General features: G+C 47.6%; 2 protein-coding genes across 2 annotated transcripts; one reads left to right on the top strand and one right to left on the bottom strand.

The window, feature by feature from the left end:
• The first annotated feature begins 7,620 nt into the window (after positions 1-7,620).
• On the top strand, positions 7,621-24,853 carry SH3GLB2 (SH3-domain GRB2-like endophilin B2). Its single transcript, XM_010087880.1, has 8 exons — positions 7,621-7,783; positions 8,123-8,251; positions 9,363-9,496; positions 9,960-10,052; positions 21,383-21,472; positions 21,968-22,068; positions 23,339-23,603; positions 24,266-24,853. The coding sequence occupies exons 1-8, from the start codon at positions 7,621-7,623 to the stop codon at positions 24,371-24,373; spliced, it is 1,083 nt and encodes a 360-aa protein (XP_010086182.1). The 3' UTR covers positions 24,374-24,853.
• Positions 24,854-27,082: 2,229 nt separating this feature from the next.
• NUP188 (nucleoporin 188kDa) lies at positions 27,083-52,729 on the bottom strand (the record flags this gene model as incomplete). Its single annotated transcript, XM_010087891.1, has 43 exons — positions 27,083-27,947; positions 28,155-28,284; positions 28,703-28,773; positions 28,908-29,039; positions 29,395-29,604; positions 30,331-30,405; positions 30,816-30,953; positions 31,561-31,716; positions 31,888-31,980; positions 32,658-32,858; positions 33,251-33,432; positions 34,630-34,775; positions 35,206-35,291; positions 35,645-35,722; positions 36,216-36,411; positions 37,021-37,088; positions 37,704-37,773; positions 38,113-38,282; positions 38,928-39,134; positions 39,852-39,958; positions 40,362-40,495; positions 41,234-41,362; positions 41,785-41,851; positions 42,086-42,206; positions 42,557-42,671; positions 42,825-42,901; positions 42,990-43,077; positions 43,645-43,771; positions 44,111-44,266; positions 44,387-44,513; positions 44,973-45,092; positions 45,626-45,691; positions 46,256-46,345; positions 47,067-47,267; positions 47,793-47,907; positions 48,306-48,517; positions 48,930-49,049; positions 49,188-49,280; positions 49,978-50,022; positions 50,494-50,574; positions 51,342-51,426; positions 51,994-52,067; positions 52,675-52,729. Coding segments are annotated over 43 exons (5,185 nt in total), but the record flags the coding sequence as incomplete, so codon positions are not given.
• Positions 52,730-54,179: the final 1,450 nt, after the last annotated feature.

Raw genomic sequence — 54,179 nt, 5'->3', positions numbered from 1 at the left:
AGGTCCCTTCCAGCCCAAACCATTCAGTGTGCTAGAGGTGGCCTTGGAGCTGGCATGCACTCCAGTCCCTCAGGAGGTTGGGTAGCAGGAGCTCCCAGGCCCTGACAAAACACAGGAACACGCTGTTAAAGTGATGGGAAGGAGCTGCTGAGGCGGAGCAGGCAGCGTCTCGGTGGGATAACAGGGCATCAGGACCATCGCTCCCAAACTTGACATCAGGAGCACGATGGGGATGCAGTGACACCATGGAGCTGTGGAGCAAAGCCCGGCTGCCCCCGAGGAGCAGAGCGTGCAGCAGGTGGGGGGATGCAGCTGCAGCATCCATCCGCTTCTTGAGCATAACAACCGGGAAACTGCTCTTGGGTGGGCAGGAGAGGAGAGAGGCAAGTCCGAGTTGGTTGGGATCCTGCCCGAGAAGTGAAGTCCAGCTGGTGACTCTGGGACTGGGCTTCTTGTTCTACCTATTGTGTGGGGGTTGATAAACAAACAGAGCAGCGCTGTCTCGTTCCAAACCTCCTGTGCAGTGGAGTGATTCTGGCTCTGCTAGGACCTGGTCTCCTGTAAACAGATATCACCTCCCGTAGCCCTGCCAATGAGTCATATGTTATGAAAAAGAGAGATATTAACTACAGGTGCAAAATCAGGAGCAGATGGAAAGCTTAAAGATGCTGTTCTCTTGCAAATGACCTTGGTAGCAGAAGAAAGGAAGAAATGCTGGAAAGCAATCTGATGTTTAGAAGCCTTGTTGTAAGTCTCTGATAAGTGGTTTTTAGCTTCAAGGCGTAGGAAGGAGACAGGCATGGGAACAGTGTCTGCACACAGCGATTCTGGAGCAGGGAGGCGTTTATAAATAGTGGCTTCTGCCTGCTACACCTACTCCACATAATCTCGTATATGAATATTCATATGACTAATTCCAGTAGTAATTTACTGAAACAAAATGGGCACTGGTACTTGCAGACAGCATGCAGGTGTTTGCGTAAGGAGGAGACTGGAAGGAAACGGATCACTGAGGCTGAAAACCACTTTCTGAACTCGAATTGCTGGGGAAAACAGGCCTATGCAGGCTGTCCCCACAGAGTCCCCCTGCCAGCGTGGGCGAGCACTGCCCTGCCTCCGGCAAGAGCCAGAAATGACATCGAGGTCTGGTGCTGGCCACGGGGATTAGGTTTGTAGCACTCTTTAGCACAGCAGATCTTCCAGGAGGGGAATAAGACCTGCCTGGAACAAGCTCTGTTTTCTATAGCGTTGGAGATGCTTGCTTCAGCTCCAGGCATTTAACAAAGCGATGTTTTACTGGAACTGCAGCAACTGGGAGATAAATGGACTGGCCATTATGTGCTGTGCCACTCAGACAGCATTAGCTATTGCTGTCTGGCCGAGATGTCTGGCTAACACACAAGAGCTTCACTTGAACTGGAAGAAGGGCTGTAGCATTGCTCAGCGAGCGGGGAAGGGGGCAGAGCATGGTCAGTACACCACCTCCGGGGTGGCTTCCCTGGGGCTTAGGGCAGGAGCAGTCCTGGTTTGAAACCTGAAATACTGTAGGTGCTGGCTGAAGGATTTTGGGATAGGCTTGACCTTACTCATGAGCAAAATAACCCTCAACAAACCACTCCCTTCTTTATAAGGCTTTTCCTAGCTCAGGCAGCAGTTAGCAGGACTCCTACTTGAGGAGGGGGTAGGCAGCTTGTGTGCTCCTGGGTGGGTGGAGGTGGTGGTCAGCACTACTGCCCTGGGAGTGGGGAACAAGCTTCTAGGCTTGGGCAACCGCAAGGAGAAAGAGCTTTTGTAGGCTTTGGCATCCCCCTTCAGGATGTAGTGTCTGGACACTTGCACCACCAGTCACAGCCATGGAGTAAGCATCCGCAGAGGGGACACAGCACATAGCCCCTAACGGCTGTCGCCTGCAGAGATACTTCAGACAGGTTCTTCATCTTCACTGAAGAAGAAGGCCTTTCTCTTTGATCAGCTGCACCTTCCAGTTATCAGTAGGTGGGTTTGATCCCAGCCCTCTGCAGAGGAAGCTATGCTAACAGCTCCAGCTTCCCCGCGGAGCTGCCATCTCCCCTCCCAAAGGGAACACACTGGCTGTCTCTCTTCTAGACAGGCTGCAAGCCAGGCTTGCCCAGGGATGTCTGGAAATAATTGTAGGTGTCTGTCTTTTGTCAGTTCTGATGTAAACTGGCTCGGGGTGAAATTGCCCAAGCGGGAGTACAGCTTTTGGGTGCTTATCCCACTGCTAACGTAATTACTACTAGCAGCTAGAGGTTGAATTATTGTATCTTGAAGCTCCTGATGAAAGACTCTCCCCCATCTCTCTGAACTCTGGGGATAAAATAGACTCTTCTCTGCTTGCTGACCTTATGGGGTTGATGTCTTGGCCACTGGACACCTTAAAAGTCAAGAGACCAGATGACTTAAGAAAAGGGTTTTGAAGGCAAGAGGTATGGGCCAGAGCACGTCTCTGTTTGAAACATGCCTATGAATCTGCGAGGGCAGTATTTTTTCCTCTTGTAAATGCCTTGCTCATGAGTTAACCAAGCTGTCCTGTTAATGACTTCCTCCTGTCCTCTAGCACAGTTTCACTTGGCTCATAACCCAGCTTTCCCGACTCCTGGTGACCAAATACTTGAAGCACACTCTGTATCTGGTCCAGAGCTGCTGAGATTCAGGTAGTTTTTAGCCACAGCTACTCAGTGAGCATCTTCTCTTGTAATGTGTCTCTGCACAAGCTGGGAGGTAGATTTGCCTGAACTGATTCTTGTCGTGCCTTTGATCACCAAAAGAGCAAATGTTACCATAGCCTGGGCATTATGGGCTGTTCAGAGGCTTCAGAAATGTTACCATAGCCTGGGCATTTCTGTTCAGAGGCTTCAGAAAATCCAACAGCCCAAATCTGTTTGCAGGTGTAGGAGAATATTCCTGGTTTAAGACTCCTTGCCCCAGTTTGATCTTTTGTGATTTAAGGTGGAAAGTCAGAAGTAATGTCCAGCTGAAAAAAGTGGGGATGCTGCAAGTGGTACAAGAGCCTGAATTCTGCCACCAGATCTTCTGCAAGGAGGCTGCGGCTGCCCTGTCTTAGCTGGCAGCATCCAGGCCTGGGCCAGGTGGAGGGGAGAGGGCTGGAAAAATCACACAAGCCTGGAAGAGACACAAATCAACTTGTGCTGCATCGTGCAAACCAGCTGTGGGGTTGGTGTAACTCAGTGGGAGCACTGGGATTTTATTCCCCTTGCTTTGAAGAGGAGAAAGGTGCTAATGCTTTCAGCAGAGAAAATAACACATGCTGTTTTAAAGCCTAACCTCCTTGATGGCCTGAAGTCTCTCGGGCTGCGGACCCAGCCTTTTGGATATTGTAGCTGTAGTGCAGAGACACATCCAGCTCCGCTCTACTTGCTCCTGACATCCCAGCAGTGTCTCTACCAACTCTCTTGGGGAAAGGGGAGTTTTCTCCCAAGCTGTCAATGCAGGCAGCTGCCCTAACTGCAGTCTTGCTTCTTTTGGGTCTGTGACCCAAGTGCTGCTCCCCTGATCTGTCAGCCCGTGTGCTCACACAGCCCTGACAATGCATCTAGCGTTCTGCTGGCCAGCCAAGCCTCCCAGAGGAAATCCAACCTTTGGCTGAATTATTGATGGCCTGGAATGCAGCACGACTCTCCTCTTCCTGGAGAGCGAGAGTGGCACTCGACAAAAGGCTGTCCTGCATTATTCATCACCTCCTTGGCTTCCCTGCACAAGGGTGGGACTGGTGCTCAGCTGGGTCAGCTGCAGGGACAGTTCTGCAGGGCAGGATCAGCCCAGCCCCTCGGCACCACGACCTGGAACATGATCCCAGGATGCAGATCCTGGAACTGCTTCAGGGCAGGACTGTCGACCCAATCTTCATGTTCTAGAAAATAAATGGGAGTAGTTCTGCTGCAGCAGGATGAAGGAGCTCAAGGTTCTTCCCAGCATTGCAATTGCATGTGCTCTGCCTGCCCCGACTGTCTCCCGGGTGGATATTCACCAAGCCTGTAGGTCAGCTGGATACAGGCAGTCTGGAGTATTTGGTGCTGCAAAAGGCAGCAATGCCTCTAGTCCAGGAGCAGCAAGACGCAAAATATTTTTAATCTGTCTTTTTGCAGTCAGGAGGCATGAGTGTATGGTCAGTTTGTCTGCTCTCCTGCATCTCTCGGCCTCACAGTTAAATCTTATGTCTGTTCAATGGGAAGGAAAAACAATGAAATTTCTCTATGTATTATGAAAAGAAATTCCTACAAACAGAAATCCTTTGCAGGGGAGTTCTGCCTGAAATGCTTGAGCAGCCAGGCTGCACAAACCGCTGTTGTTTCACCCTGCTTTCCACTGGGGACACCAACTTGGGCAGCCACAAGAGAGGGGATCAGCAGCTGAGACCTGTTGCCACCTGAAAGCTCAGATCCCCACATCTCAGACGTGAGAAGGAACCAGCTCATAGGATAAGGTGGTGTCACTTACCTCTAATCTCCTGTGCTGGCTGTGCTCTCATGAGAGGCTTCATCTGGTCTCGCTGCGAGCTGCTCCTGCGGGAGGTGGTCCTTCTGTCCCCTGCCCCTGGTGGCACAGTCCCAGGGGTGCTGTGAAGTCGGGTGAGTTCTCTGATCCATCTAAAAAGTCATGTTAGAGGTCAAGTTGAGCTGGATCAGTGACTCCTCATGCACAGACAAGGAGGGAGAAGTGCATCCCAGAGGAGAAAGAGCATCCTCAGCAGCGAGGTGGTACCAGCCGTCCCGAGGCTGTGCCCGGCTCTGGACCTGGCAGCACAGCTGGCTGCTGGGCAGAGTGACAGAGACACTGAGGAATTGGGTGGAAATGGAGTAAAACTGTCTCCCAGCACATGAGCTACAGCCTCCCACACCTTTGCACCCACTTCACGACATTCGTAGTCTGCTTTCCAACTCAGAAAGAAAGCCTGAATAAGGCTGGGTTTTGGCCTGACCTTCCGGAGTCCCAGGCTGTGGCTGAGGCTCCTGCCCATCCTCCCCTTGCAGTGACCACCCTGCGTGTCCCCAGGCTGTGGCTGAGGCTCCTGCCCATCCTCCCCTTGCAGTGACCACCCTGCGTGTCCCCAGGCTGTGGCTGAGGCTCCTGCCCATCCTCCCCTTGCAGTGACCACCCTGCGTGTCCTCAGCCCTCTTGCAGGACAAACAGCTTTAGTGCCTGATCTGAGATAAGAACTGCCCGAGTCCTGCCTGCTCCCTGGCCAAATGCCGCACGTTATTCCCCCACACCGGGCGAAGGGCTGGGGTACAGAAAACAGCCGCAAAGGACAGGAATGCTTGGGGGTGCCGGTTGTGACCATAGTGCAGGACCCCAGTGCTGGGGAGATTCGAGAGCTGGCAGTAGCACTGGGGAGCTGCTGGAGGGCTTCAGCAGAGATCTGGCTCTGCAGCAATGCTGTAAGAAGCTGAGTAAATTCAGCTGATAAGAAACTGGGTTTGGGCTGGACAGCTCCAGGGCAGATGTTGGTGCTGGGGAGTCCGGACTGCAGGAGGAAGAGCTGGAATTGAAAGTGAGAGGAGATCTCAAAAAGCTGTCTGGGAAAAAGGGGTCGAGGGAGACTGTTATGCTTGCATCAGAGAGCTCTTAAACAGATGACTCAAGAATTAGTGCCAAGTACCTGGGAAGCCCCAGTTTGCTGCATGGCAGTGACTCAGCCCAGCCTGGCAGGGTTTGAAAACAGCCCTGGGCTCCCAACGGTGACAGAGGAGAGAGCCTCAGCCGCTCGCGCATGTCTGATGGTCGTGTGCGTCCCCCAAAGACAATCATGGACGGTCCGTACAAAGCGATACAAACACCTTCTCACCTCGAATCTGCTTTTAGCCACATCCAGCAATAGCCACAGGGCCATGGCAAGACTGAGCTGAAATAACAGCCAGTAACTGGGGCTACTGGTGCTGAGGAAGAGACCAGTGAAGCGATCCCTGGTCGTGCACAGCTCTGTCCCCACCAGGCTGCAGGAGGGAGCGTGACTGTCTTTGCAGTGGGGCATCCATCCTGCAAAGCCATTTGCTGGCTCCTGCTCGAATCTTGCCCAAACAGGTCACTGTGTAAACATACCTGCAGGGCTTGGATATCTCGGACATCTAGTGACCTTTGCGCATGGGCTGGTAACCGGACTCCTAAAGGCTCTTGCCTGCCTCCCGGGCTGGTTCTGGGCTTGCTCCTTATCTCGCTTTGTTCCCAGCATTGTGCTGGATGTGAACGCAGCTGGGGCTCCTGGGCAGACACAGGGATGAAGTTTGTCAGAAAGCCTTTCCCACAGGGAGCAGACACCAGAGCAAGACCCCATGGAGAGGGTATCTCAGCCCAGCTGGAGCTGAGCTGGGGAATGGAGAGCAGAAGCTACAAGTGGCAGAGCAGACAGGAGTTGTATTTCATCTGAGAGTTGTATCCAGGCTTTAATCTCCTGGCACCTGCCTGGAACAGGTATTGCACAGTCCCACGTCCTGATAACTCCCCAGTGGCACCAGAGGCCAGCAGCAAGGGCTAAAAGGACAACTGCAGCCTCTGTAGGGTCCCAAGCAGTATAGCTGTCTAAAGGGGTCTTTTGGTACAATCCAACAAGATGCCAGTTCCATCAGGAGCAGGAAATTGTGCTTAAAAATACACTGAAGCTGGCCAGCTTCACTGGGAGGAGCGAGTGGAAAATGGGGCTGGGATGAGAGGAGGGGGCTCTTCTCTCAGAAATCCCCCGAGGAAGCAGTGGGGGGTGTCCAGGCCACCTGATGCTGCACCCCCAGACTGCCAAACCTTGCTGGCCAGATGTCACTGCCCAGTGTGAAGACACTGAAGACTTGCACAACCTGCTTTCCCCTGCTGCTAATTTTAAAAGGAATCACAGAGAGGGGGGAGAGTCCATTGCCAGTATGACCTGAGTGCTGAGAGGAGTCAGACACCTTCATATTTCTCTCAATACCCTGCTGCAGAGCCTGCGTGTCCTAGAAGAGCCACTTGCTGGAAGTATTTTTATCTAAATCCTGAGTTTGAGCCTCCTTAAACCTCCGATGCTCGGCTGGCAGCTCAGGGCCAGCAAGGCAGGAGGGGAGCTGGGCAGCAGCGCTGGGACACTGTCAGTCTGGCGGCTGTCAGAGGGCACGCACAAGCCCTGCAGCAAAACTGATGTTGTGCACGTGCTTGTCTAATCGGATGAGAAGAAATCCTGGCTTGGGAGGTGGCAGTGGCTTTTCTGATGCCGTTGGGTTTGCAGGACAGAGTGGGTTAGGAGGAGGTGAAGGGAGCTGGCACCTTGCCTCACCTGAAGGATGTCTGTTGCTCTCTTCCATGAAGTTCTGCAAGCCATGTGCACATTTAAATAGATTCCTCACAACTAGAATACTTTTATATACCAGACCTTATTAAAAGTTACTTATTCTGGAACACCTCTCAAACCTGGGTTCTGTTTTTAGCTCAATGCTTGCTTCACTCCTGGGCAAAAATCTGCCCTCTTCCCCTGGAAGATGCCTGGGAACAAAGGATGGTACCTTGAAGGCACTTTAGCTCTATTCTAAGATAAATGCACGAGACAGAAGCAGCCTCAGTGTCTCTTAGCAGCCCTGTAGCGCTCTGTAATTTTGCTTTAGTAGAACAGACCTTCTAATGGTTGCCCCCTTCCTGCAGTTTACTGAAGAAAAGCTGGGCCAGGCTGAGAAGACTGAACTAGACGCCCACTTTGAAAACCTCCTGGCCAGGGCAGACTCCACAAAGAACTGGACAGAGAAGATCTTGCGTCAGACTGAGGTTCTGCTACAGCCAAACCCTAGTAAGTCCAGCTGCTTCTGATGCTTGAAGGACAAATACCACTTGCAGCTCAAACAGCATTAAAAGACACGGCCTCCAGCAGAGAGCCCTGTTCCACTGAGTTTGTGAGGGCTGGAAGAAACGCAGGTGTCTTTGCAGGGCCTCTCCTTCCTTCCCTGTGCAGGGGCTGGCTGTGCCCCCGAGGACTGGGAGATGGTTGGAAGGGGGGAACATCTTCTCCTGGTGCTGGTCTTTGCTACCTAGTGAGTGATTGAGAACTGTGTGGGGTGGGCCACCATGACTGCCAGTTCTAGGGGACCCTCCTTCATCCTGTAACCACTGGTGCCATCCTCGTTTCCAGGTGCCAGAGTAGAAGAATTCCTCTACGAGAAGCTTGACCGGAAGGTGCCTTCGCGGGTTACCAACGGGGAGCTGCTGGCACAGTACATGACAGAAGCAGCTAACGACTTTGGGCCAGGGACACCTTACGGTAAGTCAGCCTGGCTGATTGGAAAGCCCTGGGAATCCATCTCTTCCTAAGAGAGTATCCCCACTGCTGGTTTGGGTTCAGGCTTCCACAGCGTGCCTCTTAAAAGCACAGAAGCAACCAGCCCATCCAGAGCAAGCCTTCCTCCACAGCAAAGCAGCTCCATGCTGGGGGGGAAAGGAGCAGGGGTTCCTCCTTCCTAACACAGTCCTCGAGTCTGGCAGAGCTGGAGAAAAAATAGACACAAAGACCCAGAGTAGCTCATGGAACTGGTTACAGGACACAGAAACTATTCTGGACTATTTTTATAGCTTTCTAAACTAGCCTGAACAGGGAGTTGCAATGAATAGTTTTAAATTTGAGCATATCATTAGTCTAAGGTGCTGTCTAGTTGCACTGAGTATCTCCAGACTCTGAACAGGAGAGCCATCCTTTAACTGTCCTGCAAGTGGAGGGTGGAAATCAGGAACAGGAAAACAGACTTGGGAAGGTTGATACTTGGCTACAAGCCTCAACAGGCCCCTTCCTGACCACACAGAGCATCCTTCTGCTCTTAAATCCTAATGCTTGCCCCTTTCTAGGGGAATTTTGGGCTGCTTGGAGCAGCAGACCTGCACAGCAGCACAGCCTCAACTTCCAGCTCTCCTGGCCTCTGCCCTGAGCTCTGTTCCTGCTCTCCAGATCAATAGCTGCTCAATAGCCAGTCCTGCTGCAGGCAGAACAGCTGTGACTGCATCCAGAGCCGGCCCTGCCTAATCAACTCGTTTTTTCTGCTCTGGTGCTTTTTAATTTGCTGCTCTGTTCCTGTGCCTCTGTTTTATGAGACAAAGATTGTTCTGTGCAAGGAGGTGTAGCAGGAAAAGGACATCACTGGAGTAAGTGCCTCAGCAGCTAGATAAGATCAAAGCTTCACTGGGAGCGGCTGAGAAGAGGCCTGAAGCTCAAAGCAGAGTCTAGTTAGGACTGACGCTGGTGTGGTGTGGGCACAGTCACCTTGTCCGGGCAGGGGACACTGTGCCTTTGTCCCCTGACCCTGGCAGCGCTGGGTGAGTTGGCTGAAGCCAACACGATGTTAATTGGCTTCTCCTGGAGTTGAAGGCTCCTGTCATTGCAGGGAAAACCTTGATAAAAGTTGGAGAGACTCAAAGGCGCTTAGGTGCAGCCGAACGGGACTTCATCCACTCTGCCTCCATCAACTTCCTGACCCCCCTGCGCAACTTCCTGGAAGGGGACTGGCGAACCATCTCCGTGAGTACGGCACCAGGGACAGGGGAGCTGCTTGGGTCACTGGAGATGAGGAGGGGAGAGGGGGACAGTGCGGGAAGAACTCCTTTTCCTGCCCCATGGGAAAGGAGGGCTCCATACCTCTCTCCTTGAAGGACACAAGGACAGGGGAGCACCCATCCTAGACCTGCTCAGGGTTCCCTCTGCGGCAGGGAAGGATTGCCAGCCGATGTGCAGGAGGCAGGTAATGCCTTTCCTGACTCCTGCAGCACCCAGCCCTGGGCTGCCCTGTTTCCAGAAGGTCAGCCTGTATCCCTGGCAGCTGGGCCCAAAACTCCTGCTAATGAGATGAACATAGCAACTGCTTCCTTCTCCTTAGCACTTTTTTATAAGGAAATAGATTTAATTCCTAGATGATACCTTGTCCCTTTCTCTCCCTAACAGCTTCTAAGCACTGTGCTCTTATCTCATGTTCTTTCCCTTCCAGAAAGAGCGGAGGATCCTGCAGAACCGCCGCCTGGATCTGGATGCCTGCAAAGCCAGGTTGAAGAAAGCCAAAGCTGCCGAGGCAAAAGCAGCGGTAATTTTTTTTTCCCCTCATTTCCCTCTCTGTCCTTCTGGCCCCAGGGCTTGGCTCACATGAGCAATGCCACATACTGTCTGGACAAAAATCAGGCTGCCCTACTATGTCCTGGCTCTGGCAGGCAGGGGTGGGGGCACTCATTGCCCGGTATAGAGGGGAACGGGAGCAGGAGCTGTGTGCCTGTTCCTCTGATGTCTTCCCATGGGGCAGCTGTTGAAACAAATAGTTCTGAGCTTCCAAAGCCTGGAAACTTACACTTGACCCAGGCTCCTGTCTCTTGATTGATAGTAGTTGCTAATAACTAAAAGGCTGCATCTCCTGAGGACTAAGTCTTCCTGGGGCGAGATCCAGCAAGCCGAGAGAGAGCTGAGCTGGGAAGTGCGCAAGGGGAAAGCGTGCTGGGGCTCTGCAGCAGTCCCAGGCTTTCTGACTAGTTGGGATTCTGCCATTCCCCAGGCAGGAGTGCCAGGGGAGCCTGTAAGGGCTGGCTGGGGTCAGCCTGGCTACCAAGAGACCCCTCCTTCAGCCTCTATTCACTTAATTCATGGTGCTGTCTGGTTACAGGCTACTCTTGCCCTTTGCCTTTGGGGAAATCATGGCGAGTAAACTAGCAAAGCTCCCCGGTCGGAGCAGGGCAGAAGGGCCTGGTGAATCAGCCAGCGTCCCTGTCCACAGACCTGAGCAATGCAGGGTGCTCCCTGGGCCTGAGGCACCTCCTGGAGCTGGGCTTTCCCTGGGAAGAGATGGTGTAGCAGGAGGCAGGGAGGATGGAGCTGTGCACTGATGGGTTCCCTGGGGGGCTTGTTGAAGCAGATTGCCATCCTGTAGTGCTCTGGCTGTTGGCACAAGGACTTGACAAGTTCTGCTTCTAGCCTGGGGCCAGGAGCTCAACTAGCAATCAGAATAGGCAGGAATCCTTGTCAGTCAGTCTCTGGGACACGCTGGGATACCAGCCTGGGAGCTCTGCCACGATCCCGTTTTCTATCCATCTGCTCAGCTGGGCCTCTGGCCTTGCAGCTCCCTGGGTGGCCAGTTCCCGGGGTTTTCCCTTTTCTCCAGCGCTGACTGCACACATGCCATATGGGGAAGCTGTGCAAAGCTCAGCTGCCTCCAACAGCAGGTCTAACAGAGTGCTCAGGCCTATGTGGGAAAGCCCTGAACAAAAGCAACAGCTGCCCTTTAAAAAAAAAAAAAAAAGTTTCCTTTCATCATTCAGGTCACCTTGATCCACTGAAGGTAACTTCAGGGATCCCCAGTTCCCCTTCCGAAGGGGATGGTGTCCCCAGTCCCAGTGGGAAGTGGTGGCCGTTGCTTTACCTTAAGCTCAAATCAGAGCAGGAATTCAGATACCTCCTGTGCTTCCTCCCTTTCCACCCTCTTTACCTTGCTTCCCACATGAAGCCATCCCAAGTCCCCTCACCTGCACACAGACCCTTGGGTGAGGGACTTCCCTGTAGCTGGAAAACAAAAATTTGTTTTCCCACTGGAACTGCAGGGCTGGGGTGCTGCAGGCAGGACACAGAGCCAGTCCAGGCTTTCCAGAGTGTTCATGTTTCAGCCACTCTGCTTCTTTGAACCAGAGATCACATAACAGAAGAGCAACCTCAGCTGCTGCTGTGGGCACCCATCTCTTACCCAGCTTAGCTTAAAGGTGGGTCCCTGGCCCCAGGGCACCTCACTGGCTACTAGAGGAGAAGGCAGAGGTGGGAGCTCCCAGCACGGGGGTGAGCACTGCTGCCTCTGCTCTAGGCAGGTTAACTCATCACGAGGCCACAGCATTCCCAGTAACCTGCCTGGAGTCCTGCGTCATCCCTCTCCATCCAAGCTGCCCTGAAGTCCCACACCTCTCCCAGCTCACCCCTCTCCTGCTGCTCCTCCCCTCCGTGGTGCAAACTCGTGTTCCCACAGCTGCTGTCCTGTGACCGACCCTCCAAGTGCGCTGCTGCCCAGACCTGTGAGCTGCTGTTTGAGTGTCTGGGCTTGTGCATTCCCCTTGGACTTTGTGCTTTGTCCTTCCTGTTGATGCTGTTTTGTTTACTAACCTTTTTGTTTTGTTTCTTTGTAATTTGCTCAGTGTGAGGGAGATGTGAGTATTGACTGTGCTAACAGTGCTGTGATTTTTTTTTTCTTTAAACACCTCTCATTGTCTCTTTCCCATTTTAAATGAAAATTCATATCTCCCTTGTCCCATCGGGACTGCCCTGGAGCATGTACTGAGCGTGGCCAGGGCTGTGGCTACCCGGGGAAGGTGCCCCAGGAGGATGGGAGCATCTGCCGGCTGCCTGCAGCCCCTCTGGAGCATGCGCTCGGTTCCATCAACGCTGCTTGCAAGCAGTGCTCAAGAGAGCCATGGGCTCCCAAAAAAACCCACACAGGCTCCTCCGGCTGCAGGCAGGAGGAGGTCAGGTTGGGTGGAGAGTCCCTCTCCTGGAAGGGAGACAGCCCAGAGACAATGACAGGCAGGTGGATCTGGTTGTGGTGCTGTTCTGTCCTCCAGGCTCCGGGGCTCTGCCCGTTCTCCCCATTGCAAGAGCAGAAGCGGGAGGGAGGTGGGTCCCTTTTGACCACTGCTTGCAAATACAACGTGTCCATGCGTAGGAGCGCAAGGGCAGCTTGCCTCCTTCATCCCATGTGCTGTGACTAGTTTTGGGACTCACTGGAGACCAGGGAATTGGAGGAGAGGTTTCTTTAGTTGCTCTTGAGCTTAAAAAAAATAAAAAGCTTAAAAAGCTGTTCTTGTGAGAGATCTCCTCTCCCCCCAGGGAGGGGTCAAGCCTCATTGCTGTGCTAGCCTCAAATCTCACTGGTGCATTTCTCTCCCTATATGCAGGTTTGACTTGTAACGGGAATCACTCCTCCCTATTCCCTCCTCCAGCCATGCCCAAAACTCCTAGATGGTTTAAAAAAAAAAAATCTCTTCTTGTTGGGATTGCCTGGCTGCTCTTCCACACACTGGTCACTCATTCCAGCAGGCTGCTGGGGGCCCAGCAAATCGGGTCAGCATGTATAAGTAGATCTGGGTGAGCTGCAGAGAGATTAACCCAGGAGAGGAAATGTGGGGCCCGAGAGGATTAACAACATAGCTGGGTCACAGCTGGATTGTGCACCAGCCTCGCACAGCAACCCACTGCGCTGACCGGGAGGATGCCCTGATCCATCACACCAGGGCGGTGGTTCTGATGGGAGCTAGCTGGCTGGCTTATCTCTTTGGGTGACGCTGCAGACAAAGGCCAGCCTAGGAGGAGGTCTGGTCTTAGCTGAACAGAGAGCCCACGTTATGCGATGGTTAGCGAGCCCCCACCTGGACTGGATCCCTTGCATTCACAATGAGGAAAACCTCCAGAGTGCTTAAGTCTTCCTGCCCCAGGGCAGAGGTTTAGCCATGGAGAAAGTGCCTTGGAGGCTTTCTGACATCTTGGATGAAAACTCATACGCTACCTGTGCCAACAGCAAGGCTCAGTACTAGATCTGCTTTGGCTGAGCCACGTCGCTTGCTGAAAATAGTGGATCTGAGTCTGTTCAGAGTACACATGCCCAGAGGCTTGGTGAGAGCAAGAACAAGTAGCTGTGTTTCTTTAAAAGGTGCTGTGGAAAGGCTGCTCTGATGCTAGTAAGCATGACCGCTGTAAGGACAAGACCTTGTACAGGGACACTTCTAGGTCTGTAGGTGGGAAGCAAGGGGAAGAAAGGTCCTGCCCACTGAGCCAGCATGACATGAGCAACCTGCTGGCTGCGAGGGAATGGGAAACACATTTGAGATTGTGCTGTCTCATCTCCACTCCAGCTGGCTGCTGTATGAGCAGATTGCTGTAAGTACAGGCAGTTTCTAATGGTAGGAATATCTGCTGTGCAAGTACCGGGTGTGACTGCATGACCCGGTCCACCTCCTCCTGCATAAACCCAGCTTATGCCTGGGGAGAGCTTCCACTCTCCTGCCATCGCGTAAGAATTTGAACTAAGGTCCCAGCACAGCCAGGAAAACAGCACCAGTCCCTTCTTCCATCCGTTGCCCAACTGACTCCTATCGACTCTCCTGCGTGACTTGTACATGAAACTCTGTTCCCCCCAGGCTGTGCCTGACTTTCAGGAGACTAGACCTCGTAATTACGTTCTCTCCGCCAGCGCATCAGCGGTAAGATCGCCTTCTCCTAGATGTTGCCTCTCCAACCTCTTCCTACCCCTCTCTTCACCTGACTTAAACTCGGACCTAGTGCTCTGCTGTTTTCAACATTTTAATGTGACATGGGCTGCCCAGGGTTCCTCTGACTCAGCGTTAAGGATGCAGATCACCCCTGTGGGGGTGCGTGGTCAGGGTCTGGCACTTTTGCTGCTTGGTTTGCTTTCCACTTTGCCAATCTGCTTCCACACATGTAGTGGGAATCTTCTGGTTTTTATTGCTAGCAGAGCAATTGAAAGGAAAAACCCTCAAAGGTTAGCCTTTCCCGATGGTTCCAGCTCTACCCTGACAACATCACACGCGTGACCGCCTGATCAGTACTGTGGTGTCCGTGTCGGAGGCTTTGTAGCTGCTCCAGAGAAGCAAAGCTGGAGGAATCTCTCTGCCACCCGTTGTGTCTGTAACGCAGCAGGCTGACAGCACAGGCTTGCCTGTTCTGCAAACAGAGGTCAATTTTTTTCCTTTCCTTTTGGGGCCTGTCTGTTGGTGGTACGCAAGCAGATGCGTTGGGGGTGGGTGAACAGCCCATTGCATCCCTGCTGCATTGCACCGAGTGGTTGTGGTCAAGCAATTGACTTTCCATGCTGTGTTCATGGCTCCCCATTGCACAATGTCACATTTCTCGTTAAAATGTTGAAAACTTACCATCTTGCTTCCTAAATAGCGTTCAGAACAACACTGATGCCTGTTAATGGAATAATCTGTGAGTAGAAGGGCTGGGGTGTGGAATCAGTGGGTATGAAAAAGGGCAGCCCAGCCTTCTAGCAAACAAAAAATGTCATGAAAACCAGCTGGATTTGGTTAATGGGCAACCCACCCCATTTGGAGCAAGAGGTGTGTCTGAGCTGATAGCATCAGTGTTAGTTCCCAGGGGGATCTGTCCTGACCTTCTTGGAGAGTGATGCTGGGATCAGAAATAGCTTTGCACAATAGCTAGAGAACTATTTCCGTAGTTAGCTGGCCCTGTGATGAGACTGCTTAGGAAGATGCTGATACTGGTGATGCTGTAGCAGTTGCTCGGTTTCCATCTCTCCTAGCAGCGAGTCTGCAACACTGGCTTCTCCAGTTCTGAAAGGTCTGTTCCAAGGACAGTGTGATAATAGACTGAAACACGGCTCTAGGAGAATCAAGGAGAGAAACTGGACTTTCCCTGCTTCTCAATAGCTCTGATTAGACCAGGGTATCCTGATCATCCCCCAAGGCTTTCTGAAGCAGACCTGAAGGCAAGCATTTGGATAACGTGCATTAGCATCTTGCAGAGCGCCCAGATGCTCCGTTGAACATGTCTTCACCAGGCTGCAAGCTCTCTGCTTGTGCTGCGTGGCAAAGCTGTTCTGAGGGGCAGGCGCCAAGCACAGTAATATGACAGGAGAAACAGGTTTTGGGGGGTTTAACCCGCAGGTGTCCACCCTGGCACATCTCTGCCTAGGTCAGAAGCCTCTCTTCAGAGCTCTGGCAGCAGCGGTGATGATTTGGGGCAGTCGGAGCAGGGCTCCAGGAGACTGCCTTGCTCTAGGGGAGCAGCAAGCACGGACCTCAATCAGATGTGATGGCTGCACAGCAGGGCCTCCTCCCAGGAGCGCGGGCAGGAAACCTGCTGCCCCAGCCAGCAGTGATCCTTGCGGCTTCCAAAACTATTTCTGAAGTTGCAGCTGGCAGTTGAAGTGCCACCTGAAGTCCAGCTGCACTAGCAGGGGTGACTTGAGTGACAACTGGCATCTCTTTGCGACAAGCTCTCTAATCCCAGCACTCATCCCAAGGGGTCAGGCGCTGCAGCAAGGTAGGAGCTCTTCATGCTACTGCTCTGCTTTCCTTCCAGGCTGGAATCCTGGCGCTACCTCAGTCTTAGCGTGTACTCACAGCACAGAGCCGTGGTGGCCATCGAGCTCCGCTCCCTTCTGGGGGGAGGGATTGCTCGTGCCCAGGTAACAACCTTGTCTGACAGGTGAGCAAGCAGGTCAGCTCTCTCCTGGACCACATGCCCTCAGCAGGGCTCCGATTTAAATTCTAAATTTGTATTTTTTAGAGAGGTGGATAACACGGTGCTTTTATTTTTTCCCCTTCCCTAACACGAGGGCTTAGACAGAATTCCCTGGTGATAAGCACCTCCTGTGTTCTCCAGGAGCTGGAGGCCGAGGAGCCATCTCTCCTCTCTCCCACACTGACCTTTTGATGTTGTGTAAGGAGGTGTACGTGGGCTGCCTCAGCCTCAATATCCCTTTCTCTCAGACCCTGCCACTTGCCACGCGCTGTGCTCCTAGGAACGACTCCAAGAAAAACACACTGAGTGCCTTAACGAGGGTTCCTCTGGCTTGAGCTGGGGTGGAGGAAGGCGGGGGGACATCATGGCCTTTTCCACTCCCTGAGCGGTCTGAAACACCTCTGACCAGAGCCACACCGTGCCCGAGCCCAGGGACAGAGCTGGGCAGAGCCGGACCGCCCCAGAGCACCGCAAGGCCAACAGAAGAGAAGCAAACCTGGCTGTGAATTCGGTGGGTGCTGCAGTGACTGAACAGGCCTGACACAGTTTGAGTACCATCTACAGCATCTAGGTAGGAAGACCCGTGGCCAGAGGGAAAGCCTCCTGTTGCCCTGCAGTAAACTTTGCTCCACAACACAAGGGAGTGCTGGCAGCGGCCTCATGCCAGAGCAGCAGCTCGGGCTAGGACCTGCTTCTCTACTGCCTTCCCGAGTAGGAGATCCTAGACCAAAACAGGCCTGACACAGTTTGAGTACCATCTACAGCATCTAGGTAGGAAGACCCGTGGCCAGAGGGAAAGCCTCCTGTTGCCCTGCAGTAAACTTTGCTCCACAACACAAGGGAGTGCTGGCAGCGGCCTCATGCCAGAGCAGCAGCTCGGGCTAGGACCTGCTTCTCTACTGCCTTCCCGAGTAGGAGATCCTAGACCAAGAAAGGGAGCAGCCTCGTGTCCCCACACATGGCAGAGATGGCCCAGGCCCTACCCAAACCAGCTCCTGGCCTGCAGTAACAAAACCTTCTCACAAAGGTGAGAGAAACCAGCCATCCTCAGGGCACCGCGCAGGGACAGCCTGCCATCGGAAGGGGACCAGCTGGAACAACTCTGCTCAAGTCAGAAGAGATATCCAGCTACGTACCATGGAAAGGAGCTGAGCTGCAGGGCAGGAGCCAGAAAAGGAGCAAGCTAAGGAGCTGCCATCACACCTTCCTCCTTCAGCAGCACCAGCAGCCCCCGCACGTGCTCCTCGTATTGGCTGGGAAAGTGTCCCCACACCTGGGGCTACCAAGGGGGCCATTGGGGCGAGAAAACCTCAATGAGGTTCAGCTGGGAGCCCCTGGCTCTGAGCAGGGTGTGTTCTCCCTCCACACCAGGGCTTCCAGCTGTGCAGGTTCAGCATTGTTCTGGTGACCTTCCCTGGTCTGCAAAGTGACATCAGGGTGACGCTGAGGGCCTCCGAGGCCATCTCCCCCTGGCCCCACGGATTTAGGGTGTCGCTGGCTGGCTGGGGGGGTTCCCATTGATCTGTGGTGATTTCACGGTGCCAGGGCTGAGGGAGTTGTCTGCTGAGGAAAGGCCAAGCCGAGGACCTCTGGGAAGGCTCAGTGTGTTTTTCTACCTCTCCTCTCCCTTTCCCATCGCTTTGTGTGACTTTTGTTCTCAATTGTTTCGTGTCCTGGAGCCAGATCCCAGCGAGCAGCTGCAAGCATTGGGCTGCCCCGAACATGCCCTCGTGGGTAGGGAGGATAAAGGAGCAGCGTGATGTTTTGCCTGGCTCAAAGGCAGCATCCAGCCATTGCTTCCTCCTTCCCGTAGCCGAACGTGCCTGTTGGTAGCGCAGACTGGCTGGGTTACAGTCCCATGAACCAGAGCTCTCCAGACCAGTGGGTGAGGAGCACTGGCCTCTGTCTGGCTTGAGCTCCCGGCAGTTCCCAGGCTGTTTGTGGGCTCAAGCAGCTCACTTGCCTCTCCACCATCCTAAAAGAAGGGCTGTCCTTCAACACCAACCTCTGCAGCCTTCAGCAAAGTAACCCTTGCTGTCCAGAGGACTCTGCTGCTTAATCCTTTTCCTCCTGGAGCCTGGTGAATGCAGTTGCTGTAAGAGCCCTGGCAGGGAGCAGAGCTGGGGGTTGGCTCTGGTGCCAGGGTCTTGCTCTCCCATTGTGAAACCGAGCTCGAGGGTGCAAGAATGAGGGGAAGGGGCATCGATCTGGCAGCTGCTGCTGGGTGAAGGGCTAGCCTGTCCCCGGAGTTGGCCTTCTGTGTCCACGGAGCGTCCTTGCCAATTGGTGTTAATGCCGAGTGCTTCTCGACGTCTTCAACACTGATCTCCTTTCCTGTTGCTCTGTGGCCCCTACAGCTTTGGAGCGACGAGGTGGAAAAAGTAAGTACCCAGCTGAAATGGTGCTCAAACCTTCTGGGCGTGCTGGTGGGTTTAAGGGGGTGGGGGTGCTGCGGACTCCTTCCTGCCCGTGTGCTGGCACACCCACAGGGGAGGATCGGTGGGACGCTGCTGTTGTCAGCCCCGGTCCCCATCCTGCAGCTGTGCAGTTGTGTGACCCTGATGGTGGCTGGGGAAGAGCCTGCCCCGGGGGCCCGTTGGCCCTACCTAGGCACAAGAGGCTTCCTGGGCAAACCAGGCGTGTGATTGTGTGTCTGGAATAAAAGACAGCTCCGAGATCCCTGCGCTGCTGTCCCCGGAGCAGAGGTGATGTGCTGTGATGTGGTTCAGCTCTGCTCCCGTGGCAAAGGCCCTGCCTGCTCCAGTTCTGCATGTGCCCCGCCTTAGCCTCTAGTAGCCTCTTGCCTGCTTGTTGTGGGGTCCGAGCAGGAGCTCTGAAGACAGAGGGTTTCCCCACGATCAGCTCCAGTGGCTGAAGGGAACAGCTCTGTCCGGAGGGCAGGGCGGGAGGCTGGAGCCTGTTGGGGAGTTGACTCCGGGTGAGCTGCACTTACCTTTCTGCGTGGATCCATGGAGGCAAAGTCCCAAATCTCATTTATTTTCTGGGTTCCCCAAGGGGAGGGTGACTTGTCCATGAAGATGTATGGAGGGCTGCTAGCGGACTAGAGAGCAGGGTGGGCTCTGTGCAGAGCTCCAGCATGGAACAGAGCTTCCAGAGACACCTTCTGGGATCCCTTTGCCTTTCATAACCCCAACACCCCCAGCAGATGTTGGCCTGAAGCCTGACCTGCAAGGTGGCAGAATGGCACATTCCTGCATGCTGTGCATGTTAGCAACCTGTTGCTACCTTCCTCTAGACGCATCCTCGGAGCAGACTGGCTGTTTTTGAACCAGCTCATCCTGTACTTCAAATCCTTCAGCCCCTCAAACAAACAGCTGTAAGCATGCAAGGCTTGTCCTCCACCTCTGGTCTATCCTGGTTGGAGAGACCAAAGTATGTCAGTAAACGTCAAAGTTCTCAGTGTCTTGGGGATACACGAGACTGGAAGAGACCTCCCAGGTCCCAGTCTAGTGCTGGCTTTGTAGGAAAGTACATCCTGCAGCTGCTGGGAGCTGGCAGGGAGAGGCAATGGGTCAAGTCCCAGGCAGTGCCAAATGGAGCTGGGTCTGCCTGGCACAAGTTCCAAAAAGCTCTGCCATGGCCGAAGCCTCTGCTCTGGAGCAGGGATGTCTTCATGCTCAGTAGGCGTTGCACTGGCATTTCCTGTTACATTCCCCCTTCTCCATGAAATAATCCCTGTCATACAGAGGATGCAATAAAATAGATCAGTTGTAGCTTAAAATAGACAAATCTGATTAAAAGACAGTCAAAGCGTTCCTTTGTTCCAGCCTGGCGGTACAGCAGCACTGGTAATGCTGTTACCCATGAAGTGTAGCGGCCCGCGGCAGCTCCTCCCGCTCGCCCTGCAGAAATGCTGGGGCTCCCCTGGGGCTCCCCTGTGCCCAGACACCAGCGATATGACCTCTGCTCTAGCAGCCTGTCTGGATTAGCTCTCTGGGGTCCAAACAATTTCTCTGCCAGACTGACCAGGGCGTTTCCAAAGCAGCAAAAGGAGCTGTGTCCCAGCACTGGTGCTGTGCAGGAGCCCTCCAGCTGCTGCACCCCCTGCAGAAGGGGGAAAGGACCCAGACCCCTCACTCCTCTCCTGCCAGCAAGCTGGGGCTGAGTGGGCATCACTCTTCTGTGCCATCCCAAGAGGGAACCGGCATGTTCTGCTTGGTGTTAAGGAGTAATGCATGCTCAAGAGAGCAAATGTGCCTGTCGCCCCTTTCCCTCTGGCAGTGGGGAGGGGAGAGCAGGCACCAGAGCACCCGACTGCTCCAGCCCTTCTGGAGCTCTTCTCTTTGCAAGGATGCACCTGGGTGTTCCGGAACTGCAAAACTGCCCCGGTGTAAATACGCTGTTTGCTGGTAGGGGAGAAATGTTCTGTCTGTTTGGCAGAGGGTCTCCAATATCAGCCTGTCTTTGAATTCCCAACATCTGCTGCATAGCTGCCTTCTGCTAACCATCGTTTAATTCCTCCTAGCTCAAAATGAGTAACTGGCTTCACAAGAGAGCCTTGGGTAGAGGTTCAGTTGGGATGCTCATCTCCATGGCAGAGAGATTGCAGTCGAGTAACAGCAATTTGGTAGATGCTCCCTGGCCTCAGCCTTTGTTCTGCGATTATAAAAAGGACACTGGCAAAGGTTGCACTTCTGGAGAGGAATTTAGGGAGGGTGTCACATTCCTATGCCTATGGGCTTGGAGGGGGGGTTAACAGAGCTGTACAATGTATTTTTGCAGGGGACAGGAACTGATGAACAGCACTGGCTGTCCAGCTCTCAGTGCTACAACAGGCAATGAAAGGACAAGAGCTGGCATGGGGCTGGCTTTCTGCGTACCTGAAGGCTAGCAACACCTCTCCATCTTCACGTTCTAGTCTTGTGGGAGTAGGAGCTTCCCAGCTTGATGCATCAGTCTTGAGCTGCCATTTGCAGGATCAAGCAGGAATCGAGTTGAAATACAGCCAGAGGCCTCTGGGATCCTGACGCAGGGTGTCTAGTGCCCGATGTTCCGTGTCCCAGGCGTGTGTGGATCCCACTGAGCCAACAGCACCCTTGTCTCGGTGCCAAAAGGGGGGGTGGTGGAGGAGGTGGTGGTTGCCTCTCCGTGGAGGAGGCAGAGCAGGGTCCTTGCTCGTGCTGTGTTAACACCCCGTCCTGTTTGCAGGCAGAACACGAGCTGAGGCTCACGCAGACCGAGTTTGATCGACAGGCAGAGGTGACACGTCTCCTGCTGGAGGGGATCAGCAGCACACATGTGAGTCTGACGAGGTAACTGGGGGGGGTCACAGGGACCATAGAGACTCTTGGCTCCTTTCCTGAAGAATGCCAAGAGGATGCTGGAGCCCTGCGCTGGGAGCAGAGGTAGAAGAGGTCATAAATTTGGGGCTACAGCAACCTCTTCATAAAAGCTGGAATGCTCAAAGTAAAAACGCAGTGAAGGATGGACAGGCAGTGCCACCGTGACACCTGCAGTTCTGCAGTCCTCAGAATGCTTCCGAACCAGAAAAAAAACTTGTTCTTCCCTCACTAGAGCTGTGGACTAGCCATGGGCATGGCTAGAGTGCCAGGGGCAGCCTCCTCTCTGAGATCACCCGTGGGCCTATGCGACATTCCCAAACTTAACAAATTAGTGTCTTCAAACCAAGTAACTCATAAATACTGGCCTGCACAAGTCTGCTTCCCATGGGGGTAGGGTTCCTGTGCCTGGCACCCAAACTCACAGACCAGCTTACGGTCCTTCTCCCTCCAGGTGAATCATCTTCGCTGTCTCCACGAGTTTGTGGAGTCTCAGACCAACTACTACGCGCAGTGTTACCAATACATGCTGGACCTGCAGAAGCAGCTGGGCAGGTGAGACGAGACAGCTTTTGCTCTTCTAAGGGAGACTCATCTGGCTGCCCCCAGCTCAGGCCTCCCTCCCCATCCCATGTCGGTGTCGTAATGGTGGGTGGAAGTTTTAAAGTCCCCTCCAAGCTCTGACAGAGCTGCTGAGCTTATGGAATAGCGACCACTCCTGGTGGCAGTGCTTTTAGAACAGGCTTTGCCATTGGAGTCATCTGGGTTTTATACGTTCATCTCAAAGCATGGTGGCTATGAGCGTTCAAACCTTCTTCTAAATTAGATAAATCGCATGGAGACACATTCCTGTTGCCAAGCAGCAAGCCCGAGTGCGCCAGGCTGCAGCAGTAACTAATTCTGTGCTCTGGCTGCACGTCCCGTGGGCGCTGGCAGGGCTGGTTTGTCTGGTACCTGTCACATCAGCGCGGTGGCCTGGCCCAGGATCCTGTCCATGATCACTCACTGCTCCTGTTCCCTTCTTTTCCATGCTTGCAGCTCCAAAGGAGAAATGTAAGTAGGATGTTGCACACACCAGCTCTAAGAGCTCTGCACCTCAGCCAGACTCTGGAGTCTCTGCAGACATTCCAAAGGCCAGGAAGGGCCAGAGCTGCCCTCCCTTAGTGCAGATGGGGTATCTACAGATAAATGAGACCGAGCTCCGGTACTGTCTCTAGAGAGCCCAGACAGCCTGGGAGCCTCCAGTGGTGGCACCCAGTTCAACAGCAACAGTGACTGTCCCTTTCCTGAGGAACTAGCAAACAGGTAACACAGCCCGTGTGAGAGCAGGGCAAGGACACAGCACAAGGGACCCAGTGACACAGCTGCAGAGCCAGCAGCACCTGCCCAGCCCCTTCTCTGGTGCTGTGCTGCCACCTCGTACTCGGCAAGTTAGGTGCCAGCCCTGTAAAAGAACAGTGGAAGAAAAATAAGCAAATATTAATTACCTGGCGCATAGTCTTAGCACCTGTGCACTGGGTGTGTGCAGCACCTGCCCAGCCCCTTCTCTGGTGCCGTGCTGCCACCTCGTACTCGGCAAGTTGGGTGCCAGTCCTGTAAAAGAACAGTGGAAGAAAAGTAAACATTAATTACCTGGCGCATAGTCTCAGCACCTGTGCACTGGGTGTGCTATTTCCCCACTCGAAGGGCAGCGCAGATCCGGTACAGCTGTTACCTGGAACTCTTGAGCATCATCTCTGCGGTGTAGCTACTGAAAGAGTGAGCTCTTCCTTTGTTCCTCATACCAGAGCCTTACTGAACTCTGCTTTTTTTTCTCCTGTGTAAGATTTTCAGGCACATTCGTAGGCAACGCAGAATCCACATCTCCTCCCCCAGCTGCTACCTCTCCTCCAGCTGTTGCCGCTGCCACCCTCCCTGCTGTGCCTACTATTCCGGTTGTGCCCACGATTGTCGGGGTGCCTAATACCGTGGCAGAGGGGGTACTGAACCCCAATGAAGTCAAGCCTCCTGCCAGCGGGACACGGAAGGCCAGAGTCCTTTATGATTATGAAGCAGCTGACAGCACTGAGCTGGCCCTTCTTGCAGATGAGGTTGGCACCTTTCTTTTGCATTGAATTTTGCTATAACTGCCCTTCAGCCCATTGCGTGCTCAGCAAGGTCTTGGTTACTTTTCCTGCCCCTAAAAAGCTGTTTTATGGAATTGCTCATAGAGTCTTTTCCTTGACACTAGTATGCAGTAAGCTTGTGATCATGGCCATTTGCTAGGAAAGAATATCGCTCCAGTAACTCTTCTAATCCTATTGGAGCCTGTGCCCAGCTAACAAAATACCCCAATACTCCGCATCTTCCCTGTGACCCTCGCATGCAGCTACCTTATCGGAGAGCAACAGGATAAACTACTGCCTGGGGGCCTGGTCTAATCATGCTGAGACAAAAAAGCAAATCAGCAAGTTGCAAACTCTTTTGTTGATTAGACTGAACTTTTGTATTCCGAAAGGATGACATAGCAATATCATGCCATCCTGTTTGCAAAAATACCTTAAATCAATTTGGAGAATGGAAAGGCAACAGGAGCATCACTGGGCAGATTTCTGTAGGTCTTCTATTAAAGCTGCAGATAGCTGCAGGGAGAGGGCACAGACGCCTGCTCAATGAACTTCAGGAATTATTGTTCTTTCTGTACCCATCTGACTGAACTTCCTGCCTCTGTCTGCAGAATAAGGTCCCGTCTAACGCTGTCCTCTCTCCCCAGATGATCACTGTGTACAGCCTGCCAGGCATGGATCCCGACTGGCTCATAGGGGAGAGAGGGAACCAGAAAGGGAAAGTTCCTGTCACTTACTTGGAACTGTTAAGCTAAATGTCTCCAGGAAGGAGGATGTACAAGCAGAATGCACCCCTCATCTCCTGGCACTTCTGATGCGGATTTCTTCATCCGAGACCATTGCTCTCTTCAGGATTGACACTCCATTGCTAACATGGGAATTGTGGGAAAGAAGTGGTAAAACTGTTACAGGAAGGTTTTGGGAAAGGGCTGATGGCACCCCAAGACTGAATTTGTTAACTACCACTGCAGCCTGCTTGGAGGTTAGTTTTAATGGCGCAAGATCCCTTGATTACTTTTTCTGCCCTACCCTCGTCTTGTTTCTCGCAGTGGCTTTCCCAGGGCCAGCAAGCTGTGTCTCCCTCCGCAGCTGCTCACGGAGTTTAAGTTCCATTTGCCTTGTGTCTGGTGTGGGTTAGTGCCTGTCTGCCTATCCTCTCCCCTCTTCTTCAGCAGTAGAATTGCCTCAGTTAAACTGTCAAGCATTCCAGTGGGGAAGTGTCCCACACAGCCCCTCTGACATGTTCTAGCTCTTAAAGCAAGGAAGCTGAATTTCAGAATTAGGAGCCTGTTAAACCCCTCCACCGTGCTCACCTGTGGGAGAACAGTGACGCAAGGCTCTCCAAGAGCCACGCTTACTGTCGTGGTGCCCGATGGCTTCCATCTAGAACTGTCCTCTGAAGCTGGAAGGAAATTTCTTTGTGAAGACCAACCTAAAAACATAGGGCCTGTATGTCAAAAATCAAACCTCAGTGCAAGGGACCATGCATCTTGCTTGCATTTCCTCTGAGAAACTGCTCTCGGACTGCAAAGAGTTTACAAGCCTTTTTACAAGCTTTGCTCCCAGTGTTAATTGTCCAGGCTTTTCTTTCAGCGCGTCTGTTCCAGGCATGTTTTAGCTTGACTTTTTTTTCCCTCCCTAGATCAATGATTTGACTAATGCTTCCCCTCCCCTCTCAGCAGTGAACAGACTTGGTGCATCCTCGTGCAGTAAGGAATAGCCCCACTTGCCATTATCCCCAACAGCGAGCTATTCTTGGCCACACACACACTAAACAATCCAGGCTGCCCGTGATGTATGAGGTGGTTCAGCTCAAAGGGACCGCTCAGGTGTGTGTGCCTTCTAATCCTGTAATGAGCTTTTAGCTAGAGCTCGCCTAAAGGACTTCCACTGCTGCGTAACTAGTTTTCCACTCAAGCTGGATGGAAGAGAAGCTCACCTGCACCAAGCTCTCTGTTCACTACCTTCCCCTTGGTATGTCAGAACTAACTTTGCTTGTTTATGGATCTTTTGCACTTTCCCCAATGGTATCGTGACCACTCTAATGTAACAGGGCACTGAGCACCTGTGTATGTAGGGCTCATGGTTTTCTGCACTTATTTGCCAATAAACAAACTGCCTGATCTCCTGCCTCGGTGTCCTGTGTGGGTTCAGGGCTGCTCTTGCTCTCCAGCCGTGCACTGGCCGGGAGGCAGCTCAGGTGGGAGCTGTGCTGTTCTGCTATCCCAGTCGTGGAATCTGGGTGTAAAAGCAAAATAAAGCTGCTCATCCTTCCAGCTGAAACTCTCAACGTGCCTTAAGGTTGTTAATGTCTTGCAGTTCCTTTCCCGGATGACTCCTCTCAGTTGTACTACAGATCCTGGAACTCTGAGGAACGACAGCTCCTCGTTAACCTGAAGCAGAAATAGAGCAGTGGTGTGACTTTAGCTGCTGAGAGAATGGAAATGCTATTTGAGATCTAACAGACTTTTTTGTTGTTATGGAAACTAGATCTGCAGCTAATCTAAAATCCTAAAGCCTTGTCCTTGGGATGGAAAGAACTCCTGGGAAAAGCAGCTGTTGAAATGCTCTGTAGTGTAGCAATAGTGCTCAGTTTTTGCAGTTAAACTCTAATGAAAGGGAATGGGGAAATCAAATTATGTTTCTATTTTAGTTTTACAATTGCCATTATTACCACCACCACAGTTCTATCCTGTTGTAGATCTACCCCAGCCTATTTCCCTTCCACCTTCCAGTATGCATACCTCGCCCTCAGGCCAGCAACATCCCCCTTTCTCTGTCATTCCTCTCTTATTCACCATCACTTCAGCTTACAAGAGAAAAAAACACCTCAAAGCAACACGATCTAATTGTCTCGCTCTAGTCTCTTAAAACCATCAAGATTAAAAAGGTTCTGAGTGGTGAAGCAATCAAGTGTCTCTTTAGGAAAGAACTGGTAGGTTACGAGCTCACAGCTACACTGAGATTTGATTTCTTACCTTAGAAAACTCTCTAGATTTCAGGCTTTGTTTTAGCAATAATCACAGACCTTCTCTTAACTGCCTCTGTCACCGATTGAGTCTTAGAACCTTTAAAGAGTTTCTTGATCTGCTTGAGAGAGCTACACCAGCACACTGCAACATCACTGTAGACAGGGCAGAGGAGCAGCTTGGACCTGTGCAGAGTAATCTGTGTGCATGGGCCACACCATCGTGTGCAGAGTATTTTATAGCGATGCTCCTTTAAAACCTCCTGCAAGTTCCCCAACATGAGAGTAAGAGAAAGGGAGTGGGTGTGGGTAAAACCGAGGGAATCAACCTGTGACTGTAATCGCTTCAAATGGGATCTGGGTGGTCACTCCCAAGGCACAACTCCCCTCGCTGTTAGCTGGGACTGCAGCCCGCCTGACGCAGCAGAGCCACCACACAGAAGATGCAGAATTGGTGCCGCAGGCTGCTACACCCAATAGAGACCATGTACTCAGCTGCTGCTTATAAAGGTTTTAATATCAGTATAAATAGGGCACAGTTACAAAAACCTGCAAGACTGGAGCAATGGAATTTTGACTTAAAAACCTTGAGTGAGGCCTTGCTCTTCAGAAACACACACAACACACAGACTGCAGGGTGAAGGGAAGGCGTGAGCACACATACACCATCGTGCCTTGAACCATTCCGTACAAAAATAGCAGTAGAAAGATGGTCTCTGAATTGCTGGCTGATCCCTTGGTTGTGCCTTAACTGGAGTCTGACTGCGAGGGAGAGGCAGATTGCACCTTGTGTTATGAGCAGAGTTAATGCCCAGCGAAAACTCTGTCTCCTCTCTCCACCCAGCCACAGCTTCCCCAGCTGAGGTACAAGCTATAAAAATAAAGGTTTTGACTGTTCAGCACTTGTCCCCAGATGGGATGCTCTAGCAGATGGAGCAGCAGGCTGTGCACGCGCGCTGATCACTGAAGAGCCGCTCTCGGCTTTCCTTACATTCACTCTGCTGCTGGGTTGCAAGAGTTCATCGGGATCTCGCTGCTGATGGTCCAGCTCGGTTTACACCCCTGCCCACACCAGGCCTCCCTCCCTTTCCCAGTCCTTGTTACGAGCTCTGACAAAGGTGATGCCTTCTGTGCTGGACATGAATCGTTCTGGTGCACGTCCTGAAAAGGGAGGCGGGGCAGGACAGCATCTATCTCTGCACATGCCGGACAAAGGCCTGCACAAGCTGAAACAAAGGCTCCTGCCCCTCGGGACCCAGCTTGGAGGATGACTTTCCTTGGGGAGAGGGAAGAACACCGCTGGCCGGTGAAGAGGGACCACCGCGGCGGAAGTAACGAGACAGGCTGGAGAGCAGCGTACTCTGAAATGAGAAGCATGCAAGAAGTTAGCTTCTCTCAAACACATGTCCCTCTCCCTCCCCAAACAAGGTGGGGGTGGCAGAGGATGCCCAAGATGCTGCTGACTCATGCTGGGGAATGGGCTCTACTGGGCAGCCAAAGACAAATGACCTTCTCCCACACGACATGTTTACACTGAACAGCCAGAAAGGATGCTACAAGCTGCTTACAAGCTCAGAGCTGAGTTCCTGTTTCATCCGCTGCTTATCACGGGGAGGCACAGCCGGGTCCCTCAAGTACCGAACAGCCTGGGAGATGAGCAGGTAGAAACAGTTTTCCATTGTAAACATGAGCAGAGACCTGTGCAAAGAAACGCAGGAGCAAAAAAGGTCAGCACACTCTAGTTTCAAGGTCAAGTACTCTTAGAAAGACTTCACACACAGGGTACCTATGAGGGAACACAGTTACTGTTCACGTTCTGCTCCAGCAGCTACGGTCTGCAGTGCAGAAAGCCCTGCTGGCCATCAGGGAAGTCTGATTTAAATGTACTGGAATATATGCATCAAACACTCTACGCTGCATCTTAGGATGGGATGGCTTCACACAGCCTCCCAAAAAACTCCCTGCTTGCCTTGGAGAGCTGCTGATGGGCTACCTGAACTCCCTGGGTTCAGAGTGAGCAGCTCTGGAGCTACACAAATGCCTGTGAACCTCAGTTACGAGCAGAGGAGCATTAGGTTCTGCTCCTTGACCATGACTAAATCAGTTAGAAACTTACTTGAGGGTTTTGGTTCCCTCTTGCATATTCAGCCCTGCAGCCTGAGGGAAAGGTTCCTTCTTCTTATCCAGCTGAGATGGGAAAAAAAGCGTTAGTGACAGGAGACAGGAGACACAAAACAGGAAATACTCCTGCTCTTCAAAGTATCAGTTGAGAGATCACTGCAACTGCTGTGCTCTCCCAAACAGAAAGAAATGGCAAGTACCTCTCCCAGCATGTTAATGGCCACGTTGACTGTGGCAAGGAGGGTCCCAAAGGAAGGTGCAACATCTGAATCAAAGGCCGGTGTGGTGAAACTCAAAACGAAGAGCACGTTGTATTCAGCAAGGTCCAATGACTGTGGAGAAACAGAGGAGTGACCCGAGGCCGTGAGTGTGCTATGGTTGTAGTGACAGGAATACCTAGTTGCTGTATCACACCTTTTGTATGGAGAACTAGAAACAAGCATTTCCCAAATCTCAACTATACAGATGGAGCTGTAGCGAGCGTTCTGTACAGTACTGTACAATCAGACTACACAGCTCTCCTCACATCAATGAACCTTCTCCAACCCCCAAGCCATACAGCTTGCCACCAAGTGGAGAGCTAAAGTCATGACTGTTTCCAGTTTTCAAAAGCCCAGGCATATGTACCAGAGACACAGGAAAAGGGCGTTAACTACCCACGGAGCAGCATGTCTCCTCTTTCTCTACCTGATCAAGGAGGATCTGGCAGACGTCGGGGGTGAAATGGCGCAGGGCAGCAAGAGATTTGCTGAGGATTTTCAAGAGGCTGTACTGCACTGTAAGCAGCGCTTTCTGCTCTGCTGCCTCTGACTCAGGGCTGGGATGTTTGGAGGAGGCTTGGGGATTACGCTGCACTCGTGGAGTCACACTTGATGGAAGGGAATCACCATTTTTAGTCTGTGGAGAAAGAAAAAATAAAGTATTGAATACAGATAAGATTATTTTGCACTAAGATGAATACCCTGAGGAAAAAAAAATAGCTATGAACAAAAGGAATGAGGAAATAAGGCACTCAGTCTGTCACCTGCTAGAAGCATGAGAACCTACACTTAGCGTGCACCGAGGGAAGCACTGCATTGCAGAGAGGCAGCTGCAGAGACTATTTAGATTCCACATTACAGAAAAATAAATCTCTAATCAACACACCAAGCCTTAGCCATGCCGAAATAACACATCAGTAGCAATGCATCGTCTCCACCTCATGAATCTAAGGATTCCCCATGAAGAAGAGCTATCTCTCTTAAACAAATTAAATCAGATCAAGGACACCAGGTCAACAGTGGCTTCGTTAATGGCACTACAGAGTACTACAGCAATGCAGCCTTCTGGCTGCAGCACAGGCAGCTGTAAATGATAACAGCACCATTCAAACACAGGCTGCTGCTTCTCCAGAACTGGCTTTGCACAGTCCAGAGGTTTGAGAGTCCAGAGTACTCTGCGCTTTTTTTCTTTGCTGTGGAGAAATGCAAATCCTCAATATTCATGATTGTCAATAATCACCATTGGGATTGCAGACAATCAATATCCAAGAGCCTGGATACTGAACAACATTCGCCTTTTAACAGGGAGCACGGGCATGCAACACTCCTAACTTACAGCTTGGTTTAGGGTCCCCATCCTCACCTGCAGGTAGTGCTGGAGCATTTTGCGGCTGTGCAGGAGGGAGGTACAGGCCTGACACAGGTAACACAGATTCACCTGAAATAAATAAGGTGAGGGAGAAATCTCTTAAAAGCTCAAAACCCATCTATTCCCTACCATTGGTGGAAGGCAGAAAATTCCATTAAACAGAACACAGTGATCATTAAGGATCACTGCAGTCTTTTGATTTCCCGGTATTTTCTCTGAGTCATCTGGCACTGAGAACTAAAAGTAAGACATTGAATTCCCCAAATTATTTTTCCAAGCTATGATCTGTCTGTCCCCAACAGCTATCTTTCCTCGCTCAATTCAGACAAGGTACTGACAGAACATTTAAATGACCTCAGCAATAGTTCCTATTAAAAGAGCAGTAATAAAAAGGTGATATAGTGCCATTTTCTCTTAGCACACCCAAATCGCTGCGCTCCAAGGCAATGTATTATTCACGGCAGCGTCCCGATTCCTACCTGCATGTCCCTCATAAGCTGCGGCAGGTGGAAATGCCACTCCTTTGTGAAATTTGAGAGCTGAAGAATGAAGCCAACAGTGTGATCAGCCTCTTCCAGGCAAGCCAAGCTCTGCACTGTTCGTACTGCATTCAGGCACTGGAAAGGAGAGAGAAGTAAATCAGGACCACGACAGTTAAATCACAAAAATCCCATTCCCTCCTCTAGAAGAAAAAGCTGAAGAAGCAGAGGATCTTCTCCCTTAGGGACAGAAAATGCATTCATGAAAGCAACCACACAGGACATGGGTCAGACTCAGAGCACATTATATTCTTAGTCAGAGGCTGACGCGTCTCACAAACTGTGCTGCCATTATCTGAGCAAGGCTGAGCTGATGCCACCTCCAAGAACAGCTCTCATTCCTTTCCAAAGCAGACAGCCACAAAGTGAGTTCCCGTCAAACTCTCACTTCTGCTGCTGTGTTTAGTAGGTGTATTGAACACCTGTAGGAAAGTTATAACCCCAAGAGTGAATAGGATGAACAGATGGTGACTGCCCAGCTCTAACAAGTCTCGTAACAATCATCCCTGCCTGACCGCATGGACTGAATATTCTACCCTCCTTTTCCCACGATTGAATTATTTCTACTGTAAATCTTTGAGGGGCAGGAGCCTCTTTTCAATGCTTCTGCACTTTCTGACGTGTTTCCACTGCTATTGCAACACACAAGCCAAGCAAACCGTTACAGAGGGAGTATGTGGCATACCTGAAGAATCCTCTCTTGATGGACACCAACAAAGTCCAGTGCTTCCGTCAGGAAGTTGTATCTCAGTGTTTTAAGAAGGCGCTCCATCAGTGACATGGAGAGACGATAGACCCCAGGCCAAGAGGGGGCATCCAATGACTTTCGAGATGAAGATGTCTGAACAAATCAGATACAAAAATAAATTTGTTATTTACATTGCTGCCTACTGTGGTACACACCACAAACCCTCCACACAGTTTTAGGAGTCTCCAGTCTGGGGTGGCTGCTGTCCTTCCGGACCGGGAGGGCTCTGGCTCACGTTCCCACCCAAAAGGAAGCAGCACCCACCTGAATGGCTCCATTACTGCTGAGCTGGTACACGCTCAGGAGGGGCAGGCAGACACTCTGTGTGACACCAGCTGCAGCCACTGCTGCTGCGCCCTGCAAGACACAGAACAAGCTACTGTTAAAATTTGCATGTGTCTCTCCTCTCTGAGGCTAGACTTATTTTGCATTAGATATTTCTGTCCTTTGCACTGTCACCACCCTTTTAGAGAACTTCCATCCACACAAACTTCTGTGTTGTTAAAAAGTCAGTATCAAGAAAAGCAACCCTGTTCTTCCAGTAAAATCTAACCTGTATAACTGTACTATGAATTCCACTTTGCTATCACCTGATTTGGTACATACATAATCTTTGAAAAGGGCTGGCTCTGGAATGACCTTGCTTTCACCTAAAGCCCTACACAACGTTGAATTTGTAATAGATAAATAACTCTTTATTGCAACTAATGAGAAAGCAGGTTCCAGCACTTAATGCTGTTTTAACTGGAGGGGGGGGATAATTTGCATCGTAGAACAATACATTCAGTGAAAGCGCCTGCTCTAAATTACAGTTCTGCTCTGCCTGGCTCAGCTCTTCCCCCCCAGACATCCCATTATCAAGAAGAACAAGGCAAACTAAGCAGGCGTACATACAGGACCTACTGCTTGCCAGTGTCTAAAAAAACCCTTTATCTACAGATCACTGTTCAGCTGCATTGCAGACAGGCTAATGAGATGTATTGTTCCTATTAAAAATGTATAGCTATATGCTCTCATTTCCCTGCATCTCTCACCTGCTGAGTCCTTGCTAAGGTCAGCAGTAAATGCAACGAGGCCTCTGTGAAGTGAAGGTTTTGTTTAACTCTCAGGCTGATCTCCAATGCGGTAAAGATAGTAGAAAGCACAGGGACTTTCCTAGTAATCTGCAGCCAGTAATCTCTATCTTCATCAACCTCACAGAGCTCTTTAGCCAGATGCAGACCCAGAACACACACCTGCAGCAACAAGGAAAGGAGAATGAGGTACAGGCTTGACATGGACATCAAGAAAATCTTGAAAGCATTTACTAACAAACACAACTTAAAGTTCAATCATTCTCAGAATCATAAATTAAGGCCCCTTGTATCCCTCACACTACACTCTGCACTTTTCCTGGCTGTATTAGCAACTGTCACAATGTTTTTTAGAACAGATCTGAAAGAGAGGCAGCAACAGCAATTTCCCAGGTTGATGTGTGCCAAAAAGACACAGAGTAATTCTGAAACAGAAACTGCCGCAACTTCCTTTGAGGGCAGCAGGCTGCAAGGGAAGGTTGTTCCAAACATACAGGGAATTTTTGTCTAGAGAAAAGAAACATGGCTGCAAAGCAGAATACTGGGTTCTTTACCCCATCTCGCTGGTCCTTGTGTTTAACTCGGGAGGCATCGTCTGTTTCCATGCTGTCCTTGTCATCGGCAGCATCTCCCGAGGTCAGGCTGTGTCGAGTCTGATCAAAGAGCGCGATGACCTCATCTCGGAGCGTTTCACACACGCTCAGCACCAGCTGGGAGTACTGGGGGATCTCATTCACTGTGACACACACAGAACAGACAACAGTTAACACACAATTCTTGTACTCAGGTTTCCAGTTTAACTGATAATATCACTGGACCACATTTCTTGGAGTTATTATTATTTATTCTGTTTTCATTTCAAAACTTACAAAACAGAATGTGAGGAACTGTGACTAAGTCAGATGATTAAGCCTCAGAGGACATAATAAGGGACTACACAGTCATCTGGATAATAAAAACATGTCGTTTTCCCAAGAAGTCATATAAACTCATGACATTTCAAGGCACAAATCAAGCACTACTACGACTAATTCCATAACTGCTCACTACAGCATTTTCTACCCATTTCTCCAGTGCAGTCTATGTTCTCTGAGTCCATATAAATACTACATTCTTCATTATAATACATTGCACCACCTTTTACTAGCATGACTGGAAACCCAAATTCACCAGGAAAGAAAAAACATTTTAAAAAACACCAACCCCCCAATTTCTATTTATTTTCCGAAATAAATGGGCTTGCAGAGCCCAAGCAGTAGGACAAGGCCACGGAAAGGTAAGCTGATAGGCTTCTCAATAAATGGGCTTGCAGAGCCCAAGCAGTGGGACAAGGCCACAGAAAGGTAAGCTGATAGGCTTCCCAACACCGCAGTTGCCTCTGTATGTGTTGTACAGGGAAAGACTGCCCAGAGTCCACTGAGGGTCTTCAAGTGCGACTGCAACGTAAGATGTCCCACAAGTGACAGGAGTCCTGGTTTGCAGAGTTTCTCTGGTTTGCAAGAAAAATGTACCCTTAGAAGACTTTCCTGTGTTTGGATCTTTTGTTATCTCTAACTAGGAATTCATGTCAGAATCTAAGCTCCACAGTCACTCTGTGAGATGGCATTACTAGGGTGTCCCTCCCACACCTGCTGAGCTATTTTTCAAAAACACATGGAACTCCGTCTTGTCTCTATCAAACTGATCAACACATTGTTGGGTAAAGAAGAGAGAAGGGAAGACGTACACATACTGTGAATGATAACCTCATGTCTTTCTAAACCTAGGTAAAACAAGTAAGAAAAAAGTAGGGAAGTCCCACAGGTTGGTGACTATATTCAGCATCCTGTACTACTACGAACACCACATGCATTTTTATCTTAGAAATGCTAGAGTTAGGGTGTGTTCAGCCCTGGCAGCCCTGCTCTTGACACTTGTACATACACCACCTCACCTTTTATCTCCTTTATTTGCAGCACAGTGATAAGAGCTGAGAACACTTTGGCTTTGGTTTTCTCCATCATCTGCTGATCTGCCTGTAGTACTCCCTCCAGAATCTGCGTCAAGGAGTTTATGATTTTATCCACAGAACCCAACTCGCTGACAACAAAAAGGGAGAGCTCTTCAGATTAGACAAGATCCCTCAATAAATATATTGGCTTGACTGAGCTGTGTGTATCATGTTATATGATCCACACAAATAAAAGCAGTTCTTCCAAATAAAGTTTAAGTCACCACCTGGATCTCACTAAAGACATTCCACAGTACAGTGAAAATGCAGGACTATCATAAAAGCTTTTCTGATACACTTTTCACCAGCAAATAGAAAGCCAAACCATAAATGTATCGCTACAAGAGATTTCAGCAACAACGTACAGACATTTGCCATCCCAAAAGATAATTCTACGACAAGGCTTCAGTTTCCTCCCCTAATCACTAAGGGAGTCTCACTAAAGCAAAACACTTAAACATAATCTCCCAAGTTTTTACATTTAGCAGTGACTAATAGTTATCCAAACAAAGCACCTACCTCTTCCACTGTTTGAGCAGGATCAGAAGAAGGGTACATAGCATAGAGCCCAGCTGCAGACAGGACACTGACATGGGAACTAGGAGCTAAGAAGAAATACCGCAGGAGTTACACTTGAAATAGTCACATGTAACACTTAAGAAATCCTCAGCCCAAGCACTGCCACCAAATGACCAAGTTTGCTCTTCAGGAGCCAGGAGCATGGAGTGAACCAGAGTCAGGATCCTCTGCAGGATCACTCAGTGATGACAAGAGCGCCACATACAAAATAAAGATTTATAAGAAGCTCATCAATTCAGGGAGAGCGCCTTTGTCTCAGCCCAGTCTCACAGGATCTGAAAAACCCATCACAGCAAGCAGCTGCAGAAACAGAATTCCTCATAGTACAAAGAAGGTGAGCAACCGGGAAATCAAAGAACTGACAGGAAGCAGCACCTACCAGAACCTTGGTCCCATTTAGCACATCCAGAAACAATTGCTGATGAACTGCAGAATCAGTCAGATGCATTATGTCTGCCTAAGATCCACAAAGACAAAGATCCATCAAACACAACAGAAGATGCACCTTCTTAGCAGTCTAACATCAGTCTACTGTTACTTAAAGAATTCACCAAATTTTATAGCTGTTGAATGATGCAGTTTTTCAGAAATCACTGAAGTACTGCATTAACAGTTGACAAGAAGTCAGCAATGACTAATTTCTCTAATGATGCATCCCTGCCTCACCTGACTCAGCAAAATCTCAGAATTCCTTTGAATTGCTATAAAAATTATTTACTACCTCCTTCCTCTGCTCAGACAATACGCTAACTTTGAACAGTAAAGCACCACCTACTCTAACTTCCTGTACCATGCTCGTGCCAGCTTGTGTTGTAACCATATATACAAGAAAATGAAAAGAAAAAACAGCGAATTCTTCACGATGGCTTAGCTGGACCCTGAAGAGTTGATATTGTGTTATTCAAAATGTTAATTCCAGATTATCATAAACAATAAAAGGTAGCTCTTACATGGCTAGTAGAGATTATCAGCAGCATCCGCCAGGCTGAGATCAGCATCTGATATTCTGTCATGGAGGCACAGCTGCTACCCTCTGTCTCTGCCACATGATGTGCCAGTAACTTCACATATTCTGACCAATAGGCAAACCGCTTTTTGGTGGAGAAATTCTTCAGCGTATCTTTCAGGGACTGATCCAGTGAGCCCCTGACCAAATCAAGAGGAGAAGTTATCCTCATTTACTCTTTGGTCAGAAAATATACTTCTTCTGAGATTCAGGTGGCAAAGCCAAGGACACAGCTTGCAAGTGAAGGTTATTCCACACATTAGACCTGTGCAGGGAATCCCACTTTTTGCATCAAATGTGAAGGAAAAACATGATCCCTGAAGAAAATCTATGATTTTTTTTTTTTTTTTAAATAGAGATTTTGGTTAATCCTGACTTCAACATATTGAAGGGCAGTTATGTCCAGGAAAACAAAACAAGTGGGACAAAAGTACAAAAATGTTATTCAGCAATCGCTATAGTAGGTGTACTCAGCTTAGTTTACAATTAATTTTAATAAATACTCTATATTCTCATTCCAGGACACAAGGAAAATACTAACATTCTCATCCACAGGGTGCAGAAACACTAACATCTCTTTCTGCAACGGGTGGTTGCAAGAATCTCAAATGGATGTTTGTGATTTGTTTATAAATCACTGTTCCTCCCACATGTGCTTTGTCCCTCACAGCCTGCATGGTCTATCAAGATTTAACACACACAGTTTAGATAATTCAAAAGCACAGGGATGAAGACTACTAAAGACTCACTTGACAACATAGTAGATCTCCAAACAGATGATTTTCATTATTAAGGCACAGGTATCCAAGACACTGAGCTATAAAGACAAAAAAACAAAGCAAAATCTGAGCACCTATTTCTGCAGGGTAAGTGGAATTCTGATTTATCTCTACACACCCACTTGTAGTGACTGATACTCCAGTTTTGCAGATTTGTTTCTCCCACAGTAGCAATAGTTGTGTCACTTGACCATGGACTGATGACAAGTGACAAAGCAGCACTCTGAGTGAGAGCACAGGACTTTCATAATGAAGGGGAAAACTCCCACAGAAAGGAAGAATAACAAGAACCTAACAGATTCCTCTGCCACACCAATCAGCCTGAGGTATGTCTAAAAAATAGGAGAGATTCTTTTGCACACGACATATAGTATAGATATGCTACAGACAGCTATCTGCCAAACAGTGAGTGTTACCACAGATGCTGGGTAACATCTATTTTTGTTTCATGAATAAAGAGCAGAGAATTTCAAAAGACAGTTCATGGCTGTACAGTCTCTGCAAAGCCAGAAAGCATTCACTTCATCTCATGCCTATGTTTAAACCACTTCACCACCCTTCCTTTTAGAAAACTGCAAGCAGAGGGAAGAGCTACTTAGAAACCCTTACTGAGAAGTACATAACTGCCTTCATTTTGTTTGGATGTAACTCACCTCTGATGACTCTGAAGGCGGAGGAAGGGCCCCAAAGAGGGGATTGGTTAAATTTTCCCAAAACTTTGGCCTAAAACATATATACAGAAATAATATCGGTTATCTCCCCCATGCCACGACTAGCAGCATTTTAACTGTTCCAAACTTCAGAGAAAATATGCTTTGGTAAAGACAAGCTTACATAGCTTTGTATAAAAGAAACAAAACAAAATATATTTGCTTCTGAATGTGCACACATGAGCTTCTCTTCTTCTTTCCTGAGAGACTAAGTTAAAGCCCACACACTGTATACTCTTACCAGGGCACAAAAAGACGAAGATACAAATGTCCCTGAAATGTCTGATGAACCAAAGAAAAAGTGTTTTGGAAAAAAGGAAGGAAAATGCATTGTAGAAAAACAACAACTCACTTTGTCCTCAGAACTAGCATGGCGCTATCTCGCCGGTCCTGCCACAGAGCATGCAGGAAGGCAATGGCAGCACGATGCAAGAGGGGAGGGCACCAGTACCTCTCCTGCTGTTTGGAGTCTATGAGCTCTAAGACTACTTGGAGGCAACTCCACTCCCCTAAGCTGAATTCCTAAAGCAAAAAGGAAATGAGAGAGGTTACATCGCCACAGAACCACTATGTAGGCACCTATGAAAGCAGAATGGGCTTGATTCCACTTGAACAATACACAGAGAAGTAAATCTTGAGTACATGATGCCATCATAAATTTTGTATATGATTTACAAGGAATTTAGTCATAACATAGGAGAGAAAAAAATATTTTTAGGGGAATAAGAAATTAACTAAGCTAAGACTTAGTAAAAGCAAATGCCTTCAAAAGGTCCCAATCCAAGAAGACTTTGAAATGCAAAGCACCAAAATGGATATGCTGGAAAACTGATATTGTCCATTGTACCTCAATCTTCAGCTTTCACACTGACTGTCAGAGTCAAGAGTGTGGGCCACAGGGATCTTTGGTCTGACCCAGTAGATGTTCTTATTTTAACTCAGTATCTGCCTTGAAACATTGGGGAGTTTCTCTTTGGTTATAGAGAAAAGTGAAACTGGGATAGCAGCACATCCATTAATCACAACCCCAAGCTGCATTTATCTTTACAATAAGCACATCAGGTTACATGTCAGAACCACCAGATTTCAGAGGCTAGTGCCCTAAGACTGCTATGAATGCTACAATAAAGGACTAGTGATTCCTTGGGCAAATATCTGCTGTTCTACCTTTGACCCGTCACTGCCATCCTTCACTTCCAAGTTCAGGAACAGCTCAATGAGCCCAGGTTGTGTCTCCACAGCAACTGTGAGGAATTCCAGTATCATGACCTTAATACGCATGTCCTCAATCTTGCTCTGCAGGCGGGTGAGGAAGGCATCGCGGATAGCAGCAGCATCACTACCAAGGCAGGCATAAACAGACATGGGAGCAACCTGCAAAAGGAAAGAACCATCAGAAGCAAGAATAACCAAACACTACAGAATGGTGCTTCTCTGTACGAAAGGTGATTTGCATTTCAAATTAAAACTCCAAAATATTTGATATTGAATCTACAAACACATGTGAGGGAACTCAATAAGCAGGAAGAAACTTGCAAAGTGATACAAATTTTCCTCTTTGGCAATTCTGCTCTATCCCTCACCTATTTCTCAAGGGTTATGAGAAAACTGGAAAAGACAAAGAGAAAAACAGTCTTGGAATAAGGTTTCTTGAAATAAATAAACACCGATCTGGATTTATCTGCTTTAATAAAACTGCAAATACATTCAGTATTCTCAGTAAGATGTTAAAGCTCCAGTTAAGAAGGTGCAGGAATTGTATTTAAGAGTGTGACTTGAAAAAGTTTCTCAAAGAAATGGAAAGAGATCAACTGGAAGTGCAAATACTTTGCAGAAAACACCCCACTCATGAAGCCTCTCAGTGACTGAGTAACTTCTGAAACAGAGGAGGATTACGTGAAAAAGCTACGAGCCCTTTATGTAATTTGAATGTGCTCTACCTTTCAGCTTTCAGTCCACACTGCCTTCAGCTGACTTGCATTAAGCTCCCTGATACAAAAGAGCCTGAAGAAATTACCTTGAACGAATTTCAGTGGTGGAACCAGTCACAAGGGGAGAAGTAAAGGAGCACTTGTGTGAGTCTCATCTTACCGTAGCCAGTCGTTTGAGCAACTGGATGGCCAGGCGTGGAAGTGCAGGGTCATGCTTGTGGTAGATGTATTTGGCCAAGACCGCAATAAGATTGTTTCCATGAGCACCTGGAGAGAACACAATTAAAATCAAAGAGAAGAAACTGCAACAAGATATAACTATTTACCAAAATAACAATTCATAGCAGAAGGTGAGAACCAGATCAGTTTTCCAAAAGAACAAGGCGTGGACCCAGCCAGAGGCACTAACAGCAGCTGATTTACTATAGTCTCTAATTACACTTATCTCATTACAAAGCATAGAACAAGCCACGTTCACCTAATACTTTAGAACCTGTCCCAGAGGAGAAGAACGCCTTAGAGGAGGGAGAATAGGCCTTCTGCCATCACTAGAAACCACTTTTTGGAATCTTGAAATCTTAACTACTGTTTGCAAAGAGTCAGTGTGTGTCTCATTACAAATAACAAAAAAGCACAGCTGCCCAGGCTGTGCCCATGGAGAAATACATACCGTGCTGAGTAAGTGCCTGTTCTAACGGAGATACCACGCTAGAGGGGGATTTCAACCGGATGACATTGTTGGTAACCGAGAATGCCAGCTTGACTGTTTGGATCAGCAGGTGACCTTGACCTTGTGACTCATCGCTGTTTCCAAAAAGAAACCAAAGTAAGTAACTGTGTTGACAACTGACACTCATTATTTGCACAACATTCCAAGAGGAAATTGTACACTCTGTCAATCAGGGGTTATAAGACATTTTTACTCAGACTGTCATGTCACCACATAACAGCTGCTGAAATACAAACCCCCACGTATCTACCCAACCCTGAGTTTTCAGCATCAAACAAAGAAAAAAAATATCCTGACAGCCTATTGTCACTTCCCCCACCAAACCACCCTGAAAAGACTGATCATCCCTAGCACTTCCAAAATTACAGTCCAAGCTTTATTACAATTTATTCATGAGCATAGCTTCACTTGAACTCTGGTGTTACTTGAAGAACCAAAACTTCTACCATTGTCTCTAATCTTATGGCTTCTAATTGACTCATGCAATCTGATAAATTGCATTCAAGTGAATTCTTTATTTAAAAAATGTAACTGCTAGCGAACACTAAACAACTGAACACATTTACACCCACCAGCATGCTCCAAATGTCATTTAGAAACAGAAAACTAAAACAACTGCATAAAATGGATGGCGTACAGAGAAGACTATAAACAGATCTGGAACAAACAAAGCTTGCTCCTCCAGACCATGCAAAGCAGGCTGGCATGGCTAGCCCTTATTCTGATTCCCCATTAAGTTCAATTAAAGCTACATTTCAAATATTACTATTTGCTTCTTTCCTCGCAGTACTGAAGCGAACCACAGCACTCACCTACTAGGCTGGGAGGCCATCACCATATCAATAGTGTCCACACCAATCCCCATGATGTTAATGACAGCTTGCCCCGCTTCCGTGTTGGCCAGGCTGAAGATGCACAAGGACTGAAGGCTGGGGGCATTGCTGGGAGAAACAAACACCACAGGATGTCATCACTAGGAGCACTTGCAGTATTCTCCTACCTAGCACTTAAGAAAACGACCACAAAATAACCTCTTAACTTCTACACCCCCACTGACCCCTATTTTATTCTCCCTTCTGCTTTCTTCAGAATGGATACACAAAATAGGAAAGGGGATGGCAGTCTGTCCCTGGAGATGTTTTTTTTTTTTCTCCTTCTTCACCAGGTATTCCGAAAAACAATGTCCCTAATCTTTTTCTACCCTTCCTGTACTCAGTAACACTGAAAAGAGCTGAAACCAGCACTGCACAATCATGACAGTTCATTCCTAGTAATTTGCATTCAAAAACTGAAACAAAAAGACGGAGCCCTCCTGCACTGTAAGCCAGGCTGGTGCAAATCTGAAATCTATCACCTGTCTTACCTGCTGCGAGGATCCATTTCAGGGCATAAATTCAGTATCGCATGGATCAACTGCAGAATAAGGCATCCTAAAACACAGATGAAATGGACCACTCAGTTTCCAGGAAGATCTGTTGCCTAGTTCCTCATAATTTCAAACAAATCACAGCACCTAACAATACTCCTAGACATACAAATCAAATCCCAAATGGCTGTTAGAAAAGCTATGATAAAAAAGGAGTAAAAATTCACACATCCTCTCTGCGAAGACAGGCGATCATTTTTATTGCCTTCTCTTTCTCCCCAACCCTCAACATCCTTACCAATTTTCTCTCTCACTCCGTGACTGTTATAACGCCATTTGTGGTAATTCGGTAACATCTCCTTCAGGACAAACACAATGCAGGGCACAAGTCCTTGGCTCTGGGTGCTACCAAGTTGTCCCTAGGAGAAACAGAAATGTCATTGTCCCTCTTCTGGTTAAAAGGACAAAAAACCTTTTGCAGGAGGACATGCCGTAAGTCTTTAAAGTGTGAGAAAACTACCAAGCATGGTGACATAGATTTACAAGCAACTTCTATTATTTTGTCAATCAGATGAATCAAAACAGTTTTTTTGAAAGAATTGGGCTACGGAGAAAGCACGAACAGTAGCACAGAAGGGAAAGTCAACCAATGATTCCTCATAGAGACCCGCTGCACAGGAGATCGGTCTCAGACATGGCTGTAGTTCACTTTCCTATCACAACAGCCTCCAGCTGTACTTCACATGCAGACCGTTCCGGAAGCACTCACCCGGATGAGAGTTGTGATCAGGTTCAGGAAGGAGATGGTAACGCTGTACTCGCCCTGAGGCTGTTCTATGCTCATCAACAGATTCCCATAGCCCCCAGCATTCATTCCCTCTGCACTGTGAAATGAGCAAGAGAGTTTATGACATGAATAGCAGGACCCCGACCATGAGTGAGAGATGCCACAGGCATAGATTTCACACTAGCAAAAAGTTCTTATGACAAGTTATGAATAGGGTGGGCAAAAAAAAGGGCTGAGGGATCATGAATACCTAATCATGTGATTCATACTGGACACTGGATTGGCAACAAATGGTAAGAACCCTGTATGGTGAAGGTCAGTCCAAACCTGCAAGAGAAAAAGTAGATATTCCCTCTCATTCACATATACATCTCTACTAGCTCTCAAACCCAGCAAACCCAGGTCACTTCCTCACCTTGGCTGGCATCCGAGCAGCCAGTACTGTCAAACAATTGACACAAGAAGCAATAACATCCACAGGGGGAGAGATTACAGTTGTTAGCCTAGAAAAGAGAAGTAGTATGCATAAAACCACTACCTGTGGTCTAGCCTATATACTGTGTTTTTAATCAAAAAGCTTCTTTCTCACTGAAGTACACAAGCATAAAATCTAAGCAGGCAAATACAGACACCAGAGTCTGCACTTCCAGTCTAGACTTGCCACTTCCCCCTCACACCTGAGTCACATCAATTCACTGCAAGAGGCAAGGCTGGCAAGAGAACAGACTGTCACAGCGAACAATAATTATGCAGCAGAATATAAATTTCCAGGCAGCAGAACATACATTTCTCAGTTAACACTGAGAGGAGAGTTAATAAATACAACTGTTTTAACACCTGGAAGGTACTGCTCCAATTATATGTTTTATTCCCCTTTCATGTAAATATAGCTACCAATAAAAAATGCCTTTAATTTGAGTGCAGCCAGAACATTCTTGAGAGCTGAACACCAGTCTCGATGAGTTCAAGCACTGAGACAAACTTCTTGCAAAGCTCTTGGCAAAATTAGTAATTAGACATTGTTCCAACTCATTATATCTTCTCAGGTACCTCCACTGTTAGTGCCTTACCTCTGCAGGAGCATGTAGATTCGCGACGTGATTGGCAGAAGGCAATCTGCTATGGACACATCAGTGCTGATGACTTTATGAACCAGATCAATTATGGGCTTGACCCTCTGGCAATGCTGAATCACATCTGGGTAAAGAAAACTAACACTAGAATGGAAATCATACTCAAGCAGTAATCAAACCTGGAACAATGCACGTTAATCTTACACCACATCCCCACGATCATTCTCCATACCAAAAAACATTTATTTTATCTATCTCAGCTTTTCCCTCATCTAAAATCTAACTCATCTCACTACATGCTCTTGGCCTTTTGCAGTGAATTTTACAGTATTAGAATAATAATTTAAAAATCAGGTTTCTTCACTCTTTCAAAAGTATTCAGAGCTGTTCAATCCTACTATTAACCTCAATGCATACTGATTACCAATTATTTACTCTCTTTTATAATCCCAGCCTATCTCACCTGCTGTCGATACAACGTGGAGCAGCATCTCAATCTCGCAGGTAAACAGTGTCCAGCTGCTGTAGGAATACTCCCATCGTACCAAATAAGCCCGATCATCCAGCATCACTTGGCCCACTGTTCCCTGAGGTATCCGCAGATTTGTTTGACCGAGTCCTAAAGATTGAAGAAGCAGGTGAAATAAAGTCACAAATTTACCCATGAGTTAGAATCCAGATAAAGAACTAAATTTCCCAAAGCACTTCAATAAGAAAAGGTTAAGTGCAGTTTCCTTACCAAGAGGATAGAGGAGCTTCGGGGTCTGTCTTCGCCAAAGTGTGCCATCTTCATGAGAGATCACATCAGGAGGTTTATGCTTGTATAGTTCGATATAGAAGGACATTTTATCCAGGAAACTGTATACCTGCATACAGAGAGAGCTTAAACAACACAGCCAAAGAGCCAGACCTTCTTAAAAATTTATCAACCAGGTCATTTCCAGCAATAGGCAGGTTTTCTTGACATGGACAATATCCTTCTAATATGTCAACCCTAGTAAAACATCATTAGACAGCCCACGTGTTCAGGGAAGTCTGATGGAATGAATCAGGAACTTGTGACGAGTAAATTACAACATGAAAAATTAGACAGCATCTTAATCTTCAGTCAGTAGACTTGAAGAGTTTTCCAAAAGCCACAAAATAGTCTCCTGCAACAGCACAGGACTAAAAAGGAGCCCTGTCCACCGCTCTTTGACAAAAGTTTGATGTCTGTTATACAAGACTGCAATTGAGATAAGTACATGTGCAATGGAAAGAAAGAATCACACATTATCCCTGTCTTAAAATAAATCATCTCCCAAATGCCAAGAGAGATCCTGTACCTTTTTTGCTGTAGATTTATCTGACACGAGAGCTTGGAGCAGCTGAAGGAGAGGAGTAAGAAGGTGGGGGAACATCCCACACACACTGTCCAGGATAATACCCAGACCTGCAGTAGGTTCCTGGTTGTGGAAACAGAAAACAAACGTCCTATTACTAAAAGACATCCTCAAATGGACTCAGTATAGCACAAGGATACAGTTCCTTTTTAAGTTGTATGTTTAACATTAATCATGCACAAAAGCATCACTCTGGTCCTTGCACAGACTAAAGCATGAGGCAGTGTGCAAGTATAAGGCAGGAGGTAAGACTGTAATGCATCACATATCATCCTAATTCTGTGACAACAAAAAAATAAGCATGATGCTTTTGCCAGCAGTTAGTTCAATCCTTGCAACCCCAGCCCTGGTTTAAACTATCACCTATATTACAACTTGTTCCAGTATCCTTCAAGAGTAAAGTCAAGGCTGTACCTAAAAGGCAGGAAAGGGCAAAAGTAAATCAAAAATAGATACAAACAAACACTAGCTCCTCAGGCCTTCCTAGAAACTGACTAAATAAATACAATGAGTCTGTTCCTTTCGTAAAAGGAGATCTCTTTATCAGGTTTTAGCTATCAAGCAAGGTAGGTCAAAGTAGTTGCCAACACACTCACCGTCTTCCAAAAGAGCTGAGGAATGCTGGATGCTGCCAGAACTTCACATGCAGCATCAATGATATCCTTCAAAGGAAAAGAAGACAGAGAAAATAAAAGTTACTTTACATACAGGGATTTCATCCCATACAAGTTCTGCCACATCTTTGGAATTTAAGTTTCTGTGTTTACTAGCCAAGATGTAACTGCTTCTTCTAGACAAACCAGAAGGAAGCAGCCAACACAGCCAAACCCAGAAGACACAGCCAGCCTAAAGCCATGCTCCTTGTCACGAATGGTGTGGCCAGGACAAACATATCCACTATATCTGCATGTCTTCTCAAACTTGGAAACTGAATACGTATTTCCATTGCTTTGGAAACAACACATCAACAATTAGTTTCAAATCCATAGGACTGCAAGTGCAAGATGTGCCACCTTTCATTATCAGTCAGCCAGTCTGCAGAGGTGTTTACTAGGTTTGCATCGGGAAAATGCAGTAGGAAAAACAGCAAATCACTCTTTTAGATCTCAGTCACATAAAGTTTGCAGTCTCAAATGCAGGATTACAATTTGACAAAAGTAACTAGCAGTAGTTATGACAGGTTATTTTAAATCAGGTAACAGACACAATGACCCTGGGATGCTTACCTGCTGATTGCCCAATGTGTGTAACTCCAGTGATGTCAGGACAAAGGAAAGAAGCCCATAAATACACATACAAGCTGTGCTGGCAGTACACTGGGAAGAAAGAATACACAACGCCATTATAGGAAAGATTATTAATTACAGAAGACACTGTAACTGTGCTCAGTCTCCTTTACAAACTCTGGGCACATCTGAGTAACCGTCTCTTTCATACACCCTTGCTGCAGCCAGCACAGAGACAGCAAGGCAGTCATTAGTTAAGCTCCACATTAACATGAAATATTTCACTGAAACAAGAAAACTTGCCACTACCATTATCATTAGAAATACCATCAAAACATCAAAAAAGAATCACTCAGTATTCATAGAAATCGAAAGGATTTACTTTCACTGGTTTCTGCCTATGAAGCAGTTTACTCTCATACACAGTATTGTCTAATGGAACCATATACAGAGAAGAGTGTAGGGTTAAATCATCTAGTACTCAAGATCTACAATGGCAAGTACACCTCTGGAGGCAAATCAACAAATGTGATTAAATGCAGTCTATTCTACGCCAGAGATGTAGTTCCTCAATTTACAAAAGCTTTTTTTTTATTCTTTGGGCATAAAAATCAGTTTCCTGTCAATTTGATTTCTGATCTTCACTGAAAGAAGGTAAGATGATAAAACATGATTTACTGCATGCTCTGTGTAAAACCAGGTTTAGTCTGAAAGAACACTGGTTCCAATTCACCTGCTTCCCACCATACCTTTATGTCAGCAGTAGTTAAAAACCTTCACGAGCTTACACATATGATTATAAGAAACTCACATTGTTCCCCCCACTGCTCAGCGATCGCAGCAGCTTTGTCAGATACTGGAAAACATTCAGCTGGATAGCAGTGCTGCCCATTCTCCTGATAATGTTTGCCGACTCCTCTGGGTTTATGGTGTGACGGAGCAGAGCCCAGGCCAAAAGCACTGGAGCATGATGTGAGATATCCCCTAACTGCAGCAGCTGATTGTCCATATCCTGCACAGAGACATGACAAAAGCAAAATAATTGAGATCTTCTGAGAGAAGCTCATACTCAGCAAGCATATAAAAATTGTGTCTTCTTGCTAACAGTCACCTTTCCCTTGCAGATAATTATTTCAAACATGCAACTGACCAAATTATATACTTGCAGCCTTGGTCTGTTTTTCTGCATCGTTTACTGATGATGGTTGGTTTAATCTCAGATGTTCTCTGTCCTAAAAATATGGACACTACCAATCTTTTGTTTCATTCCCTTCTGGAAACTTCACAATGCCTATTTCTTGGCACACACCTCTCTTTAGAGAAAGACCCAGGATAATGAAGAAAATAGAAGGGGGAGATGAATTAATTTTGTTGGTTTTGCCCAGAATGTTATGTGGATGCTAGTTCTTACATTTGGGTCAACAAACCCAAGGATCAGAAACTTACAGACATAATCTTTAAACACCACTGCCTGAATAATCACTGTAAGTTCTGTATTGTTAGGCCTGACAAGGGGTTATGCTGCCAGTGCCAGTACCTGGTGGATGCAATTGTTACTGGCCAGCTTGTGCCCCTCTGTCCTGTCATCCAAAGCACGCTCATGGAGGGAGTCAATTTCCATGCCTTCCACCAGAATAAGAGCACTAAAGTAGCTGCAAACAAAAAGAGATAAAAACAAGTAGGTCAGAAACCTGATGCAAGCTCAGTTAATTCAGTTTAAAAAAAAAACCAAAAAAACAAACTGATAAGTGGTTAAAGAACAACTTTTGCATTTCTTTACATTTGTTCTTCTGTTCTTTGAAGCAACACGAAATTACATTAACAGCAGGTAATCCAAATTTTGTCTTGATATGCTAGTATATGAAAGAATACAACCTTCACAACCACCATTCCTGGTTGAACAGGCAGAAAAAGGGTCACATAATTTGAAGATGCTCAGCTGGACACAGCAGCGATTTTACGAGGCAGCAGAAAGAATTATAAGGTTTTTTTACTGAGGAAAACAATTGTTTTGTTCTAGAGTTACTTCACAAATATATACGATACTTACCCAATGCGATCCACCAGGTGATCCATGCTCTCATCTACCAAATGTCTGTTGGTTTGTCTAGTGCCAAACCCCTGTTCTTTGAACATCTTTGCAAATGCCAGAAGCTCATCAGGTGCCATTTCAAAGTATGCATAGTAGAGGAAGATGACTTCCAGGAGCATGGACTGTTCACGGAGGCATTGCACAAACCAACGGGAAACCTGACGTTCTGTCTGCACAAGGAAAAGTTCCACCATCATATGTCAAAGCTCACAGGTCAGTCAAAGAAGTTGGAAAGTGTCGAAGCATTTCAACAGGTTGTGTAGCCAGTGGTTTGTATCAATGGCAAGGAAAACCACTGTAAATAAAGAGTGTGCTGATGCAGAGGGATTATGAACAACTACACCTAAATGGATCTGCTAGCCTAGGGCTATCAATAGATTTACTACAAGGAGCAATACGTTCCATGCAACTCTGTTTCTGAGCAAAAGTGTGTTCTGTTAGAGAGAAAACAGGTTTATTGGAGCAGGAGAAACATCCTTTTTAACTGCATCTGCACATATGCATTTTCCAACACACTACGTATCAGGAAAGACTATAAGACTATATTTATAAGACTATAAATAATAGCAAGAAACAAAATACCATGAGATTTCCATGTGTTTCCCATGTAGGAGCTTCTGCTTTGTACAGCTCTTCAAACTGTTTCCGATAATTAGGAATTAGTTCCTTGTCCAACTTTTCAACACACTGGAAGTATTGTGCCTTAAACAAACAAATAAATAAATAAACTTCTTGCATACTCATGTGATTTTTACAATCACAGGCGGACAATTACTACACAAATTACCTATTTAGCCTATTTCAATGACATCACAGCCAGGAAAAGGTTCCTGTACTCACTGTATAAGGGTGCCTCTCATCCTGAAAATAAGTAAGTAGATGCAGGACACAGCGCAGAATGCAGATCCTCTCTTCATAGTAATAGTCAGCAAGCTGTGAACATATTATGTCACTGATATCAACCTGCTATTGTGTCTAGCTCCCATACTTTTTCCTCTCCCATACACTGCCAAGGCCTTCACCACAAGAATACACAGCGCTCAATACTACGGATGGCGTTTCAACTAGGTAGTTTTAAGCTATCCAAAAAAAAAAAAAAAAAAAAAAAACCAACTTAATTAACATCACAGAACTCAATAAAACATGCCCCTAGGGACATGTCTATTATTAAACTGCTAAGCGAGAAAACTTGGAAAAGAAAAGCAGAAAGACAGATAGAGAGAGAGATCTCTCATTCCTCATCCCTATTATCCTCTGTCAGGTAGAATCACCAGTCTCGGTTTCAGAACTGTCACTTCCCACAATAACATATAAACCTACAGGCTTGGGAAGACCTGGAAGCGTATGCCTGCCCAGCTGAATTCCCTGATACTAAGCTTAAATTTTCCTTTCTGCAGCTACCATTAACACTGTTCAAATCAATACGTACACCCCTGCATCAGAAGCATCTTCTAAGATTTGTTCTTTATATGGAAGAATACTTCAATTATTCCAAGGTTTTCTGGATCCATAAAGTTGCATCTTTTTCAGCAGAAAATTACATGAAATTGACAGCAGGCAATCCAAAATTTGTCTTGAAATGCTAGTATGTGTCAGATTACAAACTTCAATGGAAATGGTAATGACTAACCTTCAGCATCAGAGCCTGACTCTGCCTTTCATCCTGAAGAATTGTCTGTAAGCAAAACACAACAGAATAAAACATTACCTACTGCAGAAATACCTACTGACAAAATACACACAAAAAATGACTGAAATAAACAAAAGACAATTTTTGCTTTCCATTTCTTTTGGAAAGACAGATTCCACAAGTACAAGGCCAAAACACTCATTTGTAACTTTTTTTTTTAATTTGTTCTTCATCTCCACTCACTCTCCTTCACAGATGTGTAGCTTTCCTGTATTCCTGCGACAGAGAGAGGAACTGAGCTCCTGCAGAGCAAGAAGTCGTGCTAGAAAGTCAGGCCTGGATCTCTGCTCTCACATTTCCTTAAAGTGACACTTGAGTGTTGCAGGTTCAGAGAAGAAAAGCTACAAAGCCATTTCTAAATCAGAACTCAGACTCGCATGTGACCATATGCATCAATAAACTACTGGTATTAAGGAAAGACGTGGAGTAAACAGAACATAAATGGGAGCTACAGACCTTCAGGGAGTCCCTTGTTCCTCTGTAATCCTCTTGAAGATAACACTGCAACAACTGCACACTCTGCTCTTCATCCAGACCCTGAAAAAAAGAGAGATGCTCTGAAATGAATAAAAGGCAACGGAGTTCATTAAAGATGAAGATTGTCTCCAAATATTCAGGCAGGTCTTCTCTTCAAAACAAATAATTTCCAAAATATGCCAAAAGAAAATTCTTGCATTAGGCAGATGCCTGCTTTAGTCAGCACTTCTGCTGAAAGCAAAATATATAAGCTTTGATGTCACTGAGATGGAGCCAGTTTAACTTCAACAAAAGGAGAATAAGAGTCATTTAAGATAAAGGTACCACCACCAGTCATCAAATTCCAACTTTGGCTTGAAGGAACATAACCTAGCAGGTAAACTGACAGTATTTTTAAACATGGCAACCGATTTAAGGGACATCAGTTTTTAGCTGAGCAGGTTCAGATGTCTTGAAAGAATCCAAGAAAGATCAAAAGTGGGTGGCTGCTTCTGAAAAGCAGAGCCCTTTGCAGGAGGAAGGGAAGTTAACCAGGAAAACCAAAGCCCTTCGAGGTCACTAATCACTTTTTAAAAGCAGAGCCCTTTGCAGGAGGAAGGGATGTTAACCAGGAAAACCAAAGCCCTTCAAGGTCACTAATCACTTTTGAAAATTTTGACCTAAAGCCTCAACATGTACTTCTAACCTCTTTTAGATTATTTTGAGCTGAAAGGAACTTCAGTTTGCACTTATGCAACATGAAGAAGCTTACTTAAATAACAGAATGCAAATAACAATGCATTCCAAGTGCAGGGATAAAAAATAATCAGAATAGCACCTTCACTCACCAAAAACTTGCTGACCCTCAGACCCAACTCTTTTAGTGGAGCAGCTACCTCTTTATCAGCTTTTATTTTTTCTGCTGAACTTGTACTAAAGAAAAAAGAAATTTTAGTCATTAAAAATGCAGCAATCCCAATGAATGAACAAAAGACGTTTAATGTCAAAATTCTCAGTTTTATCAGTTTAAACTGAACACTCGCTTCTTCCTCAACGGCCTTTCAGTATTTCATACAACAATATTCTGTAACCTTCCCATCAGACAAAACTCAACATTCAGGCTATATCAACTCCAGCTTTTCCAATGAAGGATTCTTCATATATTTCTGGGATGACTGAGTGTCAAGAGGAGTCACTTTTCCACAGGCTGCACACTTGCAGGTGACTGCTGCAGCTCAGCAGAGACAAGGGTTAAGAGCCACCTAACATTAGTAATGACATCAGAAACTGCTGTTACTTCTTTCTGGTCTGTATTTCATGTCCAAAAATGTTATGTAGACTAAGTACTTTCTCTTGTTCCTCCTCTCCTGAAATGTCAAGTCACGCAAGAAAGTAAAAATCTATTTTTACGTAATCAGAGAGAAATATTCAACATGATTCTCTACTTATTAGAAGATTCCATTTTTAGAGTTTAATTTCTAAATAAAGCAACTACTATACCTTGGCGGCTTATAGTATGAAAGTCCCTCTAACAATCTCTGCCAGTGGTTGTTCAATTCTGCTGCAATCTGTGCCTAAAAAAAGAACCAAATACTACTGAACAGGTTCCCCCACACATGCTGCCAAGTCATCAGATTTGTTAAATTTAGGCGAAGCAAAGAAATAAATTCCACCACCACAAAGAGACAGGAACAACACAAGACAAGCATCTGTGATTCATACTGATTCGAGGTGCATATTGTATGAGAAAGGTTGCTGCCTTGCCTAGTCACAGGAAGGGAGAGGAAATAGGAGGCAATGGACTAGGTTCAGAAACATTTGGATTTCCAACCTCTGGGCAAATTCTTGAAAGCACGGGCTCCATCCCAGAAAATAAGGAAGCAGGCTGTACCACTCATGAATACCCCAGGCCAGCCAGTCTAGAAAGCAGCACTTGTGTCCGCTCCAGGAAGGGAACCACCTTTTCACATACACCCTTCCAGGCAGTTCATGAAGCAGCTATAAACAAGGAGTGGAAGAATGAACAAGTAGTGGAGACAGAGGAAGAAAAATCACACTGAGGAAGAGGGAAAAGCAGCAAAATATATTTTCAGTAATATTCAAACAGACATACAAATTATGTACTTGGCTATGGAGTCCATACAGTGATGGGAAAATGTGCTTACGAACACACAGACTTACTGGTTCTCTTAAAGCTGATCTGCCCAGAAGAATTGTCCACAATTCTCTGCTGCTCCTGTACACAAAGGGAAAAGGTGGAGAGTATTTAATGATGAACACTGTTTCAGCCTTCCATTTAGCTCACAGCTGCTTCAAACCTGCAGGCTTCAAACCTCCAACTAACTGAGAGCAGATCACATTACAACATAAGATACCACAAAAATTATTCAAGGAACATTAGTTTTTAGCAGACCAGTTTCAGATGTTCTGGAAGAACCCAGGAAAGACCCAAAGACAGTGACAACTGACACAGCAAGACTTGCAAACCCATATCAAAGAAGCATCACATTTATATCTGTTTACTAGCTCAATTTCATTTTCCTACTTGGACATTTGAAGTTAGTAAAAAGAAACCTGATGAAAGTATAGAGCAATATTTTATTCAGTTACATTCAGTGCTCTCCTCCAAACAAATTCCTCCATAACAGTTTCATCCTTCACTCTAAGTGGAACACAAAACTGGGTGAAGTGAAAAACTGCAACACCTTTACATAAGGTAGAATGATTTGCCACAGGTCTTCAGAACATTTACCCTCAGCTTCTTGTTTCTTCCTGAGAACTCTAGAAAAGCCAATCCGCAGTATAAAGTATTACAGACCAAATCCTGACCCTGGCGTACGCATCCAGAAAAGTGAGTGTCCCTACAACAGCTCTACAAAAGGATGTCTGCCAAAAAGAATATTTCAGGAACTCAGACAAACGATGATTTGCGAGCACCACAACACAAATCAGGAGTTAAACACCACAGCTCCCCACACGAAGACTCTCTACAAAAGCAAGAACACTCATTAGCTTATTTTTAGAACAGCATCATCAAAACAACTCACTACAGCAGTGAAAGTCACCTGCAACCTCTGACACACGGTGCCACTTAAATGATAGATTATTTCCAGCACACCTATTGACCTAATTCCTCGATAGCTCCGTACACCTCCCTGCGCGAATGGACCTCTCCTGGCTCGGTCAGCAACGCGCCGTGGGTGCAGCCTCTCTGGCCCACACAGAGCACAGAAAGGCCACAGGCTCCTTCCAAAAGAAGAACAGCTCTGTAGAGCTGAGCAGGGGCTGCGCAGAGCCAGCCCTTCCTCCTGTCACCCCCTCCCCACCTCCTCGGTGGATAAAACACACCAGGGGTTCTTGCCAGTGCGTCAGTTAGACTCCAGGACAGCCAAGGAAGGAGAGCTCTGTTTCAGCAATCCCCTACCCTGGTGTTCCTGTCCCCATCAGGGCTCACAGACATGAATTTAAGAGAAATCAGAAGCAGAGTTTTAAGCGCTGCAATAAATGTCCAAGAACGTGCTGAGGACAAACAACAGCACCGACCCACAGTGACCACTGATCGCAGGATTCACTGAACAACCTCTTTTATACCCCTTCCCCAGCTCAATTTTGACTTTTACGTTTGCAAAAAGGCGACACCGACCCCGAGTGCTCCTCAGGGGACAGCGCCGGGCCGGGGGCTCTGA

The sequence above is a fragment of the Pterocles gutturalis genome, unplaced genomic scaffold (genome assembly GCF_000699245.1).
Source record: "Pterocles gutturalis isolate BGI_N339 unplaced genomic scaffold, ASM69924v1 scaffold16386, whole genome shotgun sequence".
Taxonomy (NCBI): domain Eukaryota; kingdom Metazoa; phylum Chordata; class Aves; order Pterocliformes; family Pteroclidae; genus Pterocles; species Pterocles gutturalis.
The sequence above is the reverse complement of the archived record's forward strand: the minus strand, read 5'-3'. Positions and strand labels throughout refer to the sequence as shown.

Excerpts from the sequence above, each read along its gene's own strand:
- SH3GLB2 (XM_010087880.1), top strand. The coding sequence starts at position 7,621 with ATGGTTGCCCCCTTCCTGCAGTTTACTGAAGAAAAGCTGGGCCAGGCT. Across the intron at positions 21,473-21,967 it reads AGGGGATCAGCAGCACACAT|GTGAATCATCTTCGCTGTCT; the intron begins GTGAGTCTGACG and ends TTCTCCCTCCAG. Across the intron at positions 23,604-24,265 it reads TGGCCCTTCTTGCAGATGAG|ATGATCACTGTGTACAGCCT; the intron begins GTTGGCACCTTT and ends CTCTCTCCCCAG.